This window comes from Humulus lupulus, chromosome 9, assembly GCF_963169125.1.
Source record: "Humulus lupulus chromosome 9, drHumLupu1.1, whole genome shotgun sequence".
NCBI lineage: Eukaryota > Viridiplantae > Streptophyta > Magnoliopsida > Rosales > Cannabaceae > Humulus > Humulus lupulus.
In genome coordinates, this window is record NC_084801.1 from 85,644,267 (window position 1) to 85,716,355 (window position 72,089).

At 46.9% G+C, this 72,089-nt stretch overlaps 1 protein-coding gene across 1 annotated transcript; it reads right to left on the minus strand.

The window, feature by feature from the left end:
• Window positions 1-19,935: 19,935 nt before the first annotated feature.
• LOC133799848 (uncharacterized) lies at window positions 19,936-47,056 on the minus strand. Its single transcript, XM_062237839.1, has 6 exons — window positions 46,063-47,056; window positions 45,651-45,968; window positions 24,099-24,208; window positions 22,060-22,573; window positions 20,593-21,944; window positions 19,936-20,508 (listed from the first exon to the last, which is right to left on the minus strand). The coding sequence occupies exons 1-6, from the start codon at window positions 47,054-47,056 to the stop codon at window positions 19,936-19,938; spliced, it is 3,861 nt and encodes a 1,286-aa protein (XP_062093823.1).
• Window positions 47,057-72,089: the final 25,033 nt, after the last annotated feature.

The following is a 72,089-nucleotide window of genomic DNA, read 5'->3' on the forward strand; positions in this document are numbered from 1 at the left end:
CTTCCCGGGACCAATCTCGCACTCTCGGGACCTCTAAAACCTTAAAACAACACCCCGGAGACATCCCCCGAACCCCCGGAGCAAAGGCCTAAAATTGCCAAAAATGTCAACCTGAAATTGGCCTTGTGCCACGGCACCCATCAGTCAGGGGCTCCCTCGCCGTGGCACGAAAAACCTGTGCCGCGGCACGCCTTCGCAGACCCAGAATTCTGGGTTTTCTCTTGCGTTTTCTCCGAGCTAAAACCTTCCCAAATCATACCAAACCAATACCCAAACCCCAAAATCAATTTCAAACATCAAATAGACCATCTAACAACCCATAAACATCATCAAAGACATCCAAACACACAATCAAATCCCCAAAATCCACATCCTTGATTTCAATTTCAGAAAAATAAAAACTCAAAGTTCAAACTTAAACCATGCTCAAATTTCTTAACCCATAACATAATCAAGCCTTAAATGTGTACAAAATTCCTTACCTCATATGGAGAATCCATCCCTAAGCTTCCTTCATCTCCTAGGTCTCCAATTCAACTCCTCCACTCATCTTCTTCTTCTTCATGCCCTAGCTTTTCCCTCTCTTTTCTCTTCTCTTCAAACTCTATCAAGACCAAAATGACTAAGCCCCAAACCGTGTACCCCATATAACCCAGCTGCCATTTATCTAATTCCCAACCAAATGACCATTTTGCCCCTCCTTGCCTAACCTTTCCTACCTAAACCTCAAGGGCACTTAAGTCCTTTCATTTCTATTTCATATCTACCATTTTCTATCTAGAACTTGTTACTCTCAGCAGTAACTAATGGTTACCCAGGTTACTCAATCACCAATAACCATTACCCGCTAAATCTCAATCTTAACCATAAAATTCCCAAAGTACCCCTAGGCTCCTCCCGAGCCGGGTATAGAAATCCCGTTGTGACTCTTAAGTTAATTTGCTCTCTAGGACCGTCTCGGCACGTGCATCACAACAATAACACCACACTCGCGTGGCACAAATCACGGATTACAATTATCACATATATGCCCTCAGCGGGCTAAAATTACCAATTTACCCCTATCACGCAAACGGGGTCCACATGCATAATTATTTCACCTAACATGCATACTAACCACGTAGTCATGCATCTCAATGTTCAATTAGTTAAATAACATGCTTTAAATCATAACCATGCATTAAACTCATAAAATCACACATAAATTCCATTATGCCCTCCAGGCACACTAATCAAGGCCCTTAAGCCTTATTAGCGATTTTGGGTCGTTACAACTATCCCCTCCTTATAAAAATTTCGTCCTCGAAATTTATCCAAACACATCAGTCAGTAACCCGCAACTCTGACCCTGAATCCCAAGGTCCATCGCCTTTACTTTACTTTTCAATGACCCTCTCATAAGAGTAACAATCTTGCCCCTCAAGATTTTGTCTAATAGCCATGCTCTCGATAGCTCCTTGTTTACCCCGCAACCCTGCTGAAGCCTTAGGGTCTGCCTAAATTACAATGGCCAATTCATTGTCTTATTCCTGATTCCAGAGATACTCAAAAGTCATCACCTCTACTAGGTGGGATCAACTTGTAGGCCCCGTTGGCCTAACCCTTAGTACAACTTCAGAATTTTATGTCGAATTAAGAGTAAGAACTCTCCCTTCTTTCTCTGAACACCTTACAGATCCTCGTCTGTTATAACGCAGAGACGCAACTCTTTCCTTTCGGAACTTTATTTCCTCAACATTTAACAATTTACAAGCTGCTAATCCTTTCAAATAGGCAGACGCTCCTGCCTCAAGGGTTCCAACAACCACTTGGCTTCTCTCGCAACCGATGCCAAATCGTAGTATTCACTACCCTTTGTCTCTTACCATGTCCTATGTCGTGTTACTTTAACAAGACGCCAGAAATTGCCACCACGACTAACTTACCAGGGATTACACTTCCCTTAATACCTCAAGTATTTGCCTACTCCGCGCTCAATTCTTTAAGATATCCGATAAACTTTCCGACTGCCATTCCACTTGCAATCAACTGATAGCTCCAGGCTCCCACTCTGTTCTTTTCGTTCTCTAGATCCTTTCCAAGATTTAAAATACTATAGGGTCTCAATTCCGTATCATTGACGTTCTACTCTGAAACCAGTCCACTTGACCCGACAACATGAACTCACTCAACTGAGTTAAAAATTTTCACGTCCAAACAATTCACTCAAGGTCTATTGTGGTCTATCCCCACGACACACCACCACATCACCTAACCCCTCAGGGTCCAAAGGAAAGCACTAGATTCTGTCACCCGCTCGACCCTCCTGGTACGACGTACCCAAGGAGGTGGAATGATATCCATTCAGAATTCTCATTCATAAACCGAATCTAATTGGATCCTTCATCCATTCCTGGTATCCCAACTTGTACCACCTTAGAAGGGTCCTTCCCTGCTTCAACCCAAGCCGACACTTCAGATTCCGTAGCTCAGTGACACTCACCAGCTAACCATTACCTACTAACATCATGCCGATCTCAGTCGTTGCCTTGTCCACTCCATTACAGCCTATAGCGTTATTCCTTGACTGATACACGCCTCCCAGCTAGGAGTTCCGCCTCCCATTATATCTCCCCTCGCCCACTCGAGGATTTCAAACACTGATCATCTGTCTGCTATGTTTCACCACCTCTGTGTCTCAACGCTATCTTTCTTATTAATACCCGACACCCAAGTACCTTATGCCATGCACGACAGTCGACTTAACGTTCTAAGTGTATCAACCATGATCCATTCAGTCATCTCCCCCAAGGTTCAATCCACCCTCGTGTCAATTGCGCCTGGGCGTGCACAATCCGTGATGCACTCCCACAATTCCATACCCTCATCATAGATCAGATCCTTTATGTAATCACTCTTTACTTAACCATAACACACACATTCCAGCATCGCCAGATACCAATTAATTCTTACCTTGTCTTCTGAATTTGTTTCTGATTTGACGCCATTCAGTCCATCTAACCTCAAGTTTTACTGTTCTCCTCATCTCTGATGTAGTTGTCTCCGGAGGTGCTTATGCAATAGATGACGCGCTTACCAGTCCTGAGATGCTTTCTGTTCTTCAAATGTTCTTCATTAGCTTATTGCGGCTTCAGATCGATTCCTCTCTTACCTGTCCTTTCTTCTTGTAGCTCTAAACTGAGTACTCCTGACGACACCCAAACTAACACTCCGTAGAACCTTACCTGAGACTCCGCCTTCTGGATACAAACGTCTTCCGCATAATCATTGCTCACCATTTCCGTCTGGGAGTAATCCACATGTACTGCTCGTGAGCTTGAAGGGGACTTGTCCATACCGTTCTTGTATTCTCTACTTAAAGAACTTACCTATGCCGCTGTAGCTCGAACCATTCTAGAATCTTTGTTACCAACTCCTCACACCCTACCCGGTGCAAACTAGACAATTCACGAAATGTCTCTGTCCTTGGTTTCCAACTGGTAACAACCAGGTCATAGATCGACTCTTGGGGACATCGTCCCATCTTGTATCCAACATTAAACTTTTTGTTCTAACCCGACGATGCTAACAATCCCCGCAGTATAACACTCTGGCTACCCCAAGGTTGAATTCCCTCGTTGCTTCAATAGATTCTCTGTCAGCCAAAACCGTCTTTTACAACATTCCTTATACCAATCCTATCTGTTGTTCGACCTTAAAGTACCCCCGAATCTCTCTTTACGTACCCACATAATTTTCCCACTGATCCGCTCAGTCTCCTTTACGTACTACAGATGATATCCTCAACAATTCATCTGCCAGAGTTCTAATTCCTTCTCAATAAGTGTTACTATCCTCAGCCTCTCAAATAGCACCTTTGAGGCAACCTCTCTATGTCCATCTCTCTCACTGGACATTCTCAACACCGAGTCCTTCCAGTTCGTTACATGACCAAAGCATAACCCAGCCAGTTAAATACTCATTCTCGAGGAATCAGCCTCGAACTTCGAATGTATCGCTGCCTTCTAGTTCTCCGTTTCCCTCACCATGGGATATCCATCCTAACATAGCGAGTCCTTATTTGTAGAGGTCATGCCCTCACCTGACCTCCTCTCAGGTGGCACCCTCTCCCTCATGCATACCAATAACCTCCCTGGTTCCTATCGCCATCTTGATAACTACCTCTTCGATCAGGCTTCTTTCCAGCCTCAAATTAGGTGCCCAAGCACTGTTTGGGGTCCTTCTACCTCAAAATCGAGAATCCTTCCTTGCGGCATTTTAACAATAAAAGTACCATCTTTATCAACCAGACTTTTCCCCCTTTCTGGCAAACCAGAAGCCATAGAACTATCCGGGGTTCCTTTAACTCGATTATCACAAATCTATCCTTACTAATTCCATCAAAAGGAAGCACTGCCAATGCGGCTCTAGCACTCATGCTCTATACATCAACCATCAGTTCCTTGAACAACATGGCCCTCTCCGCCATCCACATACAGACGATAATTCCTTACATCAGGGCGGCCCAAATTCCTTAGACTTCCTTAGACTATTCCAGATCTCATATCCTTAAATGGGTCGCCATCCATTCCAGGTACATCCATCAGTATAACTTCCTGAAATGAATTACCCGATTCACCAACCCATTGATTTACACTGTTGTTACTCCCAACAGTCCAAACCAAACTTATAAGCCCACCAGTCTCCACGGTTCTAATCATGTCTCTAAAATCTCTTTTAACCCTTCATCATCTAGGTTCTTTCCAACCCATTAAGCCAGTACTTCCGCCCGAGTACCATATCCAGGCATCTCCCTGCCTCAATATTTAACACAACCCTCTAATCAGGATCTCTCATCCTCTTAACCAAGGGTGGAATTAACTCTGCTCATCTATTGATAAATTCCTTGTCAACTCGAACTCTCCTCAAAACCCAAGGTTAACACCCTTTAAGCCTTTCATTTAATACCCTTTTCTGTCCATACCTCACAGTAAACCATCACCGGTAACCTTATTGTTAAAACATCTAAATCAGCCATCTCCCCAGAGAATCCGCTATTCTTCTATCCCATCTCAACTAACAAACTCCACAGCTTACTCACACACTAGTGACCCCTTTGCTGCTGCTCTCAGGGATAACTAGAGATCTCAACTCCAACTTATATCTAGAATCCCTCTTTTCAACACAATATCGGGTCCCCAACCCTTCTAGGAACAAACAACTCGAGTTCATCTGTCAAAACTGACCAACTCCTGAACTCTGTGGTTCCTACTCTGAACCAAACCACCACTAGGTCCAAATATCCACAGGTATAATGCACACACAAGCATATACTAGGTCAAATCCACAATGTCATATATTTAGCTACCAGATTTAACATCCCTAAGTATATCCACACTCAACATGCTTCACACAAGCAAATAAATGGATATAAGATACAGATTCAACTTAAACAATCGACCACATAGCTCAATATGTAAACCATTATGCCAATATTCATCCACATACATAATAATGTTATTCAGCATGCATCAATCTCAACATGCAATAATCAAGGGCCCAGCCCAACAGCATCTCATGCATATGTCATTTCATTCCTCATGCTCCATATAAATAAGCAGGCAAATAGGGCATTCAAACATATATTCAGACATGTCAATCATTCATACCAACCAACCCTGAGTCGAGCTTGTCACTGACAGTGAGCGTACATGTTCGGTCGATCTCCAGAACCAATAAACCTTGGCTCGCTCTGATACCAAGTTGTAACGCCCTACTTCCTTAGAGCTGTTACTAAGTGAGTTTTAAGACAAAACAGTGTGCAATGAACTCGCTAACCAAGGTTTTGAAACAAAAGTGTGACTAATTAAAAGTTAGGGTTGTAATCTTTGAAAATGCGACGTTTCATTAAAAAGCTTCTAGTATTAAACACTTGGGATCCCAAAATAAGGTTTGAAAACTATTTACATATTGAAATAAGTTTACAGTTGATTAATCATAAAAATCATAGATTATTACAGCCATTTTCGAATAAACCCCCAACCAAAGCAGTCGGGCAGGCCAAACATGTACGCGTCGCTTCACGCTCTCCGTACTCATGGTTGGTTGACTCAGCCTTTGCCCTTACCTGCAACACGGAGCACCCGTGAGCCGAAGCCTAGCAAGAAAACTCAAGCATTTCATAACATATGCAAAATATACAGTTAATCATATCAGATAATCCACAGATAAACAAGTCAACCATTAGACTAAGCAAACACGGCCCTGCCGCCCCAGAACCCTTACCACAGCCTGGGGTCTCGGTCCTCACCGCAAGGATCTCACACATATCCTCTGGGTCCCGGGCCCTGCCCTGACCATAAGCATCCAATGTGCTTAGTGTTACTTCCGGCTCCGCTGCCGTACCCGGCCTACGCCGCACTCGGCCCTTGCCGTTCATTTCATTATAATCATATATAGCATAAATCAAGCAACATTCAAACAAATGCCAATTTATTTAAATCTGCACCCTAACATGTAATGCAATATAGGGCCATGCCCGGCAATCATCTCATCATGCAACATGCAATATAGGGCCATGCCCGGCAATCACACTATGGACCCACGCCCTATCCTACGGGTGTTATAGTTTTCTTACCTGTATTCCGAGCCTCCTGATGCACTAAAGCCGTGAGCACGGTCCTCTAGCACGAGCCTCACCAACAACCTAGTCACAACACACAAGAAACATCCCTCAATACTAATCAACCCAAAACCACTTCCCGGGACCAATCCCGCACTCTCGGGACCTCTAAAACCTTAAAACAACGCCCCGGAGACATCCCCCGAACCCCCGGAGCAAAGGCCTAAAATTGCCAAAAATGTCAACCTGAAATTGGCCTTGTGCCGCGGCACAACTTTCTTGTGCCGCGGCACCCATCAGTCAGGGGCTCCCTCGCCGCGGCACGAAAAACCTGTGCCGCGGCACGCCTTCGCAGACCCAGAATTCTGGGTTTTCTCTTGCGTTTTCTCCGAGCTAAAACCTTCCCAAATCATACCAAACCAATACCCAAACCCCAAAATCAATTTCAAACATCAAATAGACCATCTAACAACCCATAAACATCATCAAAGACATCCAAACACACAATCAAATCCCCAAAATCCACATCCTTGATTTCAATTTCAGAAAAATAAAAACTCAAAGTTCAAACTTAAACCATGCTCAAATTTCTTAACCCATAACATAATCAAGCCTTAAATGTGTACAAAATTCCTTACCTCATATGGAGAATCCATCCCTAAGCTTCCTTCATCTCCTAGGTCTCCAATTCAACTCCTCCACTCATCTTCTTCTTCTTCATGCCCTAGCTTTTCCCTCTCTTTTCTCTTCTCTTCAAACTCTATCAAAACCAAAATGACTAAGCCCCAAACCGTGTACCCCATATAACCCAGCTGCCATTTATCTAATTCCCAGCCAAATGACCATTTTGCCCCTCCTTGCCTAACCTTTCCTACCTAAACCTCAAGGGCACTTAAGTCCTTTCATTTCTATTTCATATCTACCATTTTCTATCTAGAACTTGTTACTCTCAGCAGTAACTAATGGTTACCCAGGTTACTCAATCACCAATAACCATTACCCGCTAAATCTCAATCTTAACCATAAAATTCCCAAAGTACCCCTAGGCTCCTCCCGAGCCGGGTATAGAAATCCCGTTGTGACTCTTAAGTTAATTTGCTCTCTAGGACCGTCTCGGCACGTGCATCACAACAATAAAACCACACTCGCGTGGCACAAATCACGGATTACAATTATCACATATATGCCCTCAGCGGGCTAAAATTACCAATTTACCCCTATCACGCAAACGGGGTCCACATGCATAATTATTTCACCTAACATGCATACTAACCACGTAGTCATGCATCTCAATGTTCAATTAGTTAAATAACATGCTTTAAATCATAACCATGCATTAAACTCATAAAATCACACATAAATTCCATTATGCCCTCCAGGCACACTAATCAAGGCCCTTAAGCCTTATTAGCGATTTTGGGTCGTTACAGGCAGGGTTGAGGTACTTGTTCCAGAAGCAAGAGTGGGAGATCCCCACTCCTGCGGATATCTTATATTTCTTTTGCCTCAAAGCTAGCCCGGACCAGTGGGGGCGAGGTGACGGGTTTTACTATTTAACCCGTTTTCCCAACACGGCAGCGGTCATCGAGCTGCCCAGCCACCCCAATGATTTCTAGGACCAGTTCTTCATGTCAACTGGGTTCCGGAACTGCGAGCACCACCACTTCAATCGTCCTCGTAAGTGCTCTCTGACCCTAGCTTGTATGTTTAAATATCACTTTAGCTCCTCCTGTACCCCTTTCTGACTTAAACTCATTACGCAGCCATCTTCGCGAGGACAGAGAAATCTGTGACCCTCGGGGCACAGTATGAAACACTGGCGGGCTTGCCCCCCAGTGAGAAGGATTATCGCGTGCTCGTGACGGACGAGACGATGGTGGCTTGCAAGTTGATTTTTCCGAATCAAACCCTGAACCTAAAGAGGCCCAGGGGGCTGCCCCCAGCTCGCGACATTAGACCTATCAATGTGGAGTAGGTCGCAGAAGATGAAGGCGAGGAGGACGAGGGCGATGAAGTTCCGCTCGTGATGAACAGGAAGAGGACCTTGGAGGTCGCCCAGAGGATGGGCGAGGAGAGGATCCAATCCAGAGCAGCCACGGGTCCTTCTGGCCAAGGTAACCTTTACTTGTTTAGGAGTCTAGATAGGGCCGCTGCAGACCCCCGACTGGCTAGGTTCAATCCTAGGCAGCTCGTCCATCGTCACAGGAGCGATCCGGACCTGAACACGCTCCTGCTCCATTGTGTCGACCGGCTCGTGCTGGACCGCCAGGAGAGCCGGCCTAGGGGTACTGTAGTAGTAGATAACACCTTATCCTTTAGGTCGATCTTTTTCCAGGAGTATGGGACAAACCTACGCACATGGCCATCACTCCAGAGGGGTATCTATGCTTCGGGGCTTAGGCAGTACGTAGGAGAATCTAGCCCCGAATCGGACCCGGAGCCAGAACCTGTGCCAGTTCGGGAAATAATCGTCTTAGGTTCTTCCAGCTCAGGGGGTAGGGCTCCCCTAGTATTCGTATATTTCTTAACTTTAACCTTTTGTCTTTATCTCTGTATGATTGTTAACTTGTAATAACCATGTCTTTTGTTTGACAGAAGAGATGTCTCAGCCCGAGGGGAGCTTGCGAGGCGCAGTCTTCGGGGGAAACCCCTCAGCCGGGCCAAGACTGAAAAGGCTCCGGCAGTCCAGGAGCACTGCTGGGACCTCCACCAAGTCCCCGGTAAAGGAGAAGGAGAAAACCCCGTCAGCCCAGGACGCGGGAGCGATTCTTCCTGCTGCCGGAGCAGGCCAAATGCCTCCACCACCTCAGCGAACTCCAACCGTCACCCAGGACGCAGGGACGGAGCTCGGGGCTCCGGCTGCGGTGGCCTCCGATGTGCGCATTCCAGTCAACCCTCAGAACCTGGAGAAGATCCCCAAGGCCTTCCGGGGAACGGTGTACGAATCGGCGAACTACGCCGTTGATCATATCTATAAGTTCACCGAGAAGGAGCTCCGGGCTATTGAGACAATGAGCCCAGTTGACGTAATGGAGTCTTCAATGGGCATGACTCTAACGGTAAGCTGCCCCCTCCTTTTTTCTTTGTCTTAGGCTTTTACCATTATACTTTGCCCTACTTTTCCTCTAAGGCAATTTATCTTTCATTTCCCGCAGGGCGTCGTTGCTCTTCACCGGAGCATCGCTAGGGCCAAAACTCAGCTCGAGGATATGAGGACCGAGCACCAGGCCATACTTCAGGAGGCCAAGGTGACTAAAGATGCCTTGACGACCTCGAAGGCCGAGTTGGAGAAGACCCGCTTGAAGGTCCAAGAGCTCGAGACCTCCCTTGCCACCTCGCAGAAAGACCTCGAGGCTGCGAAGACTGAGCTCCAGGTCGCCCTGGAGGCCGAACGGACCACATCGGAGCAGTCCATGCAGGATCTGTTCTATCACTACTGGGCTTTCAACCTGGAGGCTGACTTCTCCTTCATGTCACCGAGCCTTTGGGCGAGCTTGCTGGTGAAGTTTCAAGCTCGCCTTGAGAAAGAGGCGCCGCCTTCGGAAACTGGGGAAGCTTCTGGCGCGGCGGAGCAAGGTGAAACAGCGACCTCCAAAGGGCCAACTGACGGAGCCTAGGGCGCTTTTTCTTTTTTTAAGTTTTTTGTATGTAACCTTTGCATGAGGTGTTTTCACCTCGAGACAATTTGCCTTGACACCTTTAACTTACGTTTTTTTTTTTTTTATGCTTTTGGCTACAATATATATATCTTTTTGATAAACTTAGTCCTGTGTTAACCGTAATCTATATTTCGAGCTCTTTAAAAAGAACAACGATAAATAGATTTACATCAACTTCTAAGTTTTATGACCCGGTTAAAACCAAGAACTTATTTAGAAAACTTAGTTCATGTTAACTTTTATCCATATCTCAAGCTCTTTAAGAAGAACAACGAGAAATAGATTTAAATCAACTTCTAAGTTTTATGACCCGGTTAAAACCAGGAACTTATTTAGAAAACTTAGTTCGTGTTAACTTTTATCCATATCTCAAGCTCTTTAAGAAGAACAACGAGAAATAGATTTAAATCAACTTCTAAGTTTTATGACCCGGTTAAAACTAGGAACTTATTTAGAAAACTTAGTTCGTATTAACTTTTATCCATATCTCAAGCTCTTTAAGAAGAACAACGAGAAATAGATTTAAATCAACTTCTAAGTTTTATGACCCGGTTAAAACCAGGAACTTATTTAGAAAACATAGTTCGTGTTAACTTTTATCCATACCTCAAGCTCTTTAAGAAGAACAACGAGAAATAGATTTAAATCAACTTCTAAGTTTTATGACCCGGTTAAAACCAGGAACTTATTTAGAAAACTTAGTTCGTGTTAACTTTTATCCATATCTCAAGCTCTTTAAGAAGAACAACGAGAAATAGATTTAAATCAACTTCTAAGTTTTATGACCCGGTTAAAACTAGGAACTTATTTAGAAAACTTAGTTCGTGTTAACTTTTATCCATACCTCAAGCTCTCTAAGAAGAACAACGAGAAATAGATTTAAATCAACTTCTAAGTTTTATGACCCGGTTAAAACCAGGAACTTATTTAGAAAACTTAGTTTGTGTTAACTTTTATCCATACCTCAAGCTCTTTAAGAAGAACAACGAGAAATAGATTTAAATCAACTTCTAAGTTTTATGACCCGGTTAAAACCAGGATAGGACTTAGTTAGCGTTAACCCTTATCCATGTCTCGAGTTCTTTAAGAAGAGCAACGATCCATAGATAAGGATCAACATCTAAGTCGTTAAGGAGACCTGGTTATATCCAGGTACCATATGCCCCCCCAAGTAACTGGGAAAGGGTCTTTCGTGGTTACTTTAAGATTACACTTGCAAATATGCGTAAAAAGCTGATTTTTATTAATACATAAAAAGTGGCCTTCCAGGCCTTACAAGTGGATCACTGATAATATTTCTTTAAGTGGATGGCGTTCCAAGTCCGTGGGACGGCCCCTCCATCAAGTCGAGCTAACTTATAAGTTCCCTCCCTGATGACTTCGATGACCTGGTAGGGTCCTTCCCAGTTCGGTCCCAAGACTCCATCTTTGGGATCCTTCCCGGCCAGGAAAACTCTCCTTAGGACCAAGTCGCCAATGCTAAAGGCGCGTTTTCTGACTTTGGTGTTAAAGTAGCGAGTGATCTTCTGCTGATAATGGGCGAGCTGGAGTTGCGAATCCTCTCGCCTTTCATCAACTAGGTCTAGGGAATGGCATAGGAGCTCATGGTTTCGACCTTGGTCATAGGACTGGACTCTATGCGACAGAACCTTAACCTCCACGGGGAGGACTGCTTCACTCCCGAAGGTTAGGGAGAAAGGAGTATGACCCGTAGGAGTCCGATGCGAGGTCCGGTATGCCCATAGGACCTGGGGGAGCTATTCCGGCCAGACCCCCTTCGCTTCGTCTAATCTTTTCTTGAGGCTCGCCTTTAGAGTCTTGTTGACAGCCTCGACCTGGCTGTTCGCCTGAGGATAGGCCACGGAGGAGAAGCTTTTCATAATTCCGTGCCTTTCACAAAACTCGGTGAACAGGTCGCTGTCGAACTGAGTGCCGTTATCGGAGACGATCTTCTTGGGCAGGCCGAATCGACAGATGATGCTTTTAATCACGAAGTCAAGCACCTTTTTAGATGTGATCGTCGCCAACGGCTCTGCCTCAGCCCACTTAGTGAAGTAGTCGATGGCGACCACGGCGTAACGGATCCCGCCCTTTCCGGTAGGCAGGGCGCCTACTAAGTCTATCCCCCAAACGGCGAACGGCCAAGGGGCCGAGATCATTTTCAGCTCGACTGGAGGAACTCAGGCAACTGCAGCGAATCGCTGGCACTTGTCACACTTTTTCACATATGAGATCGAGTCTTTGGACAGAGTCGGCCAATAATAACCTTGCCTGAGAACCTTTAAGGCCAAGCTTTGTCCCCCATTGTGGTCTCCGCAGAATCCTTCGTGAATTTCCTGCAGGATGTCCTTCGCTTCACTTGGAAGAACGCACCAGAGGAGAGGTAAGGAGTGCCCACGTCGGTACAACAGTCCATCGACTATCGTATATCTAGGAGCTTGATATAGGACTCGCCGCGCGTCGTTACATCCCTCAGGCAGCTTGCCCTCGAGGAGATATTCAAGAATGGGGGTCATCCAGGTTGGCCTGGCGTCGATCATCTCGACCTCTGCCTGATTTCCTTCTATACTTGGTTTTTCCAAGAATTCTATTGGCACCAACCCCAGGGCCTCTGTCTCTCCCGAGGTGGCGAGCTTGGCAAGAGCATCTGCATTGGTGTTCTGTTCTCGAGGTATCTGTTCGATTGATCCTCGCTCAAATGCGGACAGCTCGGCTTTTACCTTCGCCAAATAGGCGACCATCTTGGGTCCTCGCGCCTGATATTCGCCCAGAACCTGGTTTACCACGAGTTGGGAGTCAATAAAGCACTGGACGGAGCTCGCCTTTAACTCATTGGCTACCCTCAGCCCAGCCAACAAAGCTTCGTAATCTGCCTCGTTGTTAGACACCTTGAACTCGAACCTTAGCACCGAGTGGAATCTATGTCCCTCGGGGGATATCAGAATGATTCCGGCCCCGGAGCCGTTCTCATTGGATTAGCCATCCACAAAGATCCTCCACAGAGAATGGGGTGAGGCGATCTGGGGAGAGTCTTCTGACGGATCCTCCTGGAATCCCGTGCACTCTGCCACAAAGTCGGCCAAGGCCTGACTTTTTATGGCAGTTCGGGAGTATAGAAAATCTCGAACTGACTGAGTTCGACCGCCCACTTTAACAAACGTCCCGATGCTTCAGGATTTTGCAAAACCTGCCTTAGAGGTTGATCGGTCATGACGTGTACCGAGTGAGATTGGAAGTATGGCCTGAGCCTTCGCGAGGCCGTGATTAGGCAGAACGCCAATTTTTCCATCAGTGGGTATCGTGATTCTGCCCCAAGGAGTCTCTTGCTGATGTAATAGACTGGCTTCTGAACTTGGTCCTCTTCTCGTACTAGTACGGCGCTAGCCGCGTCCTCAGTGACGGCCAGGTAGCACGGGCGGTTAAGCCAGATGTGCCTTCAGGTCGAGGAATGCGCTTTCGCATTCTACTGTCCATTCAAACTTCTTGTTTCCTCGGAGCAGGTTGTAGAAGGGCAAACACTTATCGGTTGACTTGGAAATGAACCGGTTGAGTGCTACCACTCTTCCTGTGAGGCCTTGGACATCTTTTCGCGACCTGGGGGAAGGAATTTCGAGCAGTGACCTGATCTTGTCGGGGTTTGCTTCGATTCCTCGGGTATTGACTATGAACCCTAGGAATTTCCCGGATGCGACACCAAAAGTGCATTTATGGGGATTGAGCCTCATGCCATATTCTCGTAGTCTTTTAAAACATTCTTCCAGGTCGGAAACATGGTTGTCGGCAGTCTTTGACTTGACAAGCATGTCATCAACATACACTTCCATGTTTTTTCCGATCTGGTCCGTGAACATTCTGTTTACTAGCCTTTGGTAGGTAGCTCCGGCGTTCTTCAGACCAAACGGCATGACCTTGTAGTAATAGACATTAGTCGGGGTCATGAAGCTGGTGTGTTCCTGGTCCACCGGATTCATCGCGATCTGATTGTAGCCTAAGTACGCATCCATAAAGGACATGTGCTCGTGCCCCACCGTGGCATCCACCAGCTGATCGATCCTTGGTAATGGAAAACAATACTTGGGGCAGGCTTTATTCAGGTCGGAGAAGTCAATGCAGGTCCGCCATTTCCCGTTAGGCTTTGGAACTAGCACGGGATTGGCGACCCAAATTGGAAATTTGGCTTCACGGATAAAGCCACATTTTTTGAGCCGGGCCACTTCTTCTTCAAGGGCTTCAGCTCGGGTTGTTCCTAGACGTCTTTGCTTTTGAGACTTGGCCGGAATGCTTCTATCCAGGTGGAGCGTGTGCATGATGACGCTCGGGCTGATCCCTATCATGTCCTAGTGCGACCATGCGAATACGTCCAAGTTATTCTGCAGAAACGTAGTCAGCTCCGCCTTTCTCTTGCTACAGAGGTTTTTTCCGAGCTTGACCGTCCGTGGTGGATTTTGTTTATCAATGTTTACTTCTTCGAGCTCCTCAATGGCCTGGAGCTCGGATCTGTCTTCGCCTATTCGGGGGTCGATATCCTCACTTAAGACGAATTTTTCCCCCTCGGCGCTCTGAGGTTTTTCAATCTCAGGGTCCGCCAGGGGTCCCTGAAATCCCTCTTCACTCTGAATGGCCATAGCCAGCTGCCCGGGTTTGGAATTTCCCTTCATGGAAATGCTGTAGCATTCCCTGGCAGCGAGCTGATCACCCTTGATCGTGCAGATTCCCGTCGAGGTGGGGAACTTCATGACGAGGTGTCGAATGGAAGTGATAGCCTCGAAAGCTATGAGTGTAGGTCGGCCAAAAATGGCGTTGTAGGCAGCGGAGTAGTCAATGACCACGAACTCAAGTAGTTTGGAGACTGTCCGAGACGCTTTTCCTAGGGTGATCACCAGCTCGATCGTCCCTATCGCTGCCGATCCTTCTCCCGAAAAACCATACAGCATCATGGAGGTCGCCTTTAGCTCGGCAACGGTCAAACCCATCTTTTCTAAGGTGGATCAGAATAGGAGGTTCACCGAGCTTCCGTTGTCTACCAACACTCTCCTTACTTTCCGGTTGGCGAGCTGGACTGCTACAACCAAGGGATCATTATGGGGGAGTTGGACATGGCCTGCGTCTTCCTCCGTAAAAGTGATCGGTTGCTTCTCTAATCGCTGTTGTTTTGACTGATGCTGCTCCGGGACGAACTCCACTCCGTTGTGAGCCTTTAGTTCATTCACGTATCTCTTCTGGGCGCCTCTGCTCGTGCCAGCCATGTGTGGACCTCCAGAGATGGTAGATATCTCTCCCCCGACCACGGGAGGAGGGACGTCCTGATCTATCCGAGACCCGGGCTGACTGGTTGGGGCTTCTGGAGCAGGCCGACTCGCTGGGACCCTGTTCCGTGAGTATTGAGCCAAGGGGCCTGCTCGGATGAGAGTCTCTATCTCATCTTTGAGATGCCTGCAATCGTCGATATTGTGGCCGACGTCGTTATGGAAACGACAGAATTTGGAAGTGTCTCTCTTTCCCTTGTGGTGTTTCAATGGCTCCGGCCTCTTCCAGGGGACCCGAGTAGAGTTGGCCAGGAAGATACTTTCCCTGGACTGGGTGAGTTCAGTATATGTCGCGAACACGGGCTTAAACTTGTCTACAGACTTATTCTTCTTTTGGCTGTGCTGATTGTTTTCGCCATTTCCCTTTCTTTTGCCTCCACCGGGCTGGTTGTTCTGTATGACGTCTGGGGTCGCTGCCACGACCTCCGTCCCTACTCCAGTGGGTTGCTCGGGAACCTGGCTGGTTCCTGCGGCTGAGGCTTCTGCTTCTTCCAAGTTTATCCATTCTTGGGCTCAGTTAAGGAATTCATTAACCGAGCTGACTCCCTTCCTCTGTATATCCTTCCACAAGTCTCCTCCGACAAGGATTCCGGTTCTCATGGCCATGAGCTTGGAGCTATCATCTGCGTCCCTGGCTCGAGCAGCGACATTCGCGAATCTGCTCAAGTAGGCTTTCAGCGTCTCACCGGGCTGCTGTCTCACGTTAGCTAGGGAGTCGGCCTGGACTCGGGCGGCCTGGGAGGCGCGGAACGCCCTTTTGAAGTCAGCTGAGAAAGTCTTCCAGGAGCTGATTGACTGTCTTTTACTCTGCTTGAACCACTGCCTGGCAGGTCCGGTCAGTGTGGAAGGGAAGATTAAGCATCGCAGCTCCGGGCCAATGTTATGGGCCATCATTAGGGTTTTGAACATCCCTAAATGGTCCGACGGGTCTTCGTCCCCGTTGAACTTTGACAAGTGAGGCATACGGAAACCAGATGGGTATGCCGTCGCTGCTATGTTGGGGGCGAAGAGTTCCATCTCGTCTCCCGAATCATATTCGTCTTTTTCCTTTTCTGATAGGAGCTTCCTCATTAGTTCTTCCATCTGAGTCAGGCGCTCGAGGGTTTGGTCCTGAGATCCTTGGTTATTCCGGGGCTGCTCGACAGCCCCGGATCCATTGTACATATTAGGTGGGTTATTGCCCCTCCTATCTTGAGATAGGTTATTTGGGACATTCCCTCCGTTACGTACTTCGGACCGGCCCCCCCCCCCCCCCCCCCCGAGCGAGCCTGACTACCATCTCCAGCTCGATCCTCTCTGTGAGAGTTGAGGTGATCCCGAAGGTCGCCTCCCTGGGTGGTCTGGTGACTTTGTGCCGAACTTAATCGCTGACGCAGGTCTCCTCCAGAGAGATCACTCCGGCGACTGCCGGTCCAATGGCTCCTGTTGGATAGTCTAGGAGTCCACCTTTGGCGGTGACGACCTGAGCTTTCCCCTGGCGCCCTGCTACGCCGGGAAGGTCCAGTTGATGGCAGGTCTCTCCTACTACCCCCATAGGCTGGGATGTCTCGGAAGGGCCGAGGAGGAGACAAATATCTGATCGGAGAAGGAGGATGCCTGACGAGGGAGGCGATCCTAGTTCCGTCTGGACGGATCAAATTCGGTGGGGGCCTTTCGGCCCTGTCAACTTGCTGGTCCCGCGCCGGGCGATCTGGACGAGGCGCATGACGGTCTTCGGGGACGGGCTGATATCGTGGGCCCTCCCCGGATCTCCTTCGGGAATTTCCTCGAGCTCTCTTGGGCGTCCTCGAGGATGGTTGAGAGCTAGGAGTTGACGTCCTAACCGAACGGCTGTATTGCTGTTGTCCGGTCCTAGGAATTTCCCCGAAGTTTGCCTCTCGATGGTGCGATGAAGGGGTGGAGTTGGCTGCTGGAAGTCTATCCGAACGGCTTCGCCTGGACTGATTACCCCAGCGAGACTTAGGAGCCTCACCTTGCCTCTCTCCAACGTTAATGTTGGTTGTGAGAGGGGGTAGTCGGGCCAGGATATCCTGGATTTGCTGACTAGCTATTGCTAACTGGCTCCTCAGCTGAGCGTTCTCCATCTCCACCGCAGTATAATAACACGGGTTCGGATTAGGTGGCCGGGGCGCCGAACTACCAGTATCGTCTTGGCCCGCCGGCTGCTTTCCTGGCCGCTGCTGGACTTCAGGAATTTGTTCATCAGGGATGGTGGTATGATGAGCCTCCTGCCCATCATGTTGTTCTGTCTCGTTGCCATGCCTGGATCGAGTAGTCACCATAGTTGGATGTTTGCAGCACCACTAATCAAACTTGCTCTCAATGAAAGCACCAAACTGTTGACGCGGTTCTTCGGCAATAGGTTATTAAGAGAAGGAGAGAAAGGGATTAGTGCCAAACGTAGAACCGTAACCGATATAAGATCTTAAAGAATGAAATAGGTGACTCAAGACACGGTTTTTAAGTGGTTCAAAGGTTAAAATCCTTCTACTCCACTAGTCAATATTATTGAATCTTCTGGATATTTGGTTACAAAGTATATATCTTTCCAGGGACTATTTTTTCCAACCCTTATCAACTCCCAGGGTCTCCATATTTATAGGAGAAGGCACTTGGAAGTTGGTAAGGAGGTCATCCCGTGACCTTCTTATTTGTCATATCAACTCTGTGACATTCATGATTAATTCCTAAACCTGACACATAAGTGTGGTCAAATCGATAGGTAAGGAGATAATGGGCCGCACGGCCCAACCCAGCCGTGGGTGTCTGAACACGCACGTTCCTGCTGCGTGTCCGAGAAGTCAGGGAGATATCGAACACGTGATGTCAGATATATGCACGTTTATCTTGCGTGTGTTGACTTTACAAGGGGTCATAGCCTCCATATCTAGCTCGTACCACGAGCTGCGCATTTGACCCGACCTTCGGCCTTCCGATTCCTTGCTCCAGTCTTGGCGAGTCCTTGAGGATTCCTCGAGCTAAGGGGGGTACGACCTCAAGACAGGAGCTCCGGTCTGGGGGATGTTTATGGACTAACCATGATTAGTCTGAAGCTCGGCCTGTTAATCAGCCCGTGGGAAAATCAGGGCGTACAAAGGTGTTAAGTTAAAAGTGGCTCCTAAACTAACTTTTTAGCCATTTTAACTCAAATTTAACTAAAAAATAGAGAGTCTGGTTGGAGTTGTTCTTATAATATATTCACATCTATTATGTATGTATATTTTAAGATACTGTTTATTTTTTTTTATCCCACAGTTAGTTGTTGCTATGTACATGACTATTACATACAACTAAAGCTGCGAAAAAGAAGAAAATATGATGAAACACATGGCTTTGTTTCAATATGCAGTAACTAAAGCAAATAATTTGGGCCCTCAAACTTACAATTAGAGTCGTTGGATTAAAAATCTATAATTACAAAAAAAAGTCTTACTCACAGGAACTAAACTGACACCTCTACATAAGAAATTTCCGATAAAGCTTGTACTACTTTTTGTATTGATCTATGAAGCGGTATATGAATGTGTCCCACGGGAACTACAGAAAGACCATATTAAAATGGGAGCTAGAGTTAAAGTCACCTCAACACGGAGAAGATATAAATCTGAATCAAAAAGCAAGTTCTGTCCAAGATGAAATATCCATTTTGGAAAAATCTTGATCTTATCAGCTCTCTTCAGACCCCGCTACTTTCAAACATAACTAACATCCCCATATTCCAGCTTCAACTCATCATCATTAATTATCAACTCAACCTTCTTTTGAGATCTGCGAGACTTTATCAACTTGTTCATGTATTGCTCAAACTCTACTCCAGCGCCGGCTCCGTCATCGTCGACTGCTTGCTCTTCTGCAGCTGCTTTGTTGAGCCGTGAATTTTGTCATCATCGCCAACCACACCATTAATAAAAAAAAAGTAAGCGGTGCCGTAAAGTTGTTAAAAATCCCGCATCATCGTAAAAAAGAAATTTTTGAGATAAAAACAGTTTTTTGTGTGTAAATTTCTCTAAAAAAAACATATGATTATGATATATATATTATTACAATGAGGTAGTTTTATTGAAAATGAATATGTAATTAGTTAGAGTTTATAAAAGTATAATATTTTAGATTGAATTTTTAATGCATGATAAAATATATTATGACTTGAGAAAATTATATTTGGAAATAATACCATGATTTCTAATTACACGAATGCAAAGATATTATACCGGTTTTTTTTATTTTATAAATATTAGGGTCTTTCAGTTTTTATGATCATTTCTCTAATGTTTTTTTTTTTTGAGAAAAAAAGCCTCATTAAAACCTCAAGAGTAAACCCAATGGGATAAACCTCAAGAGGAAAAAGAGTGCCTATAAAATATATTGATCAAGTAATGTCATCCTGAATTACAACATTGATACACTCGGGGTATCCAGGCCACCAAACAAAATCATCAGAAAGAGATAAAGCAAACTTAGCCAAGGAGTGAGCAACACTATTGGCCATTCTAGGACAAAAATTAAAGGAGATACTATGAAAAGAATTACAATAAGCAAGAATATCCCTAATAATATATCCTAGATAAGAATGCTCGATCTTGTGACTGTTAATTGCACGGACCACAATGGCACAATCAGATTCAATGACCACCGTAAGATACCCAAGTCTTGAGCACAACAAAATACTGTGATAAACCGCCAAGGCTTCAACAATAGTAGGGTCCAATAAATGATCCCAAGACCACGTACTAGAGGCAAGGACCATGCCATGAAAGTCACGGAATACCGCCCCAGCTCCTGCCTTCTTCGCAACATGGTCAAGGCCAGCATCACAATTAATTTTGACACCACCCTCCACAGGTTTCTCCCAACGATGCACTTTCGGAGTATCCCTCAAGGACTCACTGGCGGGGAAAGAGCCACCATTGGCATTCAAGTGACGATCTAGAAATGCCAAGCTCTAATCAATAACCATCTGATCAGGAAGAGTAGTCTTCTCATTAACAAATATATTACGCCGATACCAAATACGCCATAAACACACAATGAGTTTTCCAAAGTCAGTTACAGACAAAGAATCTAAGCAATTTAACAAAAACTCATAAATGTCCATTCTAGTGTAAGGAGGAACAAGTATAATATTACCAACTGTGTGTCTAAAGTTACTCAGTCTATCATAATTCCATAAAGCATGGAGTGCAGTCTCAGGGCCCTTTAGGCAAAAAAGGCATAAGGAATCAACAGAAATACCTCGATTGCAAAGGTTAGAAAAGGTAGGTAGCCAATTATTCGCACCTCTCAACAAAAATTGCCTCACTTTCCCAGGAATATTTAATTGCCAAATTTTAGTCCATATCACCGAAGCTCCATTAGAGCCTGAAGCCTGGCCTATCCCCAACAAACGAATGGCTTGCCAATATCCACTTTTGACAGTATAAAAACCTAAAGACTTAAAATGCCATATAACACAATCAGTAATAGGAAGATGATTGCGAGGGATAGAGAGAATAGCGGTCGCCTCTTGCAAATTAAAAGCCTCACTGATCAAAACAGAGTTCCAATTATCATCAGGAAGAAGAAGGCTAGAGACCATTGCATCTTCAGGAAGAAAATGATTCGAACAAGACCTATCACCATTCAGGCGGGGGATCCAGCGGTCATGATACACAGAGACATTATTTCCATCTTTGATAAGCCACCTAGCCCTTGAGAGAAAAAGCTCTTTACCCCATAAAATTGATCTCCAGATGAAAGAGGATTTTTTTGAGCTAGTGGCAGTAAGCACTGAGGAAGTAGGATAATAGAGTGCTTTCATAACCTTTGCAACGAGAGAATCCGGAATAGAATAAAGTCTTACGACTTGCTTAGCTAACAAACCTTGATTAAACAAGGAAAGATCTCTGAACCCCATTCCTCCATCCGACTTGTGCCAACAAAGTCTCTCCCAAGCACACCAGTGTAATTTCTGTTTATCCACATTACCACCCCACCAGAATCTAGCACAGAGTCGATGCATTTGTTTAATGAAACTGGCAGGCAGCTTAAACAAGTTCATAGAATAAGCAGGGATAGACTGGATGACAGATTTAATAAGCACCTCCTTCCCAGCAGCAGAGAAGGACCGAGATTTCCAGCTAAACAATTTATTCCAAATACGGTCTTTGAGGGATTGAAAAATACCTTTCTTACTCTGCCCAGCATAACAGGGAAGACCAAGGTACTTCTCATGGCAAGCAACCATAGGAACACCAAGAATAGCGGCCATGTCAGCAGCATCACTAGAAGAAATCTGAGAACTAAAACACATAGCAGACTTAGAAAAATTCACAAGTTGACCAGAAGCCTTACCATACCAATTCAGAAGCTGCTTAAAACGGTGACAAGCAAACACTGATGCTTTGAAAAAGAAAAGGCTATCATCAGCAAAAAGGAGATGGGAGACCTGGGGACCAGTATGCCTACAAGAGAGACCCGAGAGTGTGCCATTCATGCTGTACAAGAGCAGACAAACCTTCAGCACAGATCAGAAATAGAAAGGGTGACAAAGGATCACCTTGTCGAAGACCCCTGCTAGGAATAATTTTACCCAATATTTCACCATTCAGATTAAAAGCATAGCCAACCGAAGAAATACAAGCCAGAACTAAATTGATCCATTGCTCATGAATGCCCAATTTCCTCATAAGGCTACATAAAAAACTCCATTCAACACGATCATAGGCTTTAGACATGTCAAGCTTGAGAGCAAAAGCACCGAATTTACTTTTAACACGCCGTTTCAGATGGTTAACACACTCAAAGTCAATCATGGAATTATCAGTAATAAGACGTCCAGGGAGGAAGGCACTCTGCTCATCAGATATTACTGAACCCAGAATCTCACGTAATCGATTAGTCATAGATTTTGCAATAATCTTGTAAAGCACGTTACACAAACTAATAGGACGAAAATCCGAAGCATGTTTAGGATCATCGATTTTCGGGATAAGAGTGATAAGAGTAGTGTTAACCGAGATTTTTGGCAACTATATTAATAACTATTATTTAATGATAATTATAATGAAAGCAGAAGATTAACACGGGGTTTTTACGTTGTTGGGGCGTTAACTAGCCTTAGTCCACGAGTCTATATTATTAGAGCTTGAAGAAACTTTTACAATGGAGTTTCCCTCTATATTTTGACAGAGTCACAGTATCTTAGGTGAAGAGAGACCTCCTTTTACAGTGTTCAGTAGCTTGTATTTATAGGCTTATGGGAACACTGGATCTGGGCCGGGTACGACCCGGGCCCACCAGAGAAATGGATATTCTTGGCCTTTTCAGTGGAGGCCCAATACAAAAAGTTACAACGTACACGAATTCCAGACCAGCTAAGGCCCAATAAGTTGACTCAAGAACTATATCTCGCCCGAAAAAACGGTGCTTTTGGTCTGGACACTTCGAGTTACGAGGAAGATTCAGGAGACAAGACCAGTCAGAGTACTTGGCAGCGCAGACTTGAAACGACGGCGTGCAATCCCAAGGTGGCCTTTTCTGCAGGTGAAAAGTGGGGATAACACCCACGCGGAGTGAGGCGGCTTCAGGGTCCTGGACACATGGCCACTTCAACCGGGGGTGAGGTGACCCGGGTCCGTTTACCTTTGTCCCTCTTCATTTACCACAGGCCTGGACCGTGCCAGGGTCCGGGATCAGGAAGCGTAGGCTGAGGGGTCCGAATGATCTGCACATTACCCGAATGACCGTCCCGGAGGACTAATCCCGGAGGTCCATGCCAGACCCCTCAAATGGGCCCAGACCTGCACCCTCGGTCCACGCCCCTCCATTCGAACATTCCCGTACCAAGAGGCCTTGGGCCGGGCCCGCAAGCTCACACGGCCCCTGACTATGGGCCTGGACGAAGGCCCTGAGTCCATGCAGGAAATGGGGATAACATTTACCCCCAAGCCTTCGCCTAGGCCTGCCAGGAGGAGGGTTGCATCATTTCCAGGATGCCCGCACGGTTGCCTCCCCAGTTCCTGCCCGGGATCGCGGGTCCGTGACAGTGGGCTGTGGCGCTGGCTGCATGTTTGGCCCGGATCGTTTACCATCATCCGGGGACGTTTACCTTTGTCCCGATTTGTGGTAGGGATACATGTGTCATCAGACGATTGCTACACAGATCTTGAAAGGTCGCCTAACCCTCCCAAGGGTCGCTAGGCCTAGGCTAGGGTGTCAGCGCACGTCACGAAGCGTCCCATCCGCACGGGGGTCCATCATTAATGTCCCTGGGACGAGGTGGTCCATAGGATGGGGCGACCTTTGGCCTCCGCCCCTCCTGGGTCGTTAGATCTGAGATGGAGTGGATCCAACTTGAAAGGGCACATAAATGTCCCTGCGCGACTCCTGACCGTCCGATGATGAGACACCTGTCCGTTGGATCGGGGGCCAGGACTTGGGGCCATTATAAATACCCCACGAAAACCAAATTTGGCACTTTTACACCTTTGAACCAGTTTAAGAACCGACAAGCACTACTCGAGCCTTGCATGTCCGACATCGCCAATGGCATACATAGCCATCTGTTGACTCTTCGCCGCCGCCTGTTCCCCAGAACCCCAACTTCTGCTCTTCCACCTGAAGACGCATCTTGGGTTTCTCCTGTCGACGAACTACTACACCAGCTGCACCACATCAAGAATGAGGTTATGCCGTCCTTACTGTAACGCCCTACTACCTTAGAGCCGTTACTAAGTGAGTTTAAAAACAGAAATTGTGCATTTAATTGACTCAAAGTGGTTTCTAAAACCAAAAGTGTGATTAAACTAGAGTTTAAGGCTGTATTCTTTTAAAATGGTCAACTTCATTGAAAATGTTAAATATAAAACATCTGGGATCCCAAAATAAGGTTTACAAAATATTTACAACTCAAAAATAGATCTACACTTGATCAGTTATCAAAAGAATGGTTAAATACAGCCATATACAAAATGCCCCCAACCAAAGCAGTCGGGCAGGCCGAACATGTACGCGCCGCCCCCACGCTCTCCATACTCATGGCCGGTTGACTGACTCCTTGCTTTTACCTGCCACACGGAGCACCCGTGAGCCGAAGCCCAGCAAGAAAACCCAAATAACACATAACATATGCAAAACAAATAGCTGGCAATAATTCACTGACACATAGGAAAGCCATCATAATAAACAAGTACGGCCATCCCGCTCCCAAGGCCTTACCAAAGCCTGGAGTTTCGGTTCTCACCGCGAGGATAACTCATGTATCCCTTGGGTCCCACCCTGAATATAAGCATCCCATGTGCTGTGTGTTACTTTCGGCCCACGGCCGCCCCGGCCTACGCCGTACTCGGCCTCTGCCGCTCATTTCATCATAATCACACATATAGTACATTCAAAATAAACATTCACACACATCACGGTTCATTTAAGGTTAAGCATTTGCACGTAATACAATCCGGGGCCACGCCCTTCAATCACACAGTGGGGCCAAGCCCTAAACTCGGGTGTTACGGTTTTCTTACCTGTATTCCGTGCTTTCCGATGCACCACGATCACGAGCACGGTCCACAAGCACGAGCCCCTCCGAAATCCTAGTCACAACACACATAAAACACTTTCAATACTAATCAAGCCTAGAACCACTTCCCGGGACCAATCCCGCACTCCCGGGACCTCTAAATCCACAAAACAAAGTATCGGAACCATCCCCCGTGTCCCCGGGCAAAACCCCTAAAAATTCAACATTTGGGCTGCCAAAATGGCCTAGGGCCGCGACACACCCATCAAGGGCCGCGGCGCCCAGAGCCCAAGCCCCCATCCTGAAGCCTCCTCGCGCCGCGGCGCCCAAGAACAGGGCCGCGGCGCTCCATCGCGAACCCAGAAAATCTGGGTTTTTCCTGCATTTTTCCCGAGCTTTAACCTCTCCAAATCACCCCAAACCAATACCTAAACCCCAAAACTCAAATCCAAACCTCATATGAACAATCTAACATCCTATAAACACTAGAATCAACTCAAAACATCAACACACCCAAGATCCACTCCTATGATTTCAAATTTCAGCAACTAACCCCAAAACCCAACAATGTTTAGCTTAGGCATTTTAATTCCTTAAATCAAAACAAAATCCATACTTAGATATGTATAAAACCTTTACCTCAAATGAAGAATCCACACAAGTCCTTGATCCCCTCCTAGACTCCCCCTTCTCCTTCTCTTCTTCTTCTTTCTTGCCCTAGCCTTTCTCTTCTCTTCTTTTCCTTCTCTTCAAATTTTATCAAGACACTAAATGCCCAATACTCCAAACCGTGCCCCCTATATCCCAGCTGCCTTTTGTCTATTACCCTTGCCAAAAGACCAATTTACCCCTCCTTACTAATCCCTCTAAGCTAAACCTTCAAGGGTACTTAAGTCTTAACACTTTCATTTCAATTCTACCACTTCCTATCTTAAAACTTGTTACTCACAGCAGTTACAAGTGGTTACCAAAACACCAATAACTAATCACTCTTTCTAAACTCAACTTATAAGATTCCCGAAGTACCCCTGGGCTCCTCCCGAGCCGGGTACAACATCCCGTTGTGACTTTTAGACTAACTGGCTCTCTAGGACCGTCTCGATGCGTGCATCCTGATAAAACATCACATTCACATGGCACAATTCACATAATACAATTATCACAGTTATGCCCTAACATGGCCAAGTTACAATCATGCTCATTTTAAGACAATCAGTTCTACATGCATACTGATTCACATAGTCATGCATCTCAAATAATCAAATAGTCATATAACGTGCAATAAATCATAATGATGCATTAAACTTAATAAAGTCACACACAAACTCCCATCATGCCCTCCAGGCACACTACTCCAGGCCCTTAAGCCTTAACACTGAATTTGGGTCGTTACAACTATCCCCTCCTCATGAGAATATCGTCCTCGAAATTTACCTGAACAACTCGGGATGCCGCTCCCGCATATCTGATTCCAGTTCCCATGTCGCCTCTTCGACCTTGCTGTTTCTCCACAATACTTTAACCAAGGGGATGGTCTTGCTCCTCAAGACCTTGTCCTTCCTATCAAGGATCTGAACAGGCTTTTCTTCGTATGATAAGTCCCGATCCAACTCCAAGTTCTCATAGCTCAACACATGAGTAGAGTCCGAAACATACTTCCGGAGCATGGACACATGAAACACGTCATGAACTCCTGATAAAGCTGGAGGCATTGCTAACCTGTAAGCCACCTCCCCAATTCGTTCTAGAACCTCAAATGGGCCAACAAACCTGGGACTCAGCTTGCCCCGAACGCCAAATCGTTTTACTCCTCTCAGGGGTGAAACCCTGAGGAATACATGGTCCCCAACCTGGAATTCCACGCTTCTGTGTTTCTGATCTGAATAACTCTTCTGGCGACTCTGGGAGGCGAGCATACAAGCTCTAATCTTCTCAAGTGCCTCATTGGTCCTCTGAACCATCTCAGGACCTAAATACCTTCTCTCACCTGCCTCATCCCAGTGAATCGGCGATCTGCACTTTCTTCCATACAACATCTCATACAGAGCCACACCGATTGTCGCCTGATAACTATTGTTGTACGAGAACTCAATCAGAGGGAGATACCTACTCCAAGATCCCTCAAAATCCAACACACAAGCTCGTAACATGTCCTCCAGTATCTGAATTGTCCTCTCAGACTGTCCATCCGTCTGAGGATGATAAGCGGTACTAAACCGAAGCTGCGTGCCCATTGCCTTCTGCAGGCTCTTCCAAAACTTGGAAGTGAAAGTGGGGTCTCTGTCGGATACTATTGACCTCGGAGCCCCATGAAGTCGAACGATCTCCTTAACATAAAGCTCTGCATACTGCTCCACAGTATAAGTCGTCTTCACAGGTAAGAAGTGGGCGGACTTCGTATACCTATCCACAATCACCCATACCGAGTCATGTTGACCCACGGTCTTTGGCAATCCTACCACAAAGTCCATGGCAATATCTTCCCATTTCCACTCGGGAATCCCAAGAGGCTGTAATAATCCTGCTGGCCTCTGGTGTTCTACCTTAATCTGCTGACAGGTTAGGCATCTAGCCACATAGTCCACCACGTCCCTCTTCATGCCTGACCACCAATACAAAACCTTCAAGTCGTGGTACATCTTCGTAGAACCTGGGTGTAACGAGTAGGGAGTGGTATGAGACTCGTCCAGAATCTCTCGCCGAATGTCTGGATCGATCGGAACACAAATCCGTCCTTTGTACTTCAGCAAACCCATCTCAGAAATAGAGAAGTCCTTAGCTGCTCCCGATAGGACATTCTCTCTACGTTCAACTAACTGGGGGTCCATTCCCTGTGCTTCCTTAATCCTCTCAAGGAGCGTTGACTGAAGAGTAATGTTGGCTAACCTACCAACCACTAGCTCTATACCTGCTCTGGTCATCTCTCCTGCTAGTCTGTCAGATATCTGCCTCGAACTATACAACTGTCCTGGGCCCCTTCGGCTCAATGCATCAGCCACCACATTAGCCTTCCCAGGATGGTATAGGATATCACAATCGTAATCCTTTACCAGCTCTAGCCACCGCCTCTGGCGCATATTCAAGTCCTTCTGGGTAAATAAATACTTTAGACTCTTGTGATCAGTGTATATCTCGCACCTCTCTCCATACAGATAGTGTCTCCAAACCTTAAGTGCGAATACCACTGCAGCTAATTCCAGGTCATGCGTGGGATACCTCTGCTCGTACTCCTTTAATTGCCTTGATGCGTATGCTATCACTTTCCCAGCCTGCATCAACACGCATCCCAGACCCTGTCTGGAAGCGTCACAGTAGACCACAAACTTCTCATTATCTGTTGGCAGGCTCAGCACTGGTGCAGTAATCAACCGCCGCTTCAGCTCTTTGAAGCTATTCTCGCATCGATCTGTCCACACAAACTTGGTCTTCTTCCTTGTCAATTCTGTCAACGGAGTAGCAATTCTGGAGAACCCCTCTACAAACCGCCAGTAGTAACCTGCTAGTCCAAGGAAACTTCTAACTTCAGGAACATTGCTGGGTCTAGGCCAATCTCTTACTGCTTCCGTCTTGCTTGGGTCGACTAGTAACCCATCCTTACTAATAATATGGCCTAGAAATGAAACTTGCGGTAACCAGAACTCGCATTTGCTAAACTTAGCATATAACTTATGCTCTCTTAACCGATGCAACACCAGGCGCAGATGATTCTCATGCTCCGTCTCTGACTGGGAGTATACTAGGATATCATCAATAAACACAATCACGAACTTATCCAAGTAATCCTTAAAAATTCTGTTCATCAAATCCATAAACGCCGCTGGGGCATTGGTTAATCCAAAGGACATAACCAGAAATTCATAATGCCCATACCGTGTCCGAAATGCAGTCTTTGGTATGTCCTCATCTTTGATCCTCAATTGATAGTAGCCTGATCGGAGATCAATCTTCGAAAACACTGTACTCCCTTGAAGCTGATCAAATAAATCGTCGATCCTAGGCAATGGATATTTGTTCTTGATGGTCAACTTATTCAACTCCCTGTAATCGATGCACATCCTGAGCAATCCATCCTTTTTCTTAACAAATAAAACTGGAGCACCCCACGGCGAGAAACTCGGTCTGACAAACCCCAAATCAAGTAGTTCCTGCAGCTGAATCTTCAATTCCTTTAATTCTGCTGGAGCCATTCTGTAAGGTGCTTTGGATACTGGCTCTGCTCCCGGAGCCAACTCTATAACGAACTCGATCTCCCGCTGTGGCGGCAACCCCGGCAGATCTGCTGGAAACAAGTCTAGAAACTCACAGACGACTCTGGTTTCATTCGGTCCCACTGCCGCCACCTTAGAGGAATCCACTATACTTGCTAGGAATCCTATGCAACCCTCTTGCATCAGGTCTCTAGCCTTTAGTGCCGAGATCACAGGTACCCGCGATCCATCCACCGTTCCCACGAACACAAAGGGTGCCTCGCCCTCCAGTTCAAAGGTCACCATTCATCGCCTACAATCAATTGTTGCTCCATACCGCGTCAACCAATCCATCCCTAGTATTATGTCAAAATCATCCATATCTAGTTCAATCAGGTCAACAAACAATTCTCTACCGTCTACCACTACTGGTAAGGCTCTAACCCACCTCCTAGAGACTACCAGCTCTCCTGTAGGCAATATAGTCTGAAAACCCCTAGCATACAAAATACTAGGTCTACACAGCTGATCAATCACTCTAGCAGAAACAAATGAGTGCGTAGCACCAGAATCAATCAATGCAGTAAACAAGGATCCAGCGCTAAAAATCTGACCTGTGACCACTGATGGGCTGGCCTCTGCCTCAGTCTGAGTCAAGGTGAAGACCCTAGCAGGTGCGAGGCTGTCCCCCTGCCTAGGCTCCTCCTTCTTAGCCTGCGGGCAATCTTTCTTCAAGTGGCTGGTGCTTCCACAAACAAAACATGCCCTGATGCCGGCACCCGCTCCAGAGGCGGACCGGCACTCGCCCTGATGCCGTCGCCTGCATCGAGGACACCATGGATAACTCCTCCAGTTGTCATTACCGCCCTGGCGGCCACCCACAGAACCGCGAACCCTCCTGTTAGAACCATAGGGAGTAAATGAGTCTGGTACTCTCCTCTTCTGCTCACTGGGGCCGCTGCCCCGACTAAGCCCAGAAGAAGAAGACACTACCCTCCTGGTATCACGCCTAGCAGCGTTATCCTTCCAGATCTGATCCTCAGCCCTCTCAGCAGTGAGGGCCTTGTCTACCACTTGCGCATAGGTAGTCTTTGGAGCCATTGTAATACTCACGTCACGGGCGATCATTGCACCTAATCCTCGTACAAATCTGTCCCTTCTGGCCGTATCAGTCGGCACAAGCTCTGGCGCAAACTTCGCCAATCTATCAAATACCAAGGCGTACTCAGTGACAGATAACCTGCCCTGAGTCAGACTGTTGAACTCATCCGCCTTCGCCGCTCGAACGGCTACGCTGTAGTATTTCTCGTTGAAAATGCTCTTGAATTCCTCCCAGGTCATAATAGCAGTATCCCTTCGCTGCCCTACTACCTCCCACCATATTCGTGCATCATGCCTAAGCATATAACTGGCACAATCAACCCTATCCCTTCCTTCAACCCTCATGAAGTCCAGGATTACCTACATTGTACTCATCCACTGCTCAGCCTGCAGTGGGTCTGCTCCCCCCTCAAAGGTAGGAGGTTGTTGTTTTCTGAATCTTTCATAAAGAGGTTCCAACCTGTTCCCAGTCACAGGTTGAACCGGAGCCGGTACCACACTAGGCGGTGGTATCACAGTGGCCGGTGGAGGAGCTGGTTGCCTGTACTGACTAAGCTCATCCTCTGTTTTCTTCAACCTAGCCTCCATCTCTGCTAAAATCTGTTGCCAGTTCTGAGGAGCAGGTGGAGGGTCCTCCCCCTGGTTATCATCCTCGGCCTGAATGCCGCGGAGTCTCGATGATTGGCGAGGCATTGCAACTAAATGCCTGCAATCAATGACACCGCTCATTAGGCATGATAACAAGGTCCAATTTCCACCTCTCAACCCCAACAATAACCAAGATCAATCGACCAGAATGTCATGCAAATATCATACAGCATACAACGGGCCTTGCCCTAGCATCATGCATATATTATTTCAATGTTCATGCTCATAATAATTTAGGCAGGCACACAAAGCATTAAACACATATTCATGAATATATCAACCGATCATACCAAACTACCCTGAGTCGAGCTTTTCAATGGCAGCGTGCGTACATGTTCGGTCGATCTCCAGAACCAATAAACCTTGGCTCGCTCTGATACCAAGTTGTAACGCCCTACTACCTTAGAGCCGTTACTAAGTGAGTTTAAAAATAGAAATTGTGCATTTAATTGACTCAAAGTGGTTTCTAAAACCAAAAGTGTGATTAAACTAGAGTTTAAGGCTGTATTCTTTTAAAATGGTCAACTTCATTGAAAATGTTAAATATAAAACATCTGGGATCCCAAAATAAGGTTTACAAAATATTTACAACTCAAAAATAGATCTACACTTGATCAGTTATCAAAAGAATGGTTAAATACAGCCATATACAAAATGCCCCCAACCAAAGCAGTCGGGCAGGCCGAACATGTACGCGCCGCCCCCACGCTCTCCATACTCATGGCCGGTTGACTGACTCCTTGCTTTTACCTGCCACACGGAGCACCCGTGAGCCGAAGCCCAGCAAGAAAACCCAAATAACACATAACATATGCAAAACAAATAGCTGGCAATAATTCACTGACACATAGGAAAGCCATCATAATAAACAAGTACGGCCATCCCGCTCCCAAGGCCTTACCAAAGCCTGGAGTTTCGGTTCTCACCGCGAGGATAACTCATGTATCCCTTGGGTCCCACCCTGAATATAAGCATCCCATGTGCTGTGTGTTACTTTCGGCCCACGGCCGCCCCGGCCTACGCCGTACTCGGCCTCTGCCGCTCATTTTATCATAATCACACATATAGTACATTCAAAATAAACATTCACACACATCACGGTTCATTTAAGGTTAAGCATTTGCACGTAATACAATCCGGGGCCACGCCCTTCAATCACACAGTGGGGCCAAGCCCTAAACTCGGGTGTTACGGTTTTCTTACCTGTATTCCGTGCTTTCCGATGCACCACGATCACGAGCACGGTCCACAAGCACGAGCCCCTCCGAAATCCTAGTCACAACACACATAAAACACTTTCAATACTAATCAAGCCTAGAACCACTTCCCGGGACCAATCCCGCACTCCCGGGACCTCTAAATCCACAAAACAAAGTATCGGAACCATCCCCCGTGTCCCCGGGCAAAACCCCTAAAAATTCAACATTTGGGCTGCCAAAATGGCCTAGGGCCGCGGCACACCCATCAAGGGCCGCGGCGCCCAGAGCCCAAGCCCCCATCCTGAAGCCTCCTCGCGCCGCGGCGCCCAAGAACAGGGCCGCGGCGCTCCATCGCGAACCCAGAAAATCTGGGTTTTTCCTGCATTTTTCCCGAGCTTTAACCTCTCCAAATCACCCCAAACCAATACCTAAACCCCAAAACTCAAATCCAAACCTCATATGAACAATCTAACATCCTATAAACACTAGAATCAACTCAAAACATCAACACACCCAAGATCCACTCCTATGATTTCAAATTTCAGCAACTAACCCCAAAACCCAACAATGTTTAGCTTAGGCATTTTAATTCCTTAAATCAAAACAAAATCCATACTTAGATATGTATAAAACCTTTACCTCAAATGAAGAATCCACACAAGTCCTTGATCCCCTCCTAGACTCCCCCTTCTCCTTCTCTTCTTCTTCTTCTTCTTCTTTCTTGCCCTAGCCTTTCTCTTCTCTTCTTTTCCTTCTCTTCAAATTTTATCAAGACACTAAATGCCCAATACTCCAAACCGTGCCCCCTATATCCCAGCTGCCTTTTTTCTATTACCCTTGCCAAAAGACCAATTTACCCCTCCTTACTAATCCCTCTAAGCTAAACCTTCAAGGGTACTTAAGTCTTAACACTTTCATTTCAATTCTACCACTTCCTATCTTAAAACTTGTTACTCACAGCAGTTACAAGTGGTTACCAAAACACCAATAACTAATCACTCTTTCTAAACTCAACTTATAAGATTCCCGAAGTACCCTTGGGCTCCTCCCGAGCCGGGTACAACATCCCGTTGTGACTTTTAGACTAACTGGCTCTCTAGGACCGTCTCGATGCGTGCATCCTGATAAAACATCACATTCACATGGCACAATTCACATAATACAATTATCACAGTTATGCCCTAACATGGCCAAGTTACAATCATGCTCATTTTAAGACAATCAGTTCTACATGCATACTGATTCACATAGTCATGCATCTCAAATAATCAAATAGTCATATAACGTGCAATAAATCATAATGATGCATTAAACTTAATAAAGTCACACACAAACTCCCATCATGCCCTCCAGGCACACTACTCCAGGCCCTTAAGCCTTAACACTGAATTTGGGTCGTTACAACTATCCCCTCCTCATGAGAATATCGTCCTCGAAATTTACCTGAACAACTCGGGATGCCGCTCCCGCATATCTGATTCCAGTTCCCATGTCGCCTCTTCGACCTTGCTGTTTCTCCACAATACTTTAACCAAGGGGATGGTCTTGCTCCTCAAGACCTTGTCCTTCCTATCAAGGATCTGAACAGGCTTTTCTTCGTATGATAAGTCCCGATCCAACTCCAAGTTCTCATAGCTCAACACATGAGTAGAGTCCGAAACATACTTCCGGAGCATGGACACATGAAACACGTCATGAACTCCTGATAAAGCTGGAGGCATTGCTAACCTGTAAGCCACCTCCCCAATTCGTTCTAGAACCTCAAATGGGCCAACAAACCTGGGACTCAGCTTGCCCCGAACGCCAAATCGTTTTACTCCTCTCAGGGGTGAAACCCTGGACGGCTTTTATAGGCTGAAGCCGCGGAATAGCTATCTCGCTCCTACCAGCTCCTGGAGGCATCCCCCGGACGTCAGGCATTACTGGTTCATGACATCCGGGTTCCTTGTGGACAAGAGCTCCACACTGTTGCTGGACTTCCAGCGAGTGGGTAAGTATTTTCCTGGACCTCTCTTTTATTCCTCATCTTTTCTACTCGTCTCTTATCATATCTTCCGGGTGGCAGGGCCCTTCGCTCAAACTCCCCTTACCGAGTTCATTCTGGAAAGGAGGAGATTTTATTCCGAGTTGAGCGCGGAGGATCTAGACGTAGGGGGCTACGTCACGGACGACAATCTCCGACTGGTTGGGATGCTCACGGCCACCCAGACCATTGTTATCCTGAACCTTCGGGGCATCCCCTGCGAGAAGAATGTCGACGTCCAGGAGCAGTTGGCCTTGGATCACATTGCCACTGTGGTAAGAGCGGCGCGAGCCGATGCGGCCCGGTGCAAGAAGGACCAGGCCTCGGCAGAAGTGGCCACCTTAGAAGAGCTGGAGGAGCTCTTCAAAGATGCCCTACCAAACACCGGGACTCCCGGGGCTAGTGTATCGGGGCGAGGTAACTCCCATTTAATCTTAACTTATGCTCCCCGAGTCGGGGACTTAGCTAGGGATAGGCTAGTACCCCCGGGCCCCGCGCTTGGGGCCGACGGGGAGATGAGACCTTCAATTCCCATCCCCGTAGGCTCGGAGGTCCTCATGTTATTATCCGGGTTCCTCCAGTATGGGGGCTTCCTGAACCCGGACGACATAGGGGATCAGGTCCATTCATTTGCTTTAGAGGAATTGAGTCATGCCCGGGGCATAGACGATGGTTTGTCCCGGGTCATTTCTAACTTTGATTTGTGTGTTTTTATCTGATTGGTTTATCGTCCTAACTCCTTTTTTTTCTGTACTTTTGCAGGGGACTCCGATATGTCGACCCCTGCCAGGGAAATGAGGCGGCTCATCAAGGAAAGGGCGGCCAGGAAGAACAACGAGGCGACAGGCCCAGAGCTCCACCTTGCCAAGGAATTTTCTGGGACGGAGCTTCGCCCCGGTGAAGGTGCCATGGCCGTGGTCCCCTTCCGAGCCGTGGAGCCTGTCGCAAACTCCGCCTCCGCCCCGCCCCGCCCCCCGTGATTGACTTGGAGGCAGGCGCGACTGTCAGCCGGAGCTCCGGGAAGAGGGGGCCGGATGCTGGCGCCGAAGAGGGCAACACCGGGAAGAGGCCCTGGACGAGGTGAGCCGGCTAGACTGAAGAGTCACACGGGGAAAGTCGGCTGGCCGCGAAGGAAATCCCTGCACCGCCAGTTCTCCCCCTACGCTCAACTCTTCTCGAGGAGGGGGAGTTAGCCTTGCAGGATGAGCAGTCCCGGCTGATCAACCGGACCTGGGAAAATGGCCGGTGCTGGAGGGACGAAACTTACAAGGCCGTGACAATCCGTCGTCAGGTTGAATTCGTGGAGCGTCCTGCCGAGTTCAGCGCTTCTCAGCCGATCGTGGACCTGCCAGCTGCCGAAGCGGGCTTCCGCCCTAAACTCGGCCAGGACACGACCCCCCTGGCGGCTGACTTGCTGGACCAGGTTGGGAGCACCATGTCCAACCTTCAGCTCAAGAGGTACGCCACAATAGCCAACCCGGACGTACTGTTCATCTCCCAGGCTCTCTGCCACCAGGCCACCGCGGTAACTTTCACTTCTCTTACACTCCTTCCCTTACTTGTTGATGAGGGTTTTATTTTCTAACTTTTCTTTGCTCCAGGTTGACCTATTGTCCCAACGGAGTGCCGATCTGGTGGCCGAGCTTTCCATAAAGATGGAGACGGCCAATCTGGAGTTGGAGGCGGCCGTGAATCAGAGGGAGGCTGCCAAGGAGGCTCTTGGCTGGGAGACGACCCGTGTCCAAGTAGAGGTGGCCCGTGCAAAGGCAGAGCGCGAGGTGCTCGGCCGCGCCAAGGTCGGGTTGGAAAAGGAGTTGTCCCGGAAGACAAAGGAGGCCGATGAACGGGCGACGCTCTTGGAGACGGCCGCGGCTCAGTCCCTCCTGGACAAGGAGGAGATACAGGCCTTGAAAACCCGAGTCTGCGAACTGGACGATTCTCTGCTTCAGGAGAAGGCAACGCACGAAACGACCCGTCGCGAAAAGGAGGAGGTCGAGGGCCTGCTGGATGTCACCTTTGACGAGGCCATCTACATGGCCTGGTGCAAGGATAAGAGTATGAATCTCCTTGTCTTCCCTGATCCTGAGTCAAAGCGGGCTGAGTACGAGGCCAAGGAGAGGGAGGATGCGGACCTCCGGGCGGATGCGTTTTAGGCCCGAACCCCGGCCTTGTAGTTTTATTAGTGGTTTTGGCTTGTAATTAAATTTAAAACACTGCTACCTTCTTTGGTTTTTATGAAGGCTTCCTTTCGTTGTTCCAAGTAGAAATTTCATTTTGTTGCCGCGATTAACTGATTGCAAGGGTTTAGTTCCGGTTCCAACGGCCTGGACTACACCCAACGACTTAAATTTCCAAGTTTTTAATCCTGGCACCCAGTCTAGGGCCCTCGGGTCTTGGTTTAACTTGGAGTTCTGTTCTCCTTTTATCAGTTTTAGGCCATGGATTTGCCTTGGGGCAAACCGAATGCTTCTGTCTCCTAGACGTCAATTGTCCGGACTGGACGAGCCTTGGGCTTCGTCCTATTTATTTAACTTCCCCGGACATCGTTCGTCCAGGGCGGGACCGGCCTTGGTTCTGGTCCTTCTTTATTTTATACCCCCGGACATCGTTCGTCCGGGGTGGGACCGGCCGTTGGCTCGGTCCTTTGTTTTATACCCCCAGACGTCGTTCGTCTGGGGTGGGATCGGCCTCCGGCTTGATCCTATAATTTATACCCCCGGACGTCGTTCGCTCGGGGTGGGACCGACCTTGGGTCGATCCTCTTTATACCCCCGGACATCGTTCGTCCGGGGTGGGACCGGCCTTCGGCTCGGTCCTCTAATTTATATCCCCGGATGTCGTTCGTCCGGGATGGGACCGGCCTTCGGCACGGTCCTCTTTATTTTATACCCCCGGATATTGTTCGTCCGGGGTGGGATCGGCCTCCGGCTCCATCCTCTTTTTTTTTTATATCCCCAGACGTCTTTCGTCCGGGGTGGGATCGGACTCCGGCACGGTCCTCTTTATTTTATACCCCCAGATATCGTTCGTCCGGGGTGGGATCGGCCTCCGGCTCCATCATCTTTTTTTATATCCTCGGACGTCGTTCGTCCGGAGTGGGACCGGCCTTGGGCTCGGTCCTACAATTTATACCCCCGGACATCATTCGTCCAGGGTGGGACTGGCCTTAGGTCGATCCTCTTTATACCCACGGACATCGTTCGTCCGGGGCGGGACAAGCCTTCGGCTCGATCCTCTTTTTTGTACCCCCGGACATCGTTCGTCCGGGGTGGGACCGGCCTTTGGCTCGGTCCTCTAACTTATACCCCCGGATGTAGTTCGTCCGGGGTGGGACCGGCCTTTGGCTCGGTCCTCTTTATTTTATACCCCCGGACGTTGGTCGTCCGGGGTGGGACCAGCCTTCAGCTTAGTTCTTTGTTTTATACCCCTGGACGTCATTCGTCCGGGGTGGGACCGGCCTTGGGCCGATCATCTTTTTTATACCCCCGGACGTCGTTCGTCTGGGGTGGGACCGGCCTTGGGCCGATCCTCTTTTTTTATATCCCCGGACGTCGTTCGTCCGGAGTGGGACCGCCCTTGGGATCGGTCCTACAATTTATACCCCCGGATGTCGTTCGTCCGAAGTGGGACCGGCCTTGGGTCGATCCTCTTTATACCCACGGACATCGTTCATCCGAGGTGGGACAAGCCTTCGGCTCGATCCTCTTTTTTATACCCCCGGACATCGTTCGTCTTGGGTGGGACCGGCCTTCGGCTCAGTCCTTCGTTTTACATCCCCGAACATCGTTCGTTCGGGGTGGGACCGTGGGGTTTGCGTCGCCCGGACCTTGGTGGTCCGAGCTGGGACTAGCCTAAGCTTGCGCCCCGCCGGGTGTTTGCTTACACCCGGGATACCCCCCGCAAGTGAGAGGAGACGGGTCTGGGGTAACTTGGGAAAGATTAGCATGGATTTTCACAATATTTCTTTATGACGTTTTGCATACGTCATTTTCATTGTTTGAGAAAAGGTTCGCCCTGAGGGGTACATTGTCTACAACGAAAACGTTAAACTGGGAAAAGCTTCCTGGCTATTGATAGTATTTACGGAGATGCTCCGCATTCCAGGCTCGCGGGACTTCCGAGCCATCGAGCCGCTTTAAGCGGTACGTTCCGGGGCACACCTCGTGTTGGATCTCATACGGCCCCTCCAAATTTAGGCCCATAACCCCCACTCCTGGATCTTGAGTAGCAGGGAAGACTCTCCGCAAGACCAAGTCGCCGGTTCCGAACTTACGGCTCTTGACTTTGGAGTTGAAGTGCCGCGCGATCTTGCCTTGGTACATCTTCAGCTGCACCTGCGACTCTTCCCGGATCTCTTCGATGAGATCTAGTGATTCTTGGAGTAAGGCGTGGTTCTGGGCGGGAACATATGTGTCACGTCGGTGGGACGAGATAGTTGTCTCGATTGGGATGATGGCCTCGCATCCATAGACCATAGAGTAGGGGGTGTGTCCAGTTGACGTCCGCTCGGTAGTCTGGTAAGCCCACAGCACGCGGGATAGTTCCTCGGGCCATTTGCTTTTACAGGCCTAGTGCTTTTTCTTCAGTGTCCCCTTCAGAATTTTGTTCACGACTTCCGCCTGCCCGTTTGCCTGGGGCCTGGCAACCGCGGAGAAGCTCTTCACTATACCGTGTCTTTTGCAAAAATCCGTGAAGTGGGCGCAGTCGAACTGCTTCCCGTTGTCGGACACGATTTTGTAGGGGATGCCATACCGACACACTATGTTATTGATGACGAAATCTAAGGCCTTTTTGGAAGTGATTGTGTTCATGGGCTCCGCCTCAACCCATTTCGTGTAATAGTCCACAGCCATGATTGCATACTTTACCCCTCCCTTTCCGGTCGGGAGAGAGCCGACAAGATCGATCCCCCACACTGCGAAGGGCCAGGGGCTATTCATCAAGGTTATCTCTGTAAGGGGGAGGGGGGGGGGGGGCGTGGGACCTTCACGTACCTTTGGCACTGTTCGCACTTGCGGACGTAATCAATACAGTCTTTTTTCATGGTTGGCCAGAAGTATCCTTGGCGCAGGATCTTCTTGGACAGGCTAGGCCCGGCAGTGTGATCTCCGCAAACACTTTCATGCACCTCCCGCATGATGGCGCTCAGCTCAGTCCTGGCCACGCACCTGAGGTAAGGCATGGACAGACCACGGCGGTATAGTTTTCCGTCCATCATGACGTATCGGTGGACTTGGTACTGGAGTTTCCTGGCTGCGGCCCGGTCGTTTGGAATTTCCCCAGTAGACAGGTAGCGGAGGAGCGGTCCCATCCAGGAAAGGGAGTGGTCGACGTTGTGGACGGTGGGGGACCTGATGCTCGGGACGGGGAGATGGTTGATGGGAAACAGTCTGGCCAGCTCGGCCTTGGCGTCGGTGGCCAGCTTTGCCAGTGTATCCGCGAAGACATTCTGCTCCCAGGGGATCTGGCGGATGGAATGTGCTGCGAACGCCTGTAGCATTTCCCTCGTTTGAGTCACGTATGCCGCCATTCTCTCTCCTTTGGTCTGATATTCCCCTGAGATTTGTCTGATGACTAGCTGGGAATCGTTGTAAATTTCCAGGTTCGTTGCCCCTACCTCCCGGGCCAAGCGCAGGCCGGCTAGGACAGCTTCATGCTCCGCCTCGTTGTTTGACGCTTTGAACTGGAAACGGAGGGCATTTTGTAGCTGGTGCCCCTGTGGTGACACCAAGATGATCCCGGACCCGACCCCATTCTCGTTCGAGGCTCCGTCCACGAAGATTTTCCACACGAGCGCCGCGGGGGCTTCGGGAACATTGTCTTCCGGAGAAATCCCGGAACATTCGACGATGAAATCGGCCAGGGCCTGTCCCTTGATGGACACCCTGGGCATGTAAGATATATCGAACTGGCTCAGCTCCATGGCCCACTTCAGCAGTCTTCCCGATGACTCGGGCTTCTGTGACACCTACCGCAGGGGATGGTTGGTTAAGACCTTTATGGGGTGGGCCTGAAAGTAAGGTCGAAGCTTCCGGGACGCCATCAGCGGGCAAAAAGTCAGCTTTTCGATCAATGGGTATCGAGATTCAGCGTCTAGCAACCGCTTGCTTACGTAGTACACCGAGAGTTGTGTCCTTTCTTCCTCTCGCACCAACGCGGCGCTGATCGCGTGCTCGGTCACGGCCAGGTATAGATACAGGGGCTCCCCCTCAACAGGTTTCACTAGGATTGGGGATTTGTCCAGGTGTTCTTTCAGCTTTCGAAAGGCCTCTTCGCACTCGGGTGACCACTCGAAATGCTGGCTTCCCCGAAGGACGTTGAAGAATGGGACGCACTTGTTCGTGGCTTTAGAAAAGAAACGGCTCAGGGCGGCTACTGGCCCCGTCAGGCTTTGCACGTCCTTGTGCTTCCGGGTAGAGGCCATGTCGATCAGTGCCTTGATCTTATCCGGATTGGCTTCTATTCCCCGGAAACTCACTATGAAGCCCAAGAACTTCCCGGAAGCCACGCCGAAAGTGCACTTTTTAGGATTCAGCTTCATCCCGTACTTCCGGATAACCACGAAAGCCTCCGCCAAGTCGTACGAATGGTTCCGGGATGTCTTAGACTTGACCAGCATATCATCGATGTATACCTCCATGTTTCGCCCTAACTGGGCCCGAAACATCCGATTGACGAGCCTTTGATAAGTTGCTCCAGAATTCTTCAGTCCGAAAGGCATGACTATGTAGCAATAGATTCCCTTGTCGGTTTGGAAACTGGTGTGCTCCTGATCTGCCACGTGCATGGAGATCTGATTGTAGCCGGAGTAAGCATCCATGAAGCTCAAGATCTCATATCCAGACGTAGCATCCACCATTTGGTCGATCCGGGGGAGCGGGAAACAGTCCTTTGGACAGGCTTTGTTGAGGTCCGTGAAGTCAATGCACGTTCTCCAGGTCCCGTTCGGTTTCGGCACCAAGACGGGATTGGCCAGCCACACGGGGTACATAGCCTCGCGTATGAAGTTGATGGAAGACAGCTTCTCAACCTCCAATTTAAGGGCCTCAGCCCTCTCTGTCCCCAAAGGCCTGCGTTTCTGGTGGATCGGGGTCGCGTTTGGGTCAATACTTAACGCGTGGCAAATGATATTGCGGTCGATCCTGGTCATGTCGGAATGGGACCAGGCCAGAAGGTCCTGTTTTCCATTGACTTGGGCGATGATGACGGCCCGAATGTCTGCCGGCAGGCTCTTTCTGACTTGGATGATCCGGGTCGGATCGGTTTCGCTGATGCACACCTCTTCTATCTCGTCCATGGGTTCTAGTACGCGGTCGTCCCCTATCCGCGGGTCCAGGTCGTCGTCTTCCTGGACCACCCTCTCAGTAGGCGGGAGGGGATTTGGTTCGACGGGCTCTTCCCGGAGCATGTATATGGGCCGGGCGGAGACATGGTAGCACTTCCGGGCACTCTTTTGGTCTCCCCGGACGGTCCCTACCCCTCCGTTGTCGCATGGGAACTTCATGCAAAGATGGCAGATGGAGGTGATGGCCCTGAACTCGACCAGTGCGGGCCAGCCAAAGATGACGTTGTAAGTGGTGGGGTAGTCCACCACTACAAAGGTGCAGAACTTGAACGAGTGCTGCAATTCACCCCCCAGCATAACCGGCAGCTGGATCTTTCCCATGGGGAGAAGTGCATCTCCGTTGAAGCCATAAATCTGGGTCGGGCAGGATGCCAGATCCGCTTTCTTCAAGCCAATGGCAGTGAAGGCGGGCTTGAACAACAGGTTGACGGAACTTCCGTCATCCACCAACACGCGGGACACCAACTTGTTGGCGATTTGAGCATCTATGACCAGCGGGTCGTGGTGCGGAAAGTGGACGTTGCGGGCGTCGTCCTCCGTGAAGGTGATGGGGAGGTTTATCAACTTAGGGCGCTGAGCCGGAGCCTGGACAAGAGCGCAAACTTCCTGGTCGTGGTCCAGCTCGCTTATGTAGCACTTTTGGTCATTCCTTGATGGCCCTCCCAGGTGAGGTCCGCCCGAGATGGTTGCCACGTGTCAGTCAACTCGAGGGGGTGCTGCCCCGGAGGGATAAGGCATTCTGGGGCTGGGAACTTGCGCGGTGGGGGCCCCCTGAGGGGCCTGCACCGGGGGTCCCTGTGCATACCCTCCCTGGGGGGGGGGGTATGCCCGAGTCGTTCCCGGGGCCACGGGTTGTCCGGGGCTTGCTGACAGGCCCGGGACTCCCACAGGCATCCTTACCCACTGGTGGAGGTGCCCCAGCTTGATGAGATTTTCAATCTCATCCTTGAGCTTCCGACATTCATCGGTGGTGTGGCCCACATCCTTGTGATAGGCGCACCTTTTGCTGGTGTCTCGTGGATTCCTCCCTCCTTTAAACATGGGGCTAGGCTTCCGGTAGTGAACCGCCCTTTTTGTCGCCAGATAGATGTTCTCCCTGGTGTCGACTAGGTTGGTGTATTCTGAATATTGGGGCTCGCAGCCCCTCTTCCCCTTCTTGGCCGGCTCGAGCCGGTTCTGGCCTTTGCCTGACCGCTTCCCCCGGGAGGGATTCACACTTGCCTCAGTTACTCCTGTTTGTGACTGCTGGGCCCCGACAGGGGCCATGCTGTGTCCTGCTGGTGTGACGCCGTACCTGGAGAAGTGGGTTGATTGGGCCGGGGCGTACCCCGAAGTGGCAAGCCCGTACACCGTAGGGGTGTAACTCATTCCGGGCGCGACGGCCGATCCCGGGGCAACGGGGGGTGCGGTGTAGGACTGCGCCGGGAACTGTCCCGCATGTCCCGGGAACGTCTGGGGGATGGGATGAGGAGCCGGGGGCCACCCGAAGGCCTAGATCTGGGCTTCCTCCCAGTTGATAAATCCTTGGGCCCTCCTGATGAACTCTTCCAAGGTGGCGGCCTTGCTACGCTGCATGTCATCCCAGAGGGGGGACCCGACCCGGATTCCGGACTGCAGTTCCACCAGGCGCTGTCTGTCGTCTACTTTCGTCTTGGAGGCTTCTTCCGTGAAGCACTGGATGTAGGCCCTCAGTGTCTCCGCGGGGAGTTGCTTAATATTTGCGAGGGCGCTGATATGCATATCAATCCTCATGGCGGCCACGAACTGCTTTCAAAACGCTGACTGCAGCCCGGACCAGGATTGAATGGACCCCGGTTTAAGTCTCTTCCACCACTCTTCGACGGGATTGCCCAAAGTGATCGAGAAGCAGAGGCATTTGCCGTCGTCGCTGACATGGGCCACTATCATGAGTCAGTTGTACCGAGACAGATGGTCCCTGGGGTCGGTGTTTCCAGTATAGGCAGTGAGGCTTGGCATCTTGAAACCCTTGGGGAGTACGGCGTCCAGGATGTGCCTTGCGCAGAGCTCTTTATCCTCTTCGTCAGAGTTGGTGTACGCGCCCTCTTGCTTGCGGACCAGGCGATCCGTGACCTTTTTCAATGCGGCCATCTGCTCCATGAGCTGTCTGGCCGTGCCATCTTCCAGGGGGATTCTCTCGTTCCTCCTATCGTTGATGTTGTTCCTGAGGTTGCCATCTCGGGGGAGAATCTTTTCCTTGCGGGCCCGCTCCTTCCGAGCATTCAGTCCATCAGGTAAGTCTATCCGGGAAGTGTCGTCCCCTGAACTGAGGGCATGACGTTCTTCGCGGCGGGGCCGTTCCCGACGGTTCTTGTTAACCGAGGCACTCAGGTGCAGAGATCCTTCCCGCCCGTCTCGCCATGGGGCGTGCCGGGGCTGTGCGTTCCGCGGTCGGGTCTCCTGCGGATCGATCGGGTGGCCTCGTCCTGGGACGGGGCACACCTTTTCTTTTCGAGGGAGCGGCCGGGAACGGGTCCCAGTTTTACGACGGGGGTGGTCTTCTCCTGGGTCCTTCCACTGGCCTTCTGTCGCTCCCTGTCCGGGTTTCTCGGAGCTGGCTCAGGAAAAGGCTCTGGGGGAAGGGCCGGGCCGGCTCTTTCGGGGGCCTCGGCTCGCTCTCGTGGAGCAGGTTGCTGTGCCTCTGGATGTGGGCCAGTTGCGGGATTGGCTGCCGGACCCTGCGCGGCCATGAGCGCCTGTAGGGCTTGGAGAGACTCTTGCATCCGTCGATGTTCCTCCGCTTGCTCGGCGATCCTGGCTTCCTGATCCAGGACTTGCTGCCTTAGTCTGGTCACCTCCAATTCTTGCTGATCGGGTTCTATTTCGGGGGTCTTGGGATCCGCAGCTTCGTCGTGGTACTCCCCCTCGTTTTCCTCTTCATAATATTCCTCCTCGTTTTCCTCTTCGTATTCTGTCCCACCTTCGTAGTCTTGTGACTCGTCTTGGTGAGATGTATGAGGAGGCGCGTTTTTGGGCAGATCCTGAGGGATATGCTGTGAAGGCAGCGGGTCTCTGTTGCCCTACTCTGGATTGCTAGGGTCGAAGGTTGTGTCTCGTGTGTTCACCATTGTAGCAAAGGCTTGGCGTTAGCACTAGATTCCTTCAGCTCTCAATGAAAGCACCAAACTGTTAACCGAGATTTTCGGCAACTATATTAATAACTATTATTTAATGATAATTATAATGAAAGCAAAAGATTAACACGGGGTTTTTACGTGGTTGGGGCGTTAACTAGCCTTAGTCCACGAGTCTATATTATTAGAGCTTGAAGAACCTTTTACAATGGAGTTTCCTTATATATTTTGACAGAGTCACTGTATCTTAGGTGAAGAGAGACCTCCTTTTACAATGTTCAGTAGCTTGTATTTATAGGCTTATGGGAACACTGGATCTGGGCCGGGTACGACCCGGGCCCACCAGAGAAATGGATATTCTTGACCTTTTCAGTGGAGGCCCAATACAAAAAGTTACAACGTACACGAATTCCAGACCAGCTAAGGCCCAATAAGTTGACTCAAGAACTATATCTCGCCCGAAAAAACGGTGCTTTTGGTCTGGACACTTCGAGTTACGAGGAAGATTTAGGAGACAAGACCAGTCAGAGTACTTGGTAGCGCAGACCTGAAACGACGGCGTGCAATCCCGAGGTGGCCTTTTCTGCAGGTGAAAAGTGGGGACAACACCCACACGGAGTGAGGCGGCTTCAGGGTCCTGGACACTTGGCCCCTTCAACCGGGGGTGAGGTGACCCGGGTCCGTTTACCTTTGTCCCTCTTCATTTACCACAGGCCCGGACCGTGCCAGGGTCCGGGATTAGGACGCGTAGGCTGAGGGGTCCGAATGATTTGCACATTACCCGAATGATCGTCCCGGAGGACTGATCCCGGAGGTCCATGCCGGACCCCTCAAATGGGCCCAGACCTGCATCCCCGGTCCACGCCCCTCCTTTCGAACATTCCCGTACCAAGAGGCCTTGGGCCGGGCCCGCAAGCTCACACGACCCCTCACTATGGGCCTGGACGAAGGCCCCGAGTCCATGCAGGAAATGGGGATAACAAGTAGAATTGATACCTTTAATATGCCCACCCTCATTCAAAAAACGGAGACAAACAGAGCTAACTTCAGGACCAATAGTATCCCAATACTTCTGATAGAAGCCTGCAGACATACCATCCTTGCCAGGACTTTTAGAAGGATTCTTTTGGAAAAGAGCCTTCCTCACATCCTCGCCAGTATAGCGTCTAGTCAGTTGATCGTTCATACGAGAAGTGACCTTGGGAACAATAGCATTAAGAACAAGATCCATATCAACACAAGTAGGAGAACCAGACTCAAAAATAGACTGGAAATAGTCTTGAAAGACACCCGCGAGGTTATCTTGCCCGAACTCTTCAGTATCATTCTTATCAAAAAGAGAGCCAATAAAGTTTCTTTTTTTTCCGAGCAGTGGCACTCTTATGAAAATAAGCAGTGTTATGGTCACCCAGCATGAGCCAATTCTGCTTAGAGCGGGGTGCCCAATATTTTTCTTCTTTGTAATGAGGCACATCCAATTCCTTCTCAAGAGACACATAATCTTTCAAATTAGCAACAGAGAGAGAAGCATCCAAACTTTTTAATTGTTTTTGTTTTTTCTTAATATCCTTATGATGCCTTTTAAACACAGTGGTGTTCCAACGACCAAGATTAGTGGCAACATTAGCAATTTTAGTAGCCAAAGTCTCAAAGTTATACCCCACACCGCTATTCCAAGCCAAAGAAATAATATTCCCACATTCCTCATCCTCCTCCCAAGCAGTCTCATAATGAAACCGAGACTTAAGTAACATATGCCCCTTAATGCCCTCATTAGTATGATTAATTTGGACATGAAGAGGTCGATGATCAGAACCCCAAAAGCTAAGATGGGACACAGAAAAACTAGGGAATAAATCGAACCATTTCGGGTTACCAAGCATGCGGTCAAGACGTACCTGAGTGAACGTGCTATCTTTGTGCCGATTACACCAAGTAAACTTCGGGCCCGAGAAACCCAAAACAATAAGATCACAATCAGATAAAGCTTGTTTGAAGTTCCTCATGAGGTAATTGGGCCTAGACGCTGCAACATCTTTCTCACTAGCAACAATAATTTCATTCAAATCACCCTCGCACAACCAAGGACCTTCATAAGACGAAGCCAACATACCCAAGAAACGCCAGAAATCCTTCCTAAGGATAGCATCAGGCTGACCATACAACCCCGTAAAACGCCAAGAAGGGGAACCAACAGCATCGATGAACACGTCAATATGAAACATAGAGAATTCGATAAGCTCAACATCAACGAAGTCCCCCCACAATAGGCAGAGACCACCGCTACGACCAATTTTCTCAACAACAATCTTACCACAAAAACCGAGACGAACTCGAAGAACTTCCAATTGAGACTGTGAGCTAACAGTTTCGGACAGAAAAACAAAGTCTGGCTTCAACATCTTAATGTGGCCAAGAAAAACTTGGAACGTCCGGTCCTGGCCTAGACCTTGAACGTTCCACACGAGGCAATTCATAATGCTCGGCGGCCTAGCTCCACCGCTAGGTCCGCCGTTGAGGTAGTATCAATAGCTTCGTCATCAACCACTTCCGATAAAACATCCGAAGCAACAGGAAGAGGGACCAAGACCTCATCAACCAAAGAGTTCAAGAGCTGAGGTTCCGCTTGACTCTTTAATTTTCTTTTAACCACACGAGGTGGTTTTTGAACAGATAAGAAATCACCACGGGATCCCGTATGGGTACCAGCTTTGCGTCCCCGGCGATTACGAGAAGCAGCAGCAACTCCAAAAGAAGCAGGGAGTATTCTTCTCTTACTTCTAGCGGCAAAGGAAGGAGGAGAAAGAGAACTGGTCTGTGCTGTAGAGCCAAAAACGACTGCACTGTTTGAATCTCGATGGGGGTAGTCTCATGCACGTAAGAGTATTCTTCATGCAAGCTATTATCACGTGAGGAAGGGTCCCCATTCAAGTTCAAAGCAGCATCACTATTGTTTAGTGAATTAATAATAGATACACCATCTGTCTTATCAATTGGATCAGACCCATGCATATATGATTCCTCCCCATGCAAATTAATATCACATGAGGAAGTGTCTCCACTCAAGTCCAACACAGCATCATTATTTTTTAAAGGATTAAAAACCAAAGGAAAACTTTCAACAGTGGGGTCCACACTATTAACGTTAGAATCAATCAAACTTTTGCCAATATTTAGAGTTTTAATACCAGAGCAAATTGAAGGACATAATGGAGGAGGATCTTCAGGAGTTACTTCTTTAATAGCCACACAATCAGCAATATTCCCATTAATAATATCTTTTTCAGTAGCATATTTTTTGCCACAGTCAATCACGGGTATACTATCCTTATTAATAACAATTCCATTAGGGAGAGAAGAATTCGGGATAGCTACAGCTTTGACAACAGGTTCCGAAATCATAACTTTCCCCTACCCTGAGTGCCGGCGTAAATTAGGACGTGGCGGGCGTACGTTACCAGTCGGAATTTTTTCCTTCCAAATCGGATCAGCAGCAGCCCTTGCCGTCACACCACTAGGCTCCGAACCAAAACCACGATTATCGACCATACGAGAACGTTTTACCGGGGCATAATTTTTCACAGAGGGCAAGGCTTTGATCCATTCTCCATACTTGAAGCAAGGTTTCCCATTCACACTAAAAACCTTAGCTTTACATTCTCTAATCGGGTGCCCAATAATACCGCAATTAAAACAAAGATCCGGGAGGTGTTCAAATTTCAAAGCAACAAGACTTTTATCCATACCAGAGATTAAACCAACCTTAACGGCATGGGGAAGGGGCTTGGTGATATCAATGGAAATCTGTACTCGGAGAAAATGACCCAGATGATCACCAAAAGACCCAGTCGCCACCTCAATCACAGGGCCAATGAGCGCACCAACTTCATATCCAACCTCAGTGGAAAGACAGCAGATCGATAAGTTATGCAACTGAATCCAGAAAGAAACATAATTAAAACACAGATCCAAGTAGTTACCAATCCCAATTGGTTCAGCCAAGACCAACAAGGAGTGCTCCACTATCCACGGTCCGCCTCTAAGAACACGAAGACGATTGTCGTCAAGGACAAACTTAAAGAGAAACAGATTAGGCTTGAGAAGATCAACCTCAAAAGTCCCCTTTAACTTCCACATATTATTAGTTGAAATCACAACAGCCTCACGGGGTATATTACGTGCCGAAATGATACATCCGACAAGAGAACGAGCGACCTTCTCTAACCCCTTAGAGATAACGTTCACATCGAGATCACCTTGAATAGTTTCATCAGAAATATCAACATCTAAGGCATATTGAAGCGCGGCTAACTCATTGGAATCCATAACGAAACACGACCAAGAGACCACAATCACCACTTCGAACTCAAACACTAACGGTGACAGAACTTCAAAGGAGAAGAAGGACAACTGAGAGAGAGAGTGAAAACTATTCCGAAAATACATCATTTCTCTAATGTTGGTAAGAGTTTTTTGGGAAATTTTTTAAAATTTTGAAATGGGCGGCCAATTCTTAGAGCATGATATTAGTTGTATATTTTATTAATTAATTCCATAATATTAGTTGTATATTTTATTGCCTTTTTTATTTAAATATTTTTGCATGATATAAAGCTATCTAAAGTAAGTTACTACATATATCTGAAACTATTAAAAGGAAAGTATCTGATGTTATCTAATTAATATTATACATATGTTTTTTATAAGGGTAAATACTATTTTGGACCCTGTGTTTTACAAAAGTTATCGATCGGCCTTTATGTTCTGTTAAATGACAATTCGGACCCTGCGTTTTGCAAAATAGAACAAAAGACTACCTTATACCTAATTTTGGTAAAAAAAATTCAATTATAAGATAAATTCTCGGGTTGTTAGTGATGCGATGGGTTCAGAGAAGTAAAGAAATTAGTTGAGGAGCTGAGAATGAAATATTATATTTGAATTTTTTTTGACCAAAATTGGGTATAATAAAACACATGGTCCAAATTGTTATTTAACAAAACAAAAGGTCTGTTCGGCAACGTTTGTAAAACACAAGGTCAAAAATGGTATTTACCCATTTTATATTGATGTATTACAACGCCAAAAATTTCCTAATATGGGTTAGTGCCTGGATTAGGAGGCCGAGAGGCAATAATTGAATTAATAAGATGCTTATGTGTTATGAGCATGTTATTACGTGAATTATGTAAATTGTATCATGATATGATTATGCTTGCATGTTTACGTATATTAAGTATGCATGTGGGCCCGTTTCTTATTAGAAGGGCATTTTCGTAATTTTAGCTCGTTATGGGTATATTTGAATATATATGTGCATATATGTGATTTATGTGTGAGACCACATTATTATGTGGATATATATTTGGAATATTCGGCACGAGGCGATCCTAGTGAGCAAATTAGCGAAAAAGTCACAACGGGAATAAATACCCGGCTCGGGGTGAGTCTAGGGGTAATTTGGTAATTTAGCACATTACCAGGAATTATTGGATAGTGGGGATTTATTTGGAGATATTTAGAGTAATTGTGGAATATTGGTGTAATTTGAGGATTAGCAGGAAAATATGGAAAATGACGATTTTCCCCTTGGGGCCAATAAGGAACTAAGAAATGGCTAGGAGCGTTTTAGTCATTTTGATCCCTAGAATTGTCTAAGGCTGGTAGAAGCCTTTTGAACTAAGGAAAACAAAAAATAAACTCTCACATTTCTCTCTATCTCTCCGTAGCTTTCTCTCTCTCTCTCTCTCCTCTTGGGTTTTTAATGAAGGAAAGCTTGGGTTTTGAAGGATTTGAGCTAGGATTAGCTTGGGGAATCATTGGACAATCATTAAGGTAACGATTTTTGAACTTTGGACCTCAGAATTTCTGAGTTCTTACTCTGTTTTTATGGTGTTTTGAGCTTGAGAGTTTGAGTATGGATTTTGGGGATTTGTTGGAATTTTGAGGAAAAACTTGGTTAGGTTTTGTTGCTTTTGATTAGTAGAATGGATTTATATAGTTAATTATGGGTTTGGAGGTATTGAGGGATGGTTTCTTGGAGGATCATCCTGCCAATGTATAGACACTTATGCATTTAGTGTTTCTTCTTATGCTCGTAGTCCTAAGAGTAAATTTGATGCATGGTCAAGTGAGAGCACTTGACTAATCAACGCCTTCGAGTTTCAACGACTCGGGCTTTGAGGAAGTCTTTGCACTATAGGGTTTTGACTTAGTGCTCGACGCCGAGGACATTTAGTGTTGTCTTCAAGGCTCGATGTCCTTGAAAGTAACATTAATGTCTTCCTGTAATGCATAGTCCCAATGACTCGGGTACTTAGGAGGTCATTCGCACTAAGCCACCTGCCCCCAGGTACGTGGTCACCAGTGAGTCAGCTAGGGCCACATGATTTCCCCCCCGAGTACACAACCCGGGACCTAATCATGTGGAAGTCGTGAACTCACCATCCTATGTTCAAGAAATCGAGTAGGTTTTTCACGGTTGTAACGCCCTGGTTACCCCAGAACAGTTACGGTGAACGGTGAACCGGAAATTTGACTCGCTACCCGAGTCCTTTGGTTAAAAACGTGTTTCTAAGTGTTATTAACAGGCTAAGGTGGAAAACCAATAAAAAGGAAATGTTATATTTTATTAAATACATAAAACTGTTCATGGGCCCATCAAAAACTTTTATAAGTTATTTACAACTCAAAATAGTCATTACTGTTTAAAATTTACAAACTCACCGACCTAAGCGGCAAAAATAGGGTAAACCCCCTAGTTCCTCTGAGAATTCCTTGGCCGTGGTGGTCAAGTGGCCGCATATGTACACATCACCACCTAAGCTCTCCACTCAAGGCTGGGTGAGCTTTTCTTTCCCTTTACCTAAACCACATAGCACCCATGAACCAAAGTCCAACAAGAAAACACAATAATGCAAGCATATAATATCAACAATGATCATAATAATCATTCAAGACTTTCAGTCCAAAATAGACAAGTGACAGTTGGAAAAGTCACTAAGGTGGGTACAACTCCCTTTAGCCATGTGACGATAGGGTCATCAGGGCTTAAAAGATAAGTGAACCTTTCACTAGCTTAAACAGGTTAGGTGCATGATGACTAGTCACCAACATAACTTACCTCATGACCATAGAGTCATAACCATGGAACTTTGTTCCCTAGCCACGTGACAAGCAGTCACCTAGGCCTTAGGCCCTGGCTCTTAGTAACTATCTTAGACTAGTCAAGCGCTTATAAGTTTCATCGACCTTAGGGTTGGTCCAGCGTTAATGCCTTAGAGTCATTCAACACTGATATCGATTAGATCTAATCTTCATCCGGCCTTGCGTTCAGGATGCTTATGCCGATTCTGACTCTTAGGCCAGTAATACATGACCATTCTGTCCTTGAATAGTCAGTGCCATACACAAGTAAACAACATTCGCTAGCATTTAATATGTAATCCATGTCCAAATTTATCAATAAACATGACTCAACAACAATCATGCATGTCATATACACAGGATGCAGTTTTCTTACTTCTTATTCGAGGGAGAATGAATAAAAGAACGACCCTCGAGAACGATCTGACTTTTAGTCCTTTAGCGGTCACCTAGTCACCATCAATAAAATGAATAAACAAGGTTCCCAAACCAAGATCTAGCCTCCGGAACATCAATCCCCACTAATCCGGGTAGTAGGAACAATCCGGAGGTCAAAACACTCAAACGGGCTCAAACCTGCCCAAGGGCTGTGGCCCTAACACCTTGAGCCGTGGCCCTAAGCCACTCCAGGAGCAAGGGCTGCAGCACCCTATACCCAGGGCTGCGACTCCCAGCAAGGCCAAAACCCTCCTCCTGCTTCTTTGAGCTAGGGCCGCGGCGCCCAAGAACAGGGCCGCGGCCCCCAAACCAGACCCATCCACAAACTCGGTTTTTATCATCCCAAACCCTCCAAAAACATACCTAAACACTTCCAAATCCAAAAATCAAAGTTCCCAAGATTCCCAATGATCCAAAACCATCAAATCCCGAGGCTCAAACGAATCAAAAACTCAACGATTCAGAAAATCCAATTCGAAGTTTAGAAACTCTAAAAACTCAAAACTTAGATTACCTTTGGTAAGGTTGTTTCTCGTCAAATCCTTCAGTTAAGAAGCTTCTAATCTTTCCTAGGATCGCTATGCCTCAATCCTCGCTTGCTTCTGACTCCTAGAACTCGAGATTTCTTCAAAAATACCTCGAACGGTAAAATGAACTAACGGGAGGAGAACGAGAGGTTTTCTAACGTACGGTTCTATCTGACAAGCTACTTCAAGCTTAAGTAACCTCAAATAAAACCTAGTGCTCGGGGCCCCAAAACCACTCCCGGGGACATTATAGTCAAAACTTCAAGAATTTCCTCCTGATCTCAATAACTCCCAATTTATCATCAAATAACTTTCTCATTACTCAATATCTCAATAAAAGACCCCCGTTATGACAAAACCGCTAATTTAAAATATAAGACCGTCTCATGGCGAATAGCTCGAATATATCTCCATAATAATGGGATCTCATTCACAAATCACAGTATGCACCTAAAATACACAAATATGCCCTCAACGAGCCAAATTGCCAAAACACCCTAATAATCAAATGTGGACCCACATGCATGCATATAACAACATATTATAATATAATTCACATAAACATGCATATATTCATTTAATGGCATAATTAAACAGTTATGGCCTCCCGGCCTACTAATCCAGCCATTAAACCACATTAGGGATTTTGGGGCATTACAGCGACACTCAAGTTTTAGCACTCGAGGTCTAGCTTCGAGTTCCGACGACTCTGGCTTCTGTTCACATTTCAAGATCATAGGACTAGGTTATTGCACCCCAGGCACAATGTCCACGGGAAGTGACAAAGTCTGTTCTTGTGCTACTTGGGTTTTTACACTCTTGGTCGATTCCTGACTCCGAGTGCTAGTGACTCGGACCCCCATTCGTATCTTGAGATCGAGGGACTTGGTTATTTCTTCTTGGGAACGGAGTCCACAAAAGGTAACCCTAAGTCCACTATCGCGATATTTTGGGGTTAACAATGTAAGATTTTGCAGAGTATTCTGCTTAAGTCTTAGGCGATTTAGGCTCACGCCCTAGTACCTATGACTCGGGCTTCCGTTCACATCTCGATGAATGGGATTAGGAGTATATGCGAAACCTAATGTCGCATTACTTGGATCTCTTTGGCATTGGGTATTTCCTAGGTCAGTTAGTTATGGGGTCTTATGACATTAGGGACGCTTCACTCGTTGAGTAGTGTATCTTCCCAAGTCACTAACTTCCTGATGTTATTTTTGCTTGCGGCTTACTAGGGATTTGGTCAGTGCTCCTCGGGCCCAGTGTAAGCAGAAGGTAACCTAAGTCCATGCCTCAGGACCGAGTACAGATGACTCGGTTTTCTGTTCACTTCTCGAGATCAAGGGACTTGGTTAGTACTCCTCGAGAGCAATGTCCACTAGAGGTGACCTAAGTCTGTTTTGATACCAAGTTGTAATGTCCTACTACCCTAGAACTGTTACCATATGATTTTAAAACATGCAATTAACTTAGGGTGAAGGCTCATTTAATGAAACTTATGAGGTTCTAGGCCAAAGAGTGTGATTAAATTAGGGTGAAGGCTCATTTAATGAAACTTTAATAGAAAAGGGTTGGACATTCATTAAGAGCATAAAAGTGTTACATTGGGATCCCAAAATATTGTTTTAAAACATATTTACCACTCAAAGTTAGTGTACATTCGACCAGGCGACAAAACCAAACGTTTATAGTTCCTCAAAACTACCCCCAGCCGTGGCGGCTAGGTAGGCAAACATGTACGCGCCACTCTGTGCCCTCCAACTTATGCTTGGCTGGCCTTTCCCTTGCCTTTACCTACACCATGGAGCACCCATGAGCCAAGGTCCAGCAAGAAAACTCACAAACATAGAATATGACAGTTCATTTCAGTAAATGCATAACTTAAACAAACATAACAAAAAATTCACAACAACGACCTAAGCCAATAAGGGTGCATTACCAGGCACCAAGTTCAAGGTCCTAACCGAGTGGGTGAATACAACACCCTAAATGTCCATGCCATGGTGGCCTGCATTCAGCATGCTTAACGTTGATTCCGGCCCTTGCCGACCCCGACGCTTGCCGACCTTGGCCCTAGCCGTTCAATCTCAACATACATACATGGCATAATAATTACACACATTCACATATAGCACTAAGTATAGATAATCGGGCCATGCCTTGCTCTATGAGCATAAGTAGTTTTCTTACCTTTGGTCCGAGTGCAAGCCACCGTCTATAGGATATCACAATCATAGTCCTTTACTAGTTGTAGCCACCGTCTCTGGTGCATATTCAGATCCCTCTGAGTAAAGAAGTACTTTAAACTCTTATGGTCGGTGTATATTTCGCACTTCTCAAAATATAGATAATGTCTCCAAACCTTAACTGCAAATACCACCGCTGCCAACTCTAGATCATGCGTGGGATATCTCTGCTCATACTCCTTCAGCTGTCTCGATGAGTAGGCTATCACTTTTCCAGCTTGCATCAGTACACACCCCAAACCCTGTCTGGAAGCATCACAATAAACCACAAACTTCTCATTTCTGACGCCAGACTCAATACTGGAGCGGTGATCAGTTGCTGCTTCAATTCCTTGAAGCTGTTCTCATACTTGTCTATCCACACATACTTACTCTCCTTTCACATTAATTCAGTCAATGGTGTGGCTATCCTGGAGAACCCCTCAACAAACTGCCGATAAAACCCTGCCAATCCCAGAAAGCTCCTTACTTCTTGTACACTACTTGGTCTAGGCCAATCTCTCATTGCCTCAATCTTGCTTAGGTCAACCAGAATCCCCTCCTTACTGACAATATGGCCCAGAAACGTGACTTGCGGTAGCCAAAACTCGCACTTGCTGAACTTAGCATATAACCTATGCTCTCTCAACCGCTGTAATACCAGGCGTAAATGCTGCTCGTGCTCTGTCTCTGACTGTGAATACACCAGTATGTCATCCCTAAACACAATCACAAACTTATCCAAATAGTCCTTGAAGACCCTATTCATCAAATCCATAAAGATTGTTGGGGCGTTGGTTAATCCAAAGGACATAACAAGGAATTCATAGTGTCCATATCTTGTGCAGAAATTGATCTTTGGTATGTCCTCCTCTTTAATCCTTAACTGGTGGTAACCTAATCAGAAGTCAATCTTAGAGAACACTGTCTTCCCCTATAGCTGATCAAACAAGTCATCGATCCTAGGTAGTGGGTTCTTGTTCTTAATGGTCAACTTGTTCAGCTCCCTGTAGTCAATACACATCCTTAAAGATCCATCATTATTGTTGACGAACAACACTGGAGCACCCCATGGCGAGAAACTTGGTCTGATGAATCCCGAAACTAGTAACTCCTGCAACTGAATTTTCAATTCCTTCAACTCTGACGGAGCCATTTTATAAGGTGTCCTAGATATTGGCTCCGCCCTTGGCGCCAACTCTATAACAAAATCGATCTCCCATTGTGGTGGCAACCTTGGCAAGTCTGCGGAAAGCAAATCTAGAAACTCACATACCAATCTGGTCTCACTTGGTCCAACCGACACAACTTTAGAGGTATCCACAATGTTTGCTAGGAATCCTATGCAACCTTCCTGCATCAGGTCTGTAACGACCCAAAATCGCTAATAAGGCTTAAGAGCCTTGATTAGTGTGCCTGGAGGGCATAATGGGATTTTATGTGTGATTTTCATGAGTAAATGCGTGATTATGATTTAAAGCATGTTATATGACTAATTGAACATTCGAGATGCATGACTACGTGGTTAGTATGCATGTTAGGTGAAATAAATATGCATGTGGACCCTGTTTGCATGATAGGGGTAAATTGGTAATTTTAGCCTGCTGAGGGCATATATGTGATAATTGTATTATGTGATTTGTACCACGTGAGTGTGGTGTTATTATTGTGATGCACGTGCCGAGACGGTCCTAGAGAGCTAGTTTACTCAAAAGTCACAACGGGATTTTATACCCGGCTCGGGAGGAGCCTAGGGATACCTTGGGAATTGTTATGGTTAAATTGAGACTTAGCGGGTAATGGTTATTGGTGATTGAGTAACTTGGGTAACCATTAGTTACTACTGTGGGTAACAAGTTTAGTTGGAAAATGGTAGAATTGAAATATAAGTGAAAAGACTAGAGTGCCCTTGATGGCTTACTTAGGAAAGGATTATTTGGAGGGGTAAAATGGTCATTTGGCAAGGGGTTTAGACAAATTTGAGCTGTGTTATAGGGGTACACGGTTTGGGCTTGGTCATTTTTGGTTTTGATAAAATTTGAAGAGAAGGAAAGAAAACTAGAAGGAGAAAAGCTAGGGCAAGAAGAAGAAGAAGAAGAAGAATAGAAGTGGCTGAAGTGGGAGTTTAGGAGGAGAATCAAGGGAGCTTGGGGTGAATTCTCCATTTGAGGTAAGAAGTTTTATGCAAATTTAAGGCTTATTTCTGTTTTGATTTGAGAAATTTAAAGCATGAGTTAAGTTTTTAAGTTTTGTATGAGTTGCTGAAATTAGGAATCTAAGGTGTGGATTTTGGGGTGTGATTGTGTTTTTGATCTTGATGATAGTGTCTATAGGTTGTTAGATGGTTCATTTGAGGTTTCAATTTGGTTTTGGGGTTGAGGTATGTGTTTGGGCTGGTTTAGAGGTGTTTTGGGATGAGGGAATTGAAGGAGAAAAACCCAGAAATTCTGAGTTCGCGAAGGAGCGCCGCGGCCCTGTTCTTGGGCGCCGCGGCGCGAGGCTGTTTACAGTCAGGGGAACTTTCTGACTTCGCTGGGCGCCGCGGCCCTTGTGGGTAGCGCCGCGGCGCTACGCCTTTTTCAGGATGGAAAATTTTGCAATTTTGGGCATTTGTCCCGGGGGCTCGGGGGATGTTTCCAATGATTTGTTTTAGGAATTTGGGAGTCCCGAGAGCGTGGAATTGGTTCCGGGAAGTGATTTTTGAATTGATTAGTATTAAAGGATGTTTTGTACGTGTTGTGACTAGGTCTTTGTGAAGCTCGGGTTAGAGGACCGTGCTCGCGGCTTTAGTGCATCAGGAAGCTCGGAATACAGGTAAGAAAACTGTAGCACCCGAGAATAGGGCATGGGCCCATAGTGTTATTGCAGGGCATGGCCCTAGATTGTATTATGTGCTAATGTATAACCTTAAGTGAATTATTATATGTATGTGAATGGTTATTTGGAAATGTATTATATGTGTGATTATAGTGCAATGAACGGCTAAGGCCGAGAGCGGCAAGGCCGAGAACGGCAATGGAGCCGAGAACGGCGAAAGGCCGAGAACGGCAGTGGGGCCGGATGTACCACTTAGCACATGGGATGCTTACAGTCAGGGTAGGACCCAATGGATACATGAGATATCCTTACGGTGAGGACCGAGACCCCAGGCTTTGGTAAGGCTTCTGGGGCGGCATGGCCGTGTTTGCTTAGTCTAATGGTTGACCTATTTATCTGTGGACTATCTGATATGATTAACTGTATAATTTGCATATGTTATGAGCTGCATGAGTTTTCTTGCTGGGCTTCGGCTCACGGGTGCTCTGTGTTGCAGGTAAGGGCAAAGGTTGAGTCAACCAGCCATGAGTACGGAGAGCGTGAAGCGACGCGTACATGTTTGGCCTGCCCGACTGCTTTGGTTGGGGGTTTATTCAAGAAATGGCTGTAATAATCTTTGATTTTTATAACTAATCAACTGTAAACTTATTTCAAGATGTAAACAGTTTTCAAACCTTATTTTGGGATCCCAAATGTTTAATACTAGAAGTTTTTAATGAAACGACGCATTTTCAAGGATTACAGCCTTAACTTTTAATTAGTCACACTTTCGTTGAAAAAACCTCGGTTAGCGAGTCTTTGCACACTGTTTTGTCTTAAAACTCACTTGGTAACGGCTCTAAGGAAGTAGGGCGTTACAAGGTCTCTTGCCTTCAGTGCCGAAATCATAGGTACTCACGGTCCACTAACTATCCCCACAAATACTAATGGTACCTCCCCTTTTGGTTCAAAGGTCACCATCCTGCACTTGCAGTCAATCGTCGCCCCGTACTTCGATAACCAATCCATCCCCAGAATCATATCGAAGTCATCCATTGCTAACTCGATCAGATCAACAAACAACTCTCTATTGTCTATCTCTACTGGCAATGCTCTTAAAATGGGTGTGAGAAAGAGGCTTTCATTTATAGTTTACTATTATTTTATTTAATATAATTTATTAGATTGAAATTGAATATTGTAGTGAATTTAATAATAGGAAATTCTTGAATTTAATAGAAAATGAAAGAGTGAACTATAAAGTAATAAAATATATGTGTTGACCCTCGTTTTGGTCAACGACACAGAGTCAAATAAACGACAGGAGATCAGTACGATGCTTGAGAAAACAATCTAATGGAAAGTAAAGGACACAAAGAATTCTAGTGGTTCGGCCCCAGTGATTTTTAATGACCTACGTCCACTTGATACTATTATTAATATTGAGCTTCAAAGGTGTGATCAAAGAACTAGGGTTCCTGAGTTTCACAGACTTTAGAAGGAGAAACAATACAAACGATGGATAATAGTAATACAATTCGGAAAAAGATCCAAAAGATCCCCCCTTGAGCTATTTCTTGTATATTTATAGGCTCAAGGAGGGTTACATGAGTCAATTAATCATATCTTTCCTTAATGAACGGATATTCAGGTTATAATGAAGAGATATTCTCGAATATCATTACAACTGTACAAATTTACACATAAATAAACGGAGTACACGACCAGGCTGGTCGTATATAAAACTTGAACTCCACATATGGAAATATCTTTGGTCGATTGGCGAGCAGCATCTCTGCCACGTGTCGAAAATTCTTGCCATATCATCAACAACTATTTTTTGGATAAACATTTGCCCCCCCCAAGTTTATTTATTGCGACCAGCAATAAGTAAACTTAGGAAACTAACTTTTCGTATGCCCCACGAAATCTGTCATAGTCCCTCATGCGTTCTCGAAAACTGTGACCTAATCACGTCCAATCACGCCTTTTCGGTTTCCAAGTAATCCCTCTGACGGCTATTACACACCCCCATGCCTTGAAAAAGGTAACTCATGATTACCCCTTTTCAACATATCTCAGCCATTATAAATAATCCCCAAATTTACCTTTTAACTTTTACTCGCCATTTTCTTGCCAAGAACCCTCAAGAACTCCATCTCAGAGCTCAAAAATTTCGAAGATCTTTCGTCGCTTTGCTCTAAAGATCCTTTGTTCGCACGCCCAAAGTCGCTTCATTTCAGGACCTCCGATCTTCATCTAGGTAAATTTTTTAAACTTTCAAGCCCTTTCACATGCCATGCATACTGCTATACGCCTGTTTTTGAGTTCTGAAATTTTTCATGTTCTTGGGTAAAAATGCATGAGGATTGTGGGAATATTGATTGATGCTTGATAGGGTAGTGTAGTTTTGCTCTGTAGGAGTTAGGAGCCAGTTTGATAGTCAAGATCGTAAGTTTAGGACGTAAAATCGAAGTAAAAATTTGATTTCTAGGCTAGTTGAAAAACTAGGTTTTTCCCGCCCCTTCGGAGTCGAAAAAGCTTTTTTCAAAAAACTTTTTATTTCCGCTTTCTGATCTGTTTTTCAAACTGCTCGCATAGAACTTAGTGTTTCTGTTAGAATGCTGATGGTCGTAGACGCGAGAAACATTATTCCAACTTTCAACATAAGCTCCTAGGTTGTGCATCTTATCTCCTCCTTTCTCTGTTTGCAATTTACATGCAAGATCCGTGGGGAGGAGAAAGACCTATAGACGACGACCTATTGGCTCAACTGCTCGAGGAAAAAGAGCAACCATCGTCACTGATACCTGATATTCCATTTCCCCGTGTTACTTCAAAATCTTCATCTGTCCCTGCTCAAAATATGGCTCATGCTAAAACCGAAGCCCAAAAAAAGAAAACCCCCACTCTTTCACATCAGCCTGCTCCTCGAGCTGAAACTCCCTCGACCAGTGGTCGAGGTGAAAATTTTCCTGACCCCAACATCCAAAGACACGCCCGATCCCGACATGCCATTCAGCCAGATGTTGAGTGGCATTTAGTTCCTGAGAGCAGAGTGACGATCAGAATGATTGCCAATTATATCAGGAAGTATAGTCTCACGGGGGAGACCCTAGTCCGACCCAACCAAGACCAAAGGGCGAACCTGCCCGGAGGCGCCTTCAGCGCTTGGTCGAGGTTTCACATTGAGGCAGGGGCTACCTTGCCTCTTCACTCATTTTTCCAAGGGGTGGCCAACTATTTCGGAGTTGCCCCTTTTCAAATAACCCCAAATAGATATAGGATGCTCGGTGCACTCTATATCCTGTACAGCCACAAGAAATGGCCCGTGCCAACTCCTCATGAGGTCAACTACTTGTTCGACCTCAAGTCTAACCCTAACCAAGAAGGCACGGGGTTTTTTCACTTCTGTCATCAGGAAACCGGGCGCACCTTCCTGACTGACACCACCCATATATCAAATGTGGGGAGGTACTACCAGGAGTACTTCCTCACAACTGACATGATCGCGGACAACTTGACCTTTGCTCAAGGAGGTAAAACCTTCGTACCACTATCTGTTATTCTTAATTTAGTGCTCTCCTCCACATTCTCTTAAAATTTTAATGCTTTCTAAGCCCATGGCTGCGACTGGATCCAACTCCAGATATGGAGTTGAGGTCTGCCCTCTTGGCCAGCATGACTGACGTAGAAAAAAGCGTCAAACATTTGGTGACAGAGGCAAATCTTAGGCTGGTTGACCTCTTGGCCCCTCATCAGGATATGAGGGAGTCAACTGCAGGGAGTGCCACAGCCGAGGAGGAACCTGAGCAACAACCACCAATGTCGCCTCCACGAAGAAGGCCGGCCGGGGTCACGATCAGGGAACCTGCTGGCACACCTCCAGCAGAGAGGCCCTCTATCCCCTTAGGGAAGGGAAAGAAGACGGTCGCCGAGCTTGTCGAACAATCGAACGAGTCTTCAGACGAGAATGGTACAGTTATTTCACTTTTAGATAGCTTGCCAATTCCCTGTCATCTATTCGATGGGGACGGAAATTTTAAATATGCTCCAAATTTAGGTCCAAACTTCTTTATGTCAGAGAGTGAGTATAAGACTAGTAGGGTCTATAGGATAGCGACCAGTAATAATAGCTCGGGTATTTGACTTTGCAATCTTTCTTTATTTCTTTTCCTAATGTTATATAATTAGTTATTTATGCTATCTCACTGTTCCATATTTTGCTTCTTTTCCAGACATGCACTCCATGAACATGTTCGACATTTACAGCACCCCCGAGGCTGTCGCGGCTCCCCCGAGGAAAATCTTAGGCTAGTTGGCCTCTTGGCCCCTCATCAAGACATGAGGGAGTCAACTGCAGGGAGTGTCACCGACATCTGGTGACAGAGGCAAATCTTAGGCTGGTTGGCCTCTTGACCCCTCATCAGGACATGAGGGAGTCAACTGCAGGGAGTGCCACAGCCGAGGAGGAACCCGAGCAGGAACCACCAACGTCGCCTCCATGAAGGAGGCTGACCAGGGTCACGATCAGGGAACCTGCTGGCACACCTCCAGCAGAGAGGCCCTCTATCCCCTTAGGGAAGGGAAAGAAGAAGGTCATCGAGCCTGTCGAACACTCGGACGAGTCTTCAGACGAGAATGGTACAGTTATTTCACTTTTAGATAGCTTGCCAATTCCCTGTCATCTATTCGATGGGGATGGCAATTTTAAATATGCTCCAAATTTAGGTCCAGACTTCTTCATGTCAGAGAGTGAGTATAAGACTAGTAGAGTCTATAGGATAGCGACCAGTAATAATAGCTAAGGTATTTGACTTTACAATCTTTCTTTATTTCTTTTCCTAATGTTATATACTTAGTTATTTATGCTATCTCACTGTTCCATATTTTGCTTCTTTTCCAGACATGGACTCCGTGAACGTGTTCGACATTTACAGCACCCCCGAGGCTGTCGCGGCTCCCTCGAGCAAAAAGAAGGCAAGCAAGAGGAACCATGGGGAAAGCCGCAAAGCTCCTCAGTCTAAGAAGGCTCGCAATGCAGCCCCTTCGAAGGACGGGCCCTTAGCCAATGCAACTCCACCCTCTCCTCGCAAGCAGCAGATTTCCCCTACTCCAGCCAGATCGACTCCACCTCCAGCGGCCCCAACCAACCAGACTCAGCAGGCCGGTCTTGCTTCGACTGGGGGCGATATAACTGGTCGCATCTTCAAATTAGTCAAGGATAGGGTCGCGAAGATTGTAAAGCACGACCGTTGCCGAGAGGCGATGGTCGCGACCGAAGCGATGGACGTCGACCTGATCTTCAACCGTGCCTTGAACGAGTTTACTAGTGTAAGTCATCTTTTTCTGCGGACACAACTCTTCTATGCTTTACAGTTAGCCTAATTTCTGCTTTGAATGCAAGCAATGCTTACCCTTACTACCGGCCGCCTCCGCTCGGGTGCTGTTTCCGAGGAGGCAAAATCTTTGGAGCAAAGGCACGCTGATGAACGTAAAGCTGCTGAAGCACAATATGCCGAACAGGTTGCAGTGGTGCTCGAGGAGAAGAATAAGCTGGCGGAGGAGTTGAAGGAGAATCAAAAGTCTCTGGACAAGGCCATTGATCAGAGGGACCAGTTCAAGGAGTCTAACCACTTCAATTTCCGCGCGGCCAAACAGCTTGAGGAGGAACTGGTTGCGAGTAGACAAGAGAATACTACCCTGGAGGGCCGGATCGAGGAGCTCGAGAAAGCCAATGCTAGCAACTTGGAAAGGTATAAGAATTCCACTCTCCGATACTTCTATGATTTCTGGAAGCATAACCAGAGTGCCGACTTCAATTACCTTCCTGAGAATGCAAGGAACGCTGAGCTTGCTCGCTGACCCTCTCGATTGGTAGAGGAAGAAAGGGCGAGGATTCCTGCTTCCCCCGAGATGTCGCTGGCCGCTGGGATGGATGGGGCAGATAATGAGGTTGCAGACGTCGTCAATCAAGGCCCTCCTCAAGATCCTACGGCTTCTCAAGATCCTCCGACTCCTTAAGCTTTTTCTATTTATATTTTATCTTTTTAACTACACGACCTACGGGTTGTGATGTCAAGACAATATATTTTTTTATTGCTACATGGGCAGCTTTACTTTTATTTGAACAATTACATCTGAGCAGCGACTGCTCGTGGTGTAAAAGGATACATTTTGACATTATAATATATTTGCATATTATTATAACATCTGTTCGCATGACCGAACTTAGCATAGCACTTTGGTTTGATTTAACAAAATAACAAAATTTTGAAAAATACTCTAAGTGCCCTAGCATGCTTTCACTTATTTTGCTCATGTGTTTACATACCTTTTAACGATATGCTTTGCTTACTTGTACCTTATATGCCCCAAAGTGATCGAGGAGCTTTAGGTCCTTGGTCACTTGCCTTGACCAGAACCTGCTCGAACATTACTGCTCGTAGCAATATGATTAGAATTATAATACAGCAAAACAACACACGTAATGAGCAAATACTTGTAATAAATACAATAGTTGGCAAGAAATGACTGGCTGCGCACAATCCCTTTTATTTCTCATAATAAATGGACTAAACATGTCTTTATGAGTGATCAATAAGATCTTACATTTATAAGCGATCAGTCACATAAAATGACCAACCCTTTTTCAAAACTTGTAAAAAGTAAAATTATTACAAGCCAATTCTTTAAGAAGAATTGTTCATTGGTAATACTTGCGCAGGTGTTCTCCATTCCAATAGCGAGGAACGAGATCTCCGTTTAAGCGTGCAAGTTTATAAGTGCCTGGGTGAAGGACCTCATCAATATGGTATGGCCCTTCCCAATTAGGCCCGAGTACTCCAGCAGCTTGGTCGCGGGTGTTTAGAAAAACTCTTCGGAGTACAAGGTCTCCAACACTGAATTTTCTTTCTTGCACTTTAGAGTTGAAATACTGGGCGACCTTTTGCTGGTACGCAGCTACTCGGAGCTGAGCTTGTTCACGCTTCTCATCGATTGAGTCTAGGGATTCCATCAATAGTTGACTATTAGAGTCTTGGTCGTATGTTAATCTGCGGTGCGAAGGTGGATCTACCTCGATAGGCAACATAGCTTCATACCCGTACGCAAAGGAAAACGGGGTATGACCTGTTGCTGTTCAGCGGGAAGTTCTGTACGACCAAAGAACTTCAGGCAACTGCTCTGGCCATGCTCCCTTAGCTTCTTCAAGCCTTTTCTTCAGGGTATCCTTCCGTGTTTTGTTAACTGCTTCGACTTGCCCATTCGCTTTGGGATGAGCGACTGAAGAAAAGCTTTTGATAATATCATGCCGTTTGTAGAAGTTCGTGAATGGATCACCTTCAAATTGGGTGCCGTTATCCGAGACTATCTTCCTTGGTAATCCATAGTGATAAATGATGTTCTTGACTACAAAGTCAAGCACTTTCTTGGTCGTTATGGTTGCGAGTGGCTCAGCCTCGGCCCATTTGGTGAAGTAGCTGACGGCAACCACTACATAATTTACACCACCTTTTCCTGTAGGCAAAGATCCAATTAGATCTATTCCCCAAACTGCGAAGGTCCATGGACTCTTTATTTTCTTTAACTCGTTGGGAGCTGCTCGTGGGATTTTAGAAAATCTATGACACTTGTCACATATCCACACGAACTCCATTGAGTCTTCATTCATGGTTGGCCAGAAATATCCCTGCCTTAGGATCTTTTTTGACAGACTTTGCCCCCCAGCGTGGTCCCCGCAAAATCCTTCGTGCACCTCTTTCATCAACTCTTTGGCTTTCTCCTTGGTAATACATCTGAGGAGTGGCATAGAGTATCCCCTTCAGTACAGGATTCCATCGACCAGGATGTATCTAGCAGCTTGCCGCTGAAAGGTCCTGGCCTTGTTTCTGTCCGCTAGTAACATGCCGTTTGACAGATACTCTACATATGGTGCCATCCACGTATCCGCCATCTGGATGACCAGAGTGGTTTCTGCTGCTTGGATGCTTGGTACTGATAGTCGCTTGACTAGCACTATGTTCAGAGTATCAACATCCTTCGCACTTGCCAACTTTGCCAAAGCGTCTGCATTGGAATTCTGATCGCGAGGTATTTACCGGAGACTGTATGTTGAACTGGGCTAACAGATCCTTTGCTTTGTTCAGATATGCGGCCATCTTCAAACCTCGCGCTTGGTACTCTCCCAAGACTTGATTCACCACCAGCTGAGAATCACTATAGATGTCAAGCACTTTTATGTTCATATCCTTGGCTAACCACAATCCAACGAGTAATGCTTCATATTCTGCCTCATTGTTAGAAGCAGTGAAGTCAAATCTAATTGCATAGTGAAATCGATGCCCTTCTGGCGTTATCAATATCACTAATGCTCCTGCGTGGGATTCGTTGGATGAACTGTCTGTGAACAATCTCCACGAGGGTGCTTCGATTTAACACTCAGGCTCACTGGGTTCTTCAGTCTGCTCGCCACCAGCAAGCTCTGTGAATTCGGCGATGAAATCAGCCAAGACCTGCCCTTTTATCACTGCTCGCGGCAAGTAAGATATGTCGAACTGCCCTAGTTTGACTTCCCACTTAAGTAATCTTCCTGCAGCCTTTGGCTTTTGCAGGACTTACCGAAGAGGCTGGTCGGTCAATACCGTAATTGGATGAGCTTGGAAGTAAGGCCGCATCTTCCTAGAGGTCAAAACTAAACAATAAGCTAACCTTTCGATGGGGGGATACCTCAACTCTGCTCCGATCAGCCTTTTGCTTATATAATAGGCAGCCTTCTGCACGCCTTCTTCTTCTCTTACTAGAACAACACTAGCAGCGTAATCCGTGATTGCCAGGTAGATGAACAAAGTCTCTTTATCGACCGGCTTTGACAGGATGGGTGGTTGTGCCATATACATTTTCAGTGCCTGAAAGGCCTGTTTGCACTCATCCGTCCATTCAAATTTCTTATTGCCTCTTAGTAGATTGAAAAATGGGACACACTTGTCTGTCAATTTTGAAATGAATCTACTGAGGGCACCAATCCTCCCGATTAGGCTTTGAACTTCTTTAATCTTTACTGGTGATTTCATCTCAATCAGGGCTTTAATCTTCTCGGGATTAGCTTCAATTCCTCTTGAGTTAACTATAAATCCCAAAAAATTCCCTGATCCTACTCTGAAGGAACATTTAAGGGGATTTAACTTCATTCGATATTTATTCAGGACATTGAAGCATTCCTACAAATCCCTTACATGCCCTTCTGCTTTCTTCGACTTAACCAGCATGTCGTCGACATAGACCTCCATGTTTGTGCTGATCAGCTCCTTGAACATGTGGTTGACGAGTCTCTGGTAAGTCGCACCAGCATTTTTCAAACCGAAGAGCATCGCCTTGTAACAGTAGAGCCCTGTATCAGTTCGAAAGCTAGTGTGATCCTCATCAGGGGGATGCATACTTATTTGATTATACCCAGAGTATGCATCAATGAATGAGAGGATCTCATGCCCTGCAGTGGCATCGACCAGCTGGTCGATCCTCGGGAGTGGGAAACAGTCTTTGGGGCAGGCTTTATTTAGGTGTGTAAAATCCACGCACGTACGCCACTTGCCATTCAGCTTGGGCACTAGTACGGGATTAGAGACCCACGATGGATAAAACGCCACCCTGATGAACCCATTCTCCTTCAGCTTCTCGACTTCCTCTTTCAAGGCTTTTGATCTATCTTTGTCGAGCAGCCTTCTTTTTTGTTGCACTGGTGGAAAGCTTTTGTCGATGTTTAGGACATGGCTGATGACTGCAGGATCTATCCCGACCATGTCTTTATGCGACTGGGCGAAGACCTCCTGGTTCCTCCTTAAGAACTCCACCAGTTCTTGTTTTGTTGTTGTCTCTAAGTTTTTACCGACTTTCACAACTCTGTTCGGACTCTCCTCATCGTGTTGGACCTCTTCAAGGTCCTCGATGGGTCCCACTTCTTCTTCAAAATCCCCAAAGCGAGGATCTAAGTCCCTATCCTCACTTTGGGAAATGCCCTATTTGGTGAGATTATCACCTGAGTGGGCCTGAACATCAGCCGCCATATGCAACTCCTTTTTGGTGGCATCTCTCGATACACCCTTCTTTGCCTTGGTGATCGAGGCGTTGTAGCACTCCCTCGCCTCCCTCTGGTTTCCCAACACGCATCCTACCCCTGCGTCCGTTAGGAATTTCATAGCGAGGTGCCATATAGAGGTAACGGCTCGTAGGTCGACCAAGATTGGCCTCCCTATCACAGCGTTGTACGCCGAAGGACAATCAAATACTATAAAAGTAGTGAGTAATGTCCTATTAGCAGGTGCAGTGCCTGCTGTGACTGGGAGTCTAATCGACCCTACTGGGGCGAGCCCTTCTCCAGAAAAACCATAAATGGTTTGGTTGCATGGTTCCAGGTCTTTCACGGACAACTTCATCCTTTCCAGCGAGGACTTGTATAGGATGTTGACCGAACTTCCTGTATCGACCAACACCCTTTTCACCATCATGTTCGCGATCTGTACGTCCACGACCAGCAAATCTGAGTGTGGGAATAGCACATGTTAGGCGTCATCATCAGAGAAGGTGATCGGTTCCTCCTCTGTTCGAGCCTTTTTTGGTGCTCAATCCTCAACACTCATCATCTCGATGTCCTGGTTGTGGCGTAGGGTTCGAGCATATCGTTCCCTTGCCTTTCCACTATCTCCTGCAAGATGTGGGCCTCCGCAGATGGTGAGTAGGGTACCTGCCATGGGAGCTGGCTGTAAAGGTGGCGAGCGTTGGCATGCAGGAGCCGACTCGTTGCCACCTTGAGCTTCTCACTGAGAACCTCCCGCGGCTCGTACATATATTCTTAAATGTCCCTGTCTTATCACGAACTCAATTTCGTCCTTCAGCTGGTTACACTCATTAGTGTCGTGCCCATAGTCGTTATGAAAATGATAGAACTTTGTTGAATCTCTCTTGGAGATATCTTTCCTTATTGGTACAGGTCATTTGTAGGGTACGCTTGAGCTGGTCGCCTGGTAGACCTCGGCTCGGCTTTCAACAAGGGCAGTGTAATTGGTGAATCTCGGTTCATATCGATTATCTTTGGGGCGCTTACTCTCGGAGGTCGAGGGTTCGTTGTTCGCCCGCTTTCCACCATTCTTACCATTGCCATTCCCGTTGCCATTGGGCTTCGACACATTGGCGGCTTTGGCGGGTTCTTCCTTGGGCCCCTTATCTTTTGCTGGCAATTTCCCTTCATTGGCAATCGCGTCCTCGAGCTTGATGTACCGATCAGCTCGATCTAAGAACTCCTGGGTACTTTTAACCCCATGCTTTCTGAGGCTACTCCAGAGGGGAGAATGGCGCCTAACCCCAGCAGTTAGGGCCATCATCTTGCCTTCATCGCCCAAAGTCTTGGCTCCAGCTGCAGCTCGTATGAAGCGCTGAACGTATTCCTTCAAGGGCTCCCCCTCTTTCTGGCGTATCTCGACCAATTAGTTCGCCTCAGTGGGGTGCACACGACTCGCATATAACTGTCCATAAAACTCCTTCATGAACATCTCCCAGGATACTATACTCGCAGGAGGGAACTTAAAGAACCACTCCTGGGCGGCATCAGGAAGTGTCGCTGGGAAGATCCTACAACAAGCATCTTCAGAGACTTTCTGAATGTCCATTTATATTTCAAACTTGTTGACATGAGATACTGGGTCTCCATACCCGTCAAAATTTGGCAGCGTTGGCATCTTGAACTTACTGGGGGTTTCTGCCACAACAATCCTCTGTACGAAAGGGGTGCCTCTCCTCCGATCGTACTCAATGTGGGATGTTTGCCCCCCGACCAGCTGTTGAACAGCCTGGTTCAGGGCATCGATTTGAGCCTGAACAGCTTCTGGGATTGCTGGGGCCTCTGGTGCTGGGGGAATGTACTCATCGTGCCTTTCTCGGCGATCATTAAGTACATCCCTCAAATCATCATCTCTTCGCTGCTGCTCGCTGACTCTGAGCCGACTAAAGACGTTATTCTGCCTAGGCTGCCCCCCAGCATTATGACCTGTTGGTCGGTCTTCTCTAGGTGGGGGGCTCTTGCCTCCACCTCTGTCTTCGTTCCTCCGACTAGCATCTCCTCTGCTAGAGTCGACTTCATTGTAGCCGTGGCCATCTCTGAATCGTGGCTGGCTATGGTGCGACCGACTATCCCTCTGTTGCCTCCTTGGGCTGGCATTTCCCAAGCGTTAGGGGGAGGCCTGCATTGGTCGGTGGGTCCCCGTGCATTTTTATGCCGTGCGGGGCCCCTGACCGCAGAGCCTGTCTCTGAGTTCCTCCTGTTGGCAGAAGGACACTGCCCCCTACTTGGTGGACGTGGCTCTTCATCCCCTGGGCGTCTAGGGCTGCGGGGCTGTTGCCCGGCCCTATTCTGCCTCGGGCACGGGGGATTGTGTAACGACCCGAATTTGCTAATCAGGCTTAGGGCCTTGATTAGTGTGCCTGGAGGGCAATAAGTGGTTTAAATATGCTTGAATGTGAATCTATGTGCTTATATGATTATGGTGCATGTTTAATTGAGTTAAATGTGATAAATGGAATATATGTGGTATATATGTGATATGTCTGTACAGCACGATCCGAGACAGTCCTGGGGAGCAGATAGCCCGAGAGTCACAACGGGGTTGAGATTTGGACTCGGGGCGAGTCGAGGGGTAATTCTGGTATTAGTTGAGTTACGGGGTTAACGGGACATAGAAATAAATATTTGGAGATATATTCGAGGATAGAATGTCTAGGTGGGAATATTTGGGGAATTTACCATTTTGCCCTCGGGGACGTTTTGGTACCCCGAGCCTTGAGGTAACCTTTAGACTTAAGTCATATAAAACAAATAAATGTGTGGAACTGTTTAGAAACCTTGAGAAACCAACCATATTCTTCCTTGAACTGAGAATTAGTTTCTGTCTTTCACTTTCACACTCTCGAAGACAAAACTTGAAGAAACTTAGAGGAATTGCTTAGGAAATTGAAGGGATTCAGCTGGGAAACTCTAGGGGCTTAAAGCTTTGGAGATTGAGGATCATAGTTCTGGGATTAAACTTAGCAAGGTAAGCTTTAAAGTCTTTCATTTTTCTGTTGGTTTAGAGGTTTGCATGTGGATATGCTAGCTTGATCTTTGTGTGTTTTAGCTAAGTTATGGAGCATGCTTTGATGAGGTTTTGAGATGTTGTTTCTGTACTGGAGTAATTATGTTGGGTATCTAGGAGTTTTGGGTTGGTTTTGGTGGTAATTGGCTTGAAGAAGGGATGAAAAGTTGATGGAAAATCTGGGTTTGCTGTTAGCGCCGCGGCCCGCGTGTTGGTTAGTGGGAAGCTAGCCTTTGCTTTGAGGCTAGCCGCAGCTCTAGGGGGAGGGGCCGCGGCCCTTAGTGACAGTAGGGATTTTCATGATATTTTTTATCTAAGAACTTAAAGGGGAAGGCCCGGGATGGATTTTATCACCCGGAGTGATAGAACTCAAGATCCCGGAGGCTAGGGTTACGATTTGAGGTTGTTTGTTAGGTTGGAGTTTAATGGTCGAATATTGTTATGTGTTGTGACTAGGTCTTCGGCGAGGCTCACGGTAGTGGACTGTGCTTGGTAAATGCCTGGGACAGCTAGGCCGTATGTTTTTAGCCGTTGGTGGCCTGCTTGTGTGTTTGATCCATGTATTGCGTATGTTATCTGTTTTGGGTTTTCTTGCTGGGCCTCGGCTCACAGATGCTCTGTGGTGCAGGTAAGGGTAAAGAGAAGATCAACCAACCATGAGCACAGCTGGCGTGAGGCGGCGTGTACATGTCCGGCCAGCCTGGCTGCCACAGCTAGGGGATTTTGGGAGATGTTTGTCAGGGAACCTAGGTTTTGTCGTCTAGTCGACTCTGATCAGTTTTGTGTTATAAATATTTTCTAAACTTTGTTTTGGGATCCCAAGTGTAAACTTTTATGACTAGCAAAGAAATCTATTTTCTCTAATGTTTCCTTTTAATTATGGCTTAGTTACACGTTTTTGATTTAAAACCTCGATTAGCGAGTTGAGGCACGATTTTAAACACACTTGGTAACGGCTCTAAGGGAGTAGGGCGTTACAGATTGCCTCAACCAGCCTGAGATGGAGGCTGCTGTTGCGAAATTTATATGCTATGCAAGTGCACACAGTCGCAATTCGTAATAAAATGGTAAAAACCAAGTATCGTCCTCAAGGACTGAATTATCAATTACCAATCAACCAATCTTTTTAATTCTATTTGATTGAACGATTTCAGAGATTTCAAACTAAGAAAAATACTAACGAAG

Excerpts from the sequence above, each read along its gene's own strand:
- LOC133799848 (XM_062237839.1), bottom strand. The coding sequence starts at position 47,056 with ATGTTGAAGCCAGACTTTGTTTTTCTGTCCGAAACTGTTAGCTCACAG. Across the intron at positions 45,969-46,062 it reads GCAGAATTGGCTCATGCTGG|AGTTCGGGCAAGATAACCTC; the intron begins GTGACCATAACA and ends ATGATACTGAAG. Across the intron at positions 22,574-24,098 it reads AAGAGTCAACAGATGGCTAT|TTGCCAAAAATCTCGGTTAA; the intron begins GTATGCCATTGG and ends TTATTAATATAG.